The sequence below is a fragment of the Tachysurus fulvidraco genome, chromosome 24, assembly GCF_022655615.1.
Source record: "Tachysurus fulvidraco isolate hzauxx_2018 chromosome 24, HZAU_PFXX_2.0, whole genome shotgun sequence".
NCBI lineage: Eukaryota > Metazoa > Chordata > Actinopteri > Siluriformes > Bagridae > Tachysurus > Tachysurus fulvidraco.
Window position 1 is genome coordinate 16,000,352 of NC_062541.1, and position 61,399 is coordinate 16,061,750.

A 61,399-nucleotide genomic window follows, 5' to 3' on the forward strand; every position below is an offset into this window, starting at 1 on the left:
TCAAAGTAACAAATTGCCAAATTCAAAGTAACAAATTGCCAAATTCAAAGTAACAAATGAAAACCCCCAAAAAGAGCATGTTATGCAAAATCAATCAAGAAAAACAAGAACTCTCGCGACGTCCTTGCAAAAATAAAAACCACCCACCTTGACCCGCGGACATGGGCACGCGCCCGCGTGCGCGCACACGCGCCCCCACACGCACACACACCTTCGCCCCCGAAGAACCAAAAAAAAACCTCAGATATCTTCTCAATATATACCCTGGCGCTCCTAGGAGCCCAGGTGCCATATCACCTTATTTACCAAAATCATCTCCTATGTTTTCTAAATACACTGACCCAATTTCCCCTTATTTCCCATTACCTTTCACCCATATGCCCATTTATGGATTTTCCTCCCCTTATTTTTCATGACCTCAGACTAAACACCTGGGCCTTCTTCAGTCTGCACAACAAGTTTATGAGCACCACATGCCCATATATGGATTTTCCTTCCTTTATTTTTCATGACCTCAGACTAAACACCTGGGCCTTCTTCAGTCTGCACAACAAGTTTATGAGCACCACATGCCCATATATGGATTTTCCTTCCTTTAGTTCTCAGGGCCTAGGTCTGTGGACCACTGTTTTTTTCATTCTACATAACATGTTATTGCTATGGACCAAGGTCTGAGAACCATGGTGTTCTTCATTTTCCATAACAATTTATGAGCTAAGGTCTGGGAACAATGGTATTTTCCCTTCTACATAACAAGTTATTACAAATGTGCTCAGACTGACTAGGCCTAACAGCCCCAAATCTGGTTGCAATAAACATCTTTGGCCTACAACATCACCTACATATGTCTTATGACAGCAATTGTAATATTTTGCAAGGCCTAATACTTTACTTTGGTTATAGTATTGTAAGGAATAATATTTTAATTATTTCTACTAAGATTTTTTTCCAACAATAGTAAACCAAAAAGAATCTTTGTGACAAATAAAGGACTTCAACCATTTCAATTTTAGTACACCATTCATCACAGAAAGATTTATGACAAACACATATGGCCGAAAGTCCGGGCTGATCCCTGACAATATCCGGATATTCGGCATTTGTGATCTTTCTTATCTTATTGCATCAATAACCATATGATAAGATACCAGACTGAATAAAAATGACAAATCTTCAGCCGTGTTTCTGCTTTAACGCTAGAAGCATAACTTTATTTTTTTTTTATTAAATACATGTAAATTAGGGGGGGAACGGTGGCTTAATGGTTAGCACGTTTGCCTCACACCTCCAGGGTTCGGGATTCGATTCCCGCCTCCGCCTTGTGTGTGTGGAGTTTGCATGTTCTCCCTGTGCCTTGGGGGTTTCCTCCGGGTACTCCGGTTTCCTCCCCCGGTCCAAAGACATGCATGGTAGGTTGATTGGCATCTCTGGAAAATTGTCCGTAGTGTGTGTGTGTGTGAGTGAATGAGAGTGTGTGTGTGTGTGTGTGTGCCCTGTGATGGGTTGGCACTCCGTCCAAGGTGTATCCTGCCTTGATGCCCAATGACACCTGAGATAGGCACAGGCTCCCCGTGACCCGAGAAGTTCGGATAAGCGGTAGAAAATGAATGAATGAATGAACATGTAAATTACTGCACTGAATAAATGCTGCAACCAAAGACTTAAGTAAGCATTTTTACAGTTACATTTATAGTAAATTCATATTATTGATATTGCTACAGTTTGTCCTAAAAATGTCATCTTAGTTTAGTTTATGGATTCGGATAAAGTTTCGGATTTCTTTTTTTTGTTGTTTCATATATTTACTGGTTTGCACACACAAAAAAAACGTGAAGACATTTGGATAACAATAACCGACATAACTGTATATAAAAAAAACCCTGAAGAATGTATGTTGGAGTCAGGCCTAGCTAGCCTCGAAAAATTGCATAAATGGTTGCCACTTGTTGCAAAATTTGGTGAGATTACCTTTATTAGTATATCTTATTTTTTCCAGTTTTAGAAAAGACATGACCTCAGTGATCCAAAGTGTGCTGGATGGGGCATTTGTTGCTTTCCAATTAAGGAGGAGATGGTGTCTCACTATCAAGGAAGTGAAAGCCAGAACCTATAACTGCACCGATGAAAAGAGGTGGTATTCTTGAGGAGTACCGAAAATGGCTACATGCGGAGAAATATTAATGGTTCTGAGGAGCACTTTAGACATGGTGTAAAAATAAGTTTGCCAGATATTTCCAAGAGTTGGGCAAAAGAAAAACATTTGGGCAAGAGTACAGGGCGAACCAGAGCATCTGTCACAGACATCAACTGTAGTAGGGAAAATTTGAGATAATCTGGTTTTAGAATAGTGACATCTGAACACTACTTTAAATTGTATCAAGGTCAAGCGGGCACAGATTGAGGCTTTGTGAATGCCGTTTAAAACAGAGTCCCACCCGTCAACATCAAAGTCCAAACCCAACTCTTTCTCCCAAGCCTCCTTCATCCTAGATAGCTAAATGGGCATCGTAGGACTGAATAGTACCATAGACTTTTGAAATTAAAGATCTTTGTGAAGGATTCAACAGTAAAAGTGTGTCCCATGTCTGCTCGGGAGGAATTTTTCATGTGGAAAATTAGGAAATAAAGTTTTTATGCAGTTCCTAATTTGGAAATACCTAAAAAGATGTGAAGGTGGGAGGTCAAACTCACTAGTTAGATTTGTGAAAGAATGAAAATCCCCATCTTTATAAAAATCCTTAAAACATTTCAGACCCTGATCATGCCATAAAGTGAAAATAGATTTAGCAAATGAAGGTTTGAATGCATAACTCCTCAACAGTGGACTTGATATGGCAGGAGTAAGAAATTTAAAATGCTTCCTAAATTGAAACCATATCTTTAATGTGGAAATGACCACTGGGTTGCTAGTAAAGCCAGAGGGGTTGACTGAAGCCATGCCAGTCAGTATTGCCAGTAAAGAGGATGATGGACATGATTGTATTTCCAACTGAGACCAAGGTATGTTAACCAATTTTAGCCAAAATATAGTTTTGGTTATATTCGTACCCCAATAATAAACTTGGTAGAGAGAGGCCACCATCGAATTTGCAATTCTGAAGTAATTTCAGCCTAACTGTAGGTGTCTTACCATTCCACAGAAAATGAGATACAACTGAATCACTCACTCACTCACTCATCTTCTACCGCTTATCCGAACTTCTCGGGTCACGGGGAGCCTGTGCCTATCTCATCGGGCATCGAGGCAGGATACACCCTGGACGGAGTGCCAACCCATCACAGGGCCAACTGAATCAATGTTTTGGAAAAAACCTTTAGATAAAAATATTGGTAGGCACTGGAACAGAAACAAGAACTTTGGGAGGACACTCATTTTAACCGCGTTAATTCTACCGATCAGGGAAAGGGGGAGGGAACCCTATCTTTGGAAATCAGCCTTAATCTCAGTTAATAGGCGAGAAAAATTTACATCATAAAGAGTTTTGTAGGAACTGACCACATGAACCCCCAGATACTTAAATCCCGAAGGACTCAGTTTGAAGCAGATATCAGATTGAGAGAGCTGCACTGCTAGGGCATTGACCGGGTAACATTCGCTCTTTGAGACACTGATCTTGTATCCCGAAAATGAACCGAATCTGAGAAAAAAAAGAAAGGATAGCAGGGCACGCCCCTACAGGATTTGTGATATACAGTAGCAGATCATCAGCATATAAAGAAAGTTTGAATTCGACATAGGCACGCGTAATGCCACTAAAAATGGGGAAAGACCTCAAATAAATGGACAGATGGTCTACTGCAAGAGCAAAGAGGAGGGGAGACAGAGGACAACCTTGTCTACAGCCACGGCTTAAGGAAAAATAACTAGATTGAACATTATTAGTTGTGATACTGACGCAAGGTGACGTATACAGAAGGCGTACCCATGATATAAAAACATTACCAAAACCAAATCTCTTCAAAACTGCAAGCAAGTAACTCCACTCAACTCTGTCAAACGCCTTTTCTGCGTCAACAGAGATTACAACTTCTGGAATGGCAGCGGTTCCTTTCAAGTAAATAACATTGAATAAAGTACGAACATTGTAAAAAGGGTGGCGTCCTTTTATGAAGCCTGTCTGCTCCTGAGATATAATTGTCAGAAGCACCTTCTCTAGGCGACATGCCAAGGCTTTCGCGAGAACTTTTGTATCAACATTCATCAAATAGGTCTGTAAGAAGTACAAAGGTCAGGATCCTTGCCCTTTTTCAAAAGAACGCTAATAGAGGCCTGTCTCTAAGTGAAAGGAAGAGAGCCATTTGACAGAGATTCAGCATGTAACAGCATGTAACAGCAGAATGAGTTGATTATGGAATGCCTTGAAAAATCAACGGGAAACCCATCTAGCCCAGGAGACTTATTATTTTGCATATTTTATAGTGCCAGTGTAAGTTCTTGTCATCCAACTGAACAATAGCATCTGTGCTCATATCCGGAAAATCTAGGTCTTGCAAAAATGCCTCCATATCAGTCAAGTCTGAAGGAAATTCAGAACTATACAAAGATTTATAAAAGGATGAAAATACTGAATTTATAAGGTCAGGTTCCTCCACCAACATCCCCGACTCATCTCGAACACGAGGTATTAAACGTGAGCCTGCTTGTGGACGCAATCGGTGAGCTAGTAATCTTCCAGATTTGTCTCCATATTCGTAGTATTTGGCCCGAGAATGTAGAAGTAACCGCTCTGCTTCATTAGTTGTGTTCAAGTCTATCTCTGTTTTTAATACCACATGCCGCCTTAACAAATCAGGAGACGTGGACGAGGCAAGCTGTTGATCCACAGATTCCAGATCGGCTCATAATTTTTGAATGGTTGACGTTCTTAATTTCTTCAAATGAGCAGAATATGAAATAATCTGACCCTGTAAGTAGGCCTGTAAAGATTCCCACAGGAGTGTCTTAGAAATGGTCTGAAATAATAATAGGATGATAACAAGTATCTGTCACTTTGGGCATCAGTCTGGCATCAATAAAAAAATAATCGATACGGGAAAATGTCTGGTGTACATGTGAATAAAAGTTGGATTGCGATCCCTCCAGGGGTCAATGTAGCCATTGTCGGACAACAAAACTACTTAGAGTTCTAGCCATTTGTGACCGATTCATGCTGACTGTTGAACGGTCTAGCTGGGAATTCACAACACAATTCATGTCCCTGCCGAATACCAAAAATACATCATTTAAAGATGGTAGTTTCTTAAACAGATTATTCAAAAAGCTAGGATTATCAAAATTTGGTGCATATACATTGACAAGTAGCACTGGAACCCGGTATATAGTCCCTAAAATGATCAAATACCTGGCGTCCTTGTCTGAAATTACTTTGGTCTGTGTGAATGGAACTGATTTACTAATATCTGAATGGCAACCCCTCTGGCTTTAGAATTAAAGCTGGAATGGAATACTTCTGCAACCCAGGGCCATGTCTGGTCATTATTTCACATGTGGGTCTCTTGCAGAAAAACGATATCAGGCTTTAAATGCTTTAAATGAGAAAACACCTTTGAGTGTTTGACAGCACTCCCCAAAACCTTGATATTCCAACTACCAAATCTCACATTTAAAGCTTTAATACTTGTCATGTTTAATTTATATCATAACTGAAACTGCAACCACAATTTGACCTCCAAAAAAAAAAAAAACAAGAGGGAAAGACAAAAATAAGAGATAAACCCAGATCCCCCTTCCCCCACACCTACTATTACCCCATGCTTAAACGATAAGGTACCGATGTAGACTCCACTAGGAGTCATTAACAAAACAACTAAACTCAGTGTATTAGACCTAACAGTCATCTTCATACTTCTCCAAAGTCAAACTCAGCAGGAGCGCCTGCACAACAATAATAAAATGTGTAACTTAAATTACAGGGTGTATATTCAACCAGAACAGTGCAACTTGTGTGAACCTGAGAAAGATGTTTGTATATCAAAATAATAAAATATTTGTACCACTGTTACTTACGTCTCAAAGTCAAATTTACTTTGATGTTACATATTTATGTTATATAGGCATTCAAAGATCGGTTATAACTATTTAAGGGTTTTAATAAAGACAGCAGCCTCCCCAGGGGATATGAAATCCGTTGTAACCCCTCCACTCGTTGTGATCCGGAGGAGGGCAGGATATATCAGACCATACCGTATGCCTGGGATGTCCCTGAGTTGCCTCCTAACATCATTAAAGGCAGCGTGTGCTTTCGCCGTCCGGGCTGTGTGATTCGGAAAGATGGAGATTGTAGAGTCCCCAATCTTGATCCGCTGTTGGGTCCTGGCACGTTGAAGGATGTCAACACAGTCTGTGTAATAATGTAAACGTGCTATTATTGGACGTGGCCGCTTTTCGGGTTTGGGCTTGGGGTGCTTTATCCACATTAAGAGCTTCCTTAAGCAAAGCGGAGGTAGATACCGGTAACCATGCCACATTGCTCAGATAACCCGATTATACGGATGTTATTGCGGCGAGATCTACCTTCTAGATCTTCACATTTATTCTCAAGAGCCAGAACTTTATTAGACAGGCTCTCCACTTTACTCTTGAGGTACGCCATGTCGTCTGTGCAAGTTGACAGCGATTCCTCCATTGCAATCACAGTCCCCCTTAGCTCACCCACATCAGATTTTGTAGCGGCTAGATTAGCCGTCAGCTCCCTTTTCACACTTTGCAATTCTGACTTCATTTGGGATAAGTTTTCAGTTATAGCCATCTGTAACTCAGACTTGAAAATGCCTACCATCTCTTCTCGGAGAGCAACAAGAAGTTCGGCTTTAAAGTTTGCAGAGGCTACACTCAAAGCTATGATGGTGCTAGCGACGGTAACGCCATGAGGCGGCGGTCTGACAGGATCACGCTGGGCCCGGGGATGTAGCCCCTGCGCTAGGCCGCGCTCTCAATGCCGTCTGGCTGTCCGCATTTCTGGGTTTTGGAGGCATAACGGCATTTAATACAATCAAAAAGGTTCTATGATTTCAAAATCTGTACACACCACGTCAGTCGAAAACACCCTGAACTCTCAAGTTTCGGATTTCATGGAGTTTAAACATCGGATCTCAGGCAACATCTGGATAACGATGCTGCTGTGTTTAACAAGCTGTGCACAAATGTGTAGCACAAATACACACTTTATTGTTTATATTTTTTAAGCCTGATCTCGCTGCTAAGCTGCATGAAAAGGTCTGGCCTGCAAATACGTTTAGAGAAATTCTGTTTCCGAGCTGTGAATTCATACCCTGTGATATGAACAGTCGATTTCAATTCCTGGAGATGTATGCAAATCCAGGCCACAAAGCTGTTTTAATTCAGGGCCAGTGACCAGGCTATGTTGTTCATTTGAATTTTGGAGTAAGCTACGGAAATCTCTATATTCGTTCTCCACTGGGATGATGGGGCTTTCATAGGAAATGTTGTGTGCGTTCTTGCTGCAGAGGATCTTTTCCGTGATCAGAGAAATGTCATTATGAGGGCTGATAAACGATTGAGGATTTGATGCACGATCCAGGATGTTATTAAGGCTCTGATATCCACTAACCACGATAATCTCGCTGCTGGAGGGTGTGACGTTTTCAGACCCTGAGCTTCCGGTACACGGGGTACACGGGGTACACGGGCCATACTCCAAATCTGTCTGGATCACTGGGTCCAAGTTCTTCTCCAGAGAAGGAAAAATGCTCTCATGCTGATTCAAGTCATAGATACAGTGTCCATTGGTGGGGTTATGAATCTTGTCAGAGAGTGAAAACATATAGGACTTGTTACTGAAGTCAGAGCTGTTCCCATACGGCATTAGAACATTACTGTCATTGCTGAGCGATGTCAGGTTTTTATAATATTGTGTTGTTGTTGGTATTCCACTGATTGTTGACTGAGATTCTTTCCCATGAGTTTTATTTTCAGGGCTGTTTGCTTCTTTACTCTGAATTACCTCTTGGCTGTAACTCACTCCTGACGAATCTCCGTCTCTACCGAAGCTGTTGAGGCTGTTATTTTCACCTCGGACATCTACCGGAGAAGACGCAGGCCTGTTTGATGTCAGGAAAACAGCAGGAGTTTAGAAGAAAAAGCTCTTGACATTAATAGAACTTTGTGTTTCTTTGAATACTTCTCTAATGTGTGTAAATGAAAAGAATTACCAGATCTTATCTCCGGAGTGGAGCAGCTTTGAAGCGTCGGGATTGTCAGGTGAGAAGTCGTTTTGAAATGACAGCAAGTTTGGGACCTGATGAACGTCAAACGTATGAGAGACAGAATGAAATCATAGCTTTTGGAAATAATATAGACATAATGCTCGCTCTCTCTCTCTCTCTCACACTCTCTTTGTTTATTTTCTTTTCTGTCTTTTAAATTGGCCATTATGCCATTTTAGATAGCCGAGAGCTTTCGTACAGCTGTGTCATGAAACTATGACAGCAATTTGTCATTGAAATTTGGAAACAGAAAGTTCAAATGAAAATGACAGCATCTGAGCGATTATGTGTCCTGCTTACGTGTTCCTGACATTCCTGACAATCAGTAGCATGCTGTGATTTAGATAACTTTTCTTTGTTGGTTTTTCATGCCACAGACCCATAATTAAGCTGATGGTAAAACGTCTTGCCTTTCGGATGCGTGATGAAGATAACTTTTCTTTGTTGGTTTTTCATGCCACAGACCCATAATTAAGCTGATGGTAAAACGTCTTGCCTTTCGGATGCGGCGTGTACGCTATTCAATCCTCTCATTTAAATCGTGTTAAAAAAATGGGTACAACAGTTAATAGGAACAAAAACGCTGCGTACCTGTTTTACAAAACTAGTAGCTATTTTTGGAGTAGGAATCTTGAACCACCAAACAATCAAGATTCTGCAATCAAAAGATTTACACAATGTAATTTAAACTGTAAATATGCTGTTTATATCCCCGCTTTAATACTAACATCCAACTAACTGTAAAAACTGTAAATAAAATATCTAAAGGAAATAAAATGGAAGCCTTCTTACTTGTTGCATAAAAAGTAGGTGATAAAAATGCTGATGATCAGAGTTATACATATGAGGGGAATTATTATCTTGACATAGTCCTTTAGATATGAGGCTGAGGACACAGAAGGATGTAATACAGTCAGTTGTTTTTTTAGTAAATGGGATCATATTTTTAATTGAAATTAAAAAAGACTTACGTGTAGAAAACCTATATGGATCACTGTAGTCGCTGAATCTGTCATTGAAGATTGATTTTATTCTTGCCATCACAATATAGTTGGAATTTGACTCAAGGTTTCTGCCTACAAGCTCGTACTTAAACTGGCCTTTTGTTGGTACGATCACCTGTATGAAGACACAAAAAATAGCTGCAAATGTAAAGTTCAGTTATTTACTTTTTCACTATTATGCGTACTGATGTACAGCTCACTTACATTTTTTCTCGTCCCTTTGCTTCCTTCGATGTAGTAAGTGAGCTCCGCAATCAGGTCATCAGAGTCATTATAAGCCGTGTCCCAAGCAATGAGAAAGTTTCCATTCTTTGTTTCCTTGACTGTCCTTATGACAGGTTTTTTAGGTTTAACTGTTTAAAAGAAATGAATTCATGAACTGGCAATAAGTTCAATTATAAACGCTACAAATATAACAGTAACAGATAAATGTGTTGTATATAACAGTATACAATATGATCTAGTTACTGAGCTACTGTCAATAAATTCTCTTCAACACATAAGAATTGCTTGAGATCATTTTGATCCTTCTAATAAATACAGGGAACTGACATTACTAACATGACAAGATGGGGCACATGTGAGAACATAATGTGGCTGATGTTAACATAAGCTGTGGTCAATGATAAAATAAGATGTTGTTAAGATAATATGTGACTATTGTGGACCACAAAACACCAAACACAGATGAGACGCAGCCGTGTTAATTACTTAGATAATTTAAACACCTCTTTCATTCTCAGACGCTGCAAAAATAAAGTGTGATCATCGCTTAAGATTAAATTTAAACCATAACCATTCAGTTAGATGTTGTGCCTACTTACTGTTTTCTGTAGTACCGAAGTTTGTAGTGAACAGTAGGTTTTTGTTTCTCAACACATTAACCGTGTATTCCTTTCCCAAAACAAAGCCAGAGTTCACATGCACTGTGCATTCACATGAGCTGGAATTAAGTTGCTGTAAATCGCAAGTAAATCTTCTGTAAAACAGTAAGGAACAGAAGGATCAGCAATCTGAACAGATGTGCCAGTTGAGAAAACGTTCATTTTACATATTTTTGGACGTTGTTGTTAATTTAGGGTCTACTGATGTACTCACGCATCAAATACAGTCACATTGAGACTGTACTCGGGGCAGATGAGCTGTTGGTCTGAAGTCAAACTACACATCATCTCTGTTATGTAATCATTAAGGCACTCCAGATCCATCTTAGGCTCTGAAAATATATAGATTTAAGTTGTCAGTGTATTTAAAGTTCTAACTGACAGACAATAATTTACCAGAGGCTCCAAAAACAATGCACAAACTTGCCTGCACTTGTATAGTCTCCAGAAGATTCAGCAAAGTTAAAACTGATCACAAGGCATAGCTGCAGGATGAGGATTGTGGCACCCACCCTAATAGGCTGCATGAAATGAAAGTAAACAACAAAAACAGATTATTGTTTATTTAACTGTTTAAATGGATTTAAAAAAAGGAAATAAATAATAATAACAACATAAGATTCACGGCTAACAGATAGGAATATATATTAATAAAAAACATATACACACATTATATATGTATATATACATATATACATGGGCGTAAATCCCGCGGGGGGGACGGAGGGGACATGTCCCCATCCGAGGGTTGTCCCCCACATCCGAGGATCAACCCCACCCCCCTTTTTAAATATCGCACTCTCTATTGTGAAACGTATATGTATGTATACTTTAATAATTGTGTAAGTAGAAAAAAAAACCAGAAATGCGTTTAGAAACAGTTGAGTTCCCCCTCTCCTTCCTCACAGTGGTTTGACCCACTGCCTGCTTTCCCAGTTCATCTCACTTACTCTGCACACACGAGTCAGGTGTGTGGCTGCGGCTCAATTAATGTTCAACTCCATTAAGTAGTGGATTTTATTCACTTTAAATAAATCTATTCTCTTTAACGTAGTTGATGCAGACTCATTCATAAATAAGTTGCGGCAAACATACTGATTAACGATGTAATTTTCCATGAATCTGCTAGCGGTTACAATCTGACTTATCTAGTTAACGTTAGCTTGTTTACAATATAGTTGCACAGTGCACTGTAACTAACACAACAAAACGGCTTTGGCCGTTTTGTTGTGTTGTTGTAATAATGTTTTGTAATGTTGTGTAATGTTGTTGTAATAATGTTTTGTAATGTTGTGTAATAATGTTTTGTAATGTTGTGTTGTTGTAATAATGTTTTATAAGTAATGTTTTGTAATAAAATATTACTTATTATATATATATTTTTCACAATAACAGTCATGTTTATATTTTATTGTATGTTGATGGCTTAACTGTAAACAACACAAACAATGCAATAAATAGTTTTGAAAAAAAAAATCTGTTTTGTCATAGAACCTGAGAAAAACTTTGAAAATAACCATAATGACACAGTCTATATGCTATAATAATAATGATAAAAGCAAAGTTTTTCACCGTGAGGACATGTCTTTATAAGTACAATTAGACTATATTATTTGTGTCCCCTTCAAAAAATTGCTCATGAGAAATTTTATATTTATTGCCCCCCCATACTGTTACATGAAATTTACGCTCATTAATCTTTCTAGGAACTTCTACAGAGATATAAAGGCTTTTACGCGCGTCACAAACTCACCGGTGCGTAAAATGATTTCCAGGTTATTCCTCTCATCTCATCTGTCGGTTTTCTTCGTCCACATAACACGTTTTCTGTTTTAACCGTGTTTACTTTCCATCGCGTTGATGGCACTGAAGGCGCGTTTGGGAACAACCAGAACCTCACTTCCTCATTGCGGGACTGGGCAGAGTGGGTGTGTTTTTACTGGAACAACTGAGCAACAGTCTTTGCTCAACAGTCGTTGCCCCCCCCCTAAATAAGAAATTACTCTCGGGGATTGCGAGGATCTTAATGCAGGGCTCTCAAGTTTTGAAGACAGGCAAGCGGCAAGCACCTAAAGCATCTACAACCACCCCCTCAACAAAAAAATATAAAAAATCGGGGAGTAAGGATCACTGACCACAATTTAACCAAATACAAAGATTTTTTTTGTTTCCATTTATTTATTTGTGTGTGACAGAGAGAGAGAGAGAGAGAGAGAGAGAGAGAGAGATTATGACTGGTGTTGTTTATTGTAAGTGTTTGTTACCTTTTTAGACTCCTTTATCATTTCTAATGTTTCTCCCATATAAAACAGTTCGGCTCAAGCCCAGACATTTTTAGGGTCATGATTGAGGACAATGTCCCGTCCAGAGACAAGCTGTTTCGTGTTGAGCTTTGGTTCAAACCGACAAAAGAAAATACCCTGACTAATGAACGTTTTTTTATTGGTTGTTGTGTTAAATCTTACCCAGATAGTGCTTTTTTTCTGTTTGGCTATTGTGTAGCCTCTTTTTTTGATTGGCTGATAAGTGACAGGCTCGACTAAGAACTGAGACGCGCTTGATTCCTGCCTGATTCCATAGAGACAGCAGTGCGGACTGATACATTTTTGGCGCTGCGGCTTATGATAAATAGTCAAAAAGGTTTTCTGCGTGACAAATACGATGTGTGGCGGGAGAGCGTGACAAAAGACCGACATGAGGGATTGTCACTCTCAATGCGTGACACATAACAGCCCTGTTAATGGAAGAGAAAAGTCCATATGAGTCTATACCACTAGTCTATAATTAATAGAAGAGGAAAGTCCGTTTCAAGTCAAGTCAAGTCAAGAAGCTTTTATTGTCATTACAACCATATATAGCTGTTGCAGTACACAGTGATATGAGACGTTTCTCCAGGATCAGGGTGCTACATAACACAAAGACAGAGCTTAAAGAACTTAAGTAAGTTAGTCCTAGATACATAAAGTGAATCTGTGCAACCTGGTGTAAACAGTGCAGGACAAGACAAACAAGACAGACCAGATGCAGGACAAAAGACAGTGCAAACAAAAAAATTACAAGATAATACAAAAAAGACAATAGAAAAAATACAAAAAAAGACAGAACACAAAAGACAATAAACAGAAACAGCACCAATCAGTGTAAATACTATATGTTCAACAATATTTTATGCAGTAATACTATTAGAAACCCAGTTTAAGTGCAGCTGGTCAAAAAAATATAAAATCTTTTGCAGTAATACTATAATAAACCCAGTTTAATAGCAGCAGGTCACTTAGATAATGTAAAGATTTGTGCAAAACAGCAAACGACAGAAATGTTAGACAGGGTGTACAATGAGCAAAAAGTGTGCAAAACAGCATGTAAACAGGTTGATAAATGTTTATTGGAAGTGTGTGAACTTTAATCTGGTTTGCTTTGCTAATTCAGCTCATATTTCATATCGATATTTCTTTAGTTAACGCGGTTAATGCAAAACAAATCGGTTTCACAAAACGAGTGCATAATTAAATTTATAAGCGGTTTAACTATGTTAGTATTTAAATACAGATAGATCTGTTTGTATCCTGCTTGAACCCCAGGTAACCTTAGCAGAAGCTCGGACTGGCTGGAAACCCTGAAACTGTGAGGCACAAAGCTCCACCGTTCACTACAACCATTCAAGAGATTTCAAACGAAACTCGAAATTGTTTTGATTTGTTTTGCTTCAGCTCTGCTCTGACACAAGTTTACCGTTTGTGTCCATTTAAATGACAGCTTCCTGTGGGCTTGTGCATACGTTCCTCTCATCACGTGTTGTATTCTTTTGTCATTGAAGTTCTTTATGTTTGTTTGCTTAGCCTGTGCTTCGCCTTCCACAGAACCCAATGGTGAAGATTCATTCGGTCCAAATATATCTCTCTGGCGCCATCGTAAGCCTCGTTGTGAAAAGCCATGACACCCAAAACAACTCTAAAAGGAAGTTAAATATAGAAAGGCTAATTGTATTACATAGTGTACAGTATTTATATGTGGCAGATTCGATAAAATCTTTTTTCTAGCACACCATATAATAACAAACACGGTGGTCTGTCCCTCCAGATGAAATATTTCGACAGGGTTAAGCGTGTAGTCTTATCTCAAATCACATTCTCACATTAAGGCGAGAGACTGCAAGGAAGTGGTTTTTGGTTTTATCCTTGTTTTTACAAGTTCTGTAATTAAACATCACTCTACTACACTTCTTCTTTTACCTAATTCTCACTGAAGTTTTAATTCCTCACGTCTAAATATCCGGATCTGTTCGGTGTTTGTGATCTTTCTTATCTTATTGCATCAATAACGTTGGGTTACTTAACGTAATCCCCGGTTCTTTGATAACAGAGTGAGGTGTTTCACTATGGGAATCGCTTTGGGCGTGACCAACTACGGAAGCTCTTATGACACCACGTCTGTCTTTGACAGACAGTTCGACCTGCAACCAGACTCCGCCTTGCCTATATCAGTCAGGTCGACCCCTCTCTACGTCATTAATGAGATTTCTTCCCATCCAAGTGCAAGGAGGGAAGTGCTGGTGAAACACCTCACTCTGTTATCAAAGAACCGGGGATTACGTTAAGTAACCCAATGTTCTCTTTCTAACTTCGCTCGGTGTTTCACTATGGATATATAGACAGCTCCCGATTGCACCCATATTACTGTTTCCAAACGGGTACAGTATTACCGGCTCCCAGCACTGCGTGTGCTGACGGTTCCGAAATGTCTTGCCCATAGAATCGCACAAACTTATGCGGTTTTGCCCAACTCGCCGCCGAGCAAATGTCCAGAACGGAAACTCCTCTCAAACCCTTAGTGGGCTGAAGACCTCTGCAACCATAAGCCACAGATATCGCCTCCACAATCCAGTGGGATAGCCGCTGTCGAGATAATGGCTTCCCTGTGTGAGGAGTAGCCCAAAACACAAACAGCTGGTCACAAGCTCTGAAACCAGCTGTCCTGTCCACATACGCCTGAAGAGCCCGAACCGGGCATAATGCATGAATGCATATCCTCTGGAGAAGAAAACAGTGGAGGATGAAAAGCCGCCAGTTCAGTAGACGGGCACCTATATGCCGACTCCAAAACCTTGGGCACAAAAGCAGGGTTAGGACGAAAAGAAACTTTAGTGAGCCCCGGAGCGAACTGTAAGCAAGACGGGCTAACCGACAAAGCACGTAAATCACTCACACGCTTGGCTGTCACCAAAGCCAGGAGCAGTGCCATCTTAAAAGAAAGATTCTTAAGACTCACCACCTCTATCGGCTCAAAAGGATGTTGAGACAAGGCTTCTAAGACGATGGGCAGATCCCATAAAGGAACCATCCGCCTAGACACCGGCCATATGCGGCGCGCCCCCTTCATAAAACGACTTATTAAAGGGTGCTGGCCTGCCGACTTGTCACCAAAACCTACATGGCAGGCTGAAATAGCTGCCAGGTACACCTTAATGGTGGAGAAAGCCTTCCTTTTATAAGCAGATCTTGGAGGAAGCATAATATATCCATAGGGCAATGAGCGTTTTCTTGCGAGCCGATGAGATCGACGGCAACCTGACCGTACCTCTGCCATACCTGGCTCACCACCTGAGGATGGAGTTTCCACTCTGGAAAGTTACCCTGGACAGTAAATCTGCCCCTCTGTTCAAGATTCCCGGAATGTGAGTCGCCCGGAGAGTCAGAAGCCGTGTGTTGCTCCACACGATCAGCTTCGTCGCCAACCAATGCACCTGAAGGGAGCGTGTGCCCCCCTGACGGTTGATGTAAGCAACCACTGTGGTGTTGTCCGTTTTCACTAAAACATGCCGACCTCTGAGGAAACTCAGAAAATGTTTCAGTGCCAGCCATACCACCAATAGCTCCAAATAGTTTATATGTTCATGCTTCAGCTGTGGTGGCCATGCCCCGTTCACAGTTCTGCCCATTAGGGTTGCTCCCCAACCCTTTCAGGACGCGTCCGTTGTCATAGTTACTCTCGATGACACCGCCCCTAAGGGAATCCCCGATCTGAGCGTCACAGGGCCTATCCAGTGTCTGAGCGCTTTGACGCGCGCATGATTGACTCTCACCGGTCAGCTGAGATGCCGGCGAGAGCACAGACGCAAGCGTGCGATCCAGCGTTGAAAATCCCTCATTTTGAGTAGCCCCAAATGCACTACCGCGATCACCGAAGCCATAAGTACCAGGAGAACAGCCTGTACGGGACCACTCGTCCCCTCTGAAAATGAGCGAGACGTTGTGTGAAAGACGCTATTCTCTTCCGTCAATGTGACTTGATACGAAAGGGAGTCCAAGTTGAGCCCTAAATACTCCGTATGTTGAGAGGGCACCAGCCGGCTCATCATGTTTATCCTGAAACCCAGGTCTCTGAGGTGATTTAGGACAATCTCTGCATCTTTTATGGCTTGCTCCCTTGACGACGAGCATATCAGATAATCGTCTATGTAAGACAATATCCTTATGCCCTTGTCCCTCAATGGGAACAGGGCTGCCTCCACACATTTGGTAAAAACCCTCGGAGCTAATGACAGCCCGAACGGTATAGTTTGAAATTCGTATGCTGTGCCCCGGTATGCAAACCTGAGGAATTTCCTGTGAGAGGGATAAATATCTATGTGGAAGTACGCATCCGCCAGATCTATCGCCACAAACCAATCGCTTGGACGAATCGATCGACACAGCACCTTGTGTGTTAGCATTTTGAATGAATACTTTCTGAGGTGCTTGTTTAATACACGCAGATCCAAAATGGGACGGAGGGCTGCGCTGCCTTTCTTTGGAACTACGAAATAACGGAAATAGAAGCCCTGACGGCTTTCCTCCCCGTGTACCACTCTGACTGCCTGCTTGTGCAGGAGGGTTTCGATTTCGGCTATCAACACACAAGCTGATTCTCCCTTGGCCACCGACATGATCAGCCCATTGAAACGAGGCGGTTTCATAGCAAATTGGAGTCTGTATCCCCGTGAAACTGTTGCTAAAAACCCACGGATGAACCACACATGTGCGCCAGCTGGCTATGCGGGTAGAGAGAAGGCCCCCGTACAGTTCCGCCCCGCCATCGTCGCGCAGTGATGACGTCATCACATGCGCCGTGCGGGCTCCCGCTGACGGGGAAGCGAGACTGGGGGAGCGCATTTCATGTCTTTGCATTTTCCGGGGTTTTTTAAACATATCGCCCTCCGCTGTTTGCCTGGCTGCGATAGTGCAACATTTATTGCCGTGTGTCTCAAACCCGGGGAGCATATCGCCCTCAGCCCGTGGCTTGGCTGCGATAATGCATGTTTTATTATCAATTCCCCTGTGTGTGTGAGTGCTTGATGACACCGCACATGGCCCTGACCTCCGCTTTCTGAGCGCTACCCAGGCCTGACAGGTTTAACCACAGCACTCTCTCACCTGACACGGCCAGGCCCATTATGTTGCTGCAGCCCTGAACCACACCGCGTGAGGAGCGCAAAATCAGGTTGTTCACAACACAGATTTCGTCCCAGAGTGCCGGGTTCGGTACACCTGAGTCCAACTGCCGCCCCATCTCCTCCGAAATCTCCGCTTGATATGCTGACAGTAAAGTCACAGCATTCAGCGAACATACGGACTGCCCCGCATATTTGTACATCCTCTGAAAGGTTGCGGCGGTCAAACGGTCCGTCTTACTCGGCAGTGAAAACTTGTCGATTCGGATGGAGGTGATACGCCACCGAAGGCTCCACTGCTGGGGGTCCGGCCAACCCCAGCTCCTCCATCCCCTGAAACTCCAACATCAAGTGTCCCTTGGTGGGGAGCTTACTCTTAAAGGGGCTAGACCAATATCGAGATATCTCCTTCATGCACGCAGGCACGGAAGGCAAGAGCTGTCTCGCTGCCGAATGGGTCGGCGGCAGCCTTTTTCCCATTGTAAAGGTCTCTCACGGCACCTTCGGCAGCTTTGGCAGCTGGCCAGGCTAGGCCCAGCTTCGACGCGGCCCGTTTGCACACTTCGTGCAGGCTGCTGTCAGCAGGGGGGGCCGAATCGGTCGTGCTAGGTGGTCTTGACTGTTGGACTGGGAAGGGGAAATTGTCTTCCTCCTCTTCGTCGTCCATGTCTAGATCGAGGAGGTCAGAGTTAGCATCGCCATCTGCATCCTCGTCCCCCAGTTCATCAGCCACCTGCATGAGCAGGCCATTGAACCGCAGAGGCATGTCCGGGGACTCGGCTTCCATCATGTCCGCCCAGCTCTTGCTAGCTCACGGCAGATGGGCCATATCTGTCGAGGCAGCTTCAGACAGGCAAGGGTCCTGCTGGTCAGCTACCGACACTTTCAGCCTCCTTTCCAAGGTTTTCACCGGCAATGACGCACAGTGAGCGCATGTCTGCGGGTCCGCTAGGGACGTCTGAGCGTGCTTAGGGCCCATACACACTATGCACATAGGATGAGGGTCCCTGCCCGAGATGGTAGCTCCACATGATGATGGACAAGGCCTCCTTAGTCTTCGACTCATGCCCTTTGGTGGAGGTAATTGCCGTCGACATAGCACAGTCTAAAGACTCGTCACAACACGTTAGCCTCTTAGACTTTGGGTTAAACCTCCGGTAGGTCTGCCTTGACACGTAGACCGAAGCAAATTAGATGCTTCCACCGCTGTAACTAAACAAGCAGCAGGAGGTAAGAATAGCTCGCCACGACGCGGACGCTATTCCAAATGTAGGGTTGTCACTCACCACAATCCCTCTACTGATGTTGCGTTTGGCGACGGAGTCCAATAACGGTCCGTCTATTGAACAGTTAAGCAAGATCAGCAAGTCGGGATGCGAAAGGACGGAAGGTGGTAGACCAGGAAGGACGGAATTGGGACCTCCTCCTTCCCTATGTCCTTTTTGCAATCCGGGAAACGCCCCAGGCGTCCACAGGCTTCACCCCTTTCGAGCTCCTGTTTGGGCGGCACCCCGGGGCATCCTGGACATGGCCCGGGAGGCTTGGGAGGAGCAACCCTCCCCCTTCCGCTCCGTCATAGACTTTGTCCAGGATATGCAGTCCTGCATCGAGCGCGTCGGGCCCATCGTGAAGGAACACCTAAAGGAGGCCCAGCGTGCACAACAAAGAACATACAATCGACCAGCCCAGGCATGGGAACTGTGCCCTGGGGACCAAGTAATGCTCCTCGTTCCCAGCGCTGCCTGTAAGTTCCTGGCAAAATGGCAGGGCCCGTACACGGTCCTCAAAAAGGTGGGTCCAGTGAACTATAAGATACAACAGCCAGGTAAGCGTGCAGACACCAAGCTATATCACATCAACCTTTTAAAAAAGTGGATTCCCCCGCCGGCTGTGGTGTCTGCCTTTGCTTCCCTTCACACAGATCCCCTAGAACGGACCCTAGTACGGAGGGGAGAGGATCTCACACCAGCCCAGCAGCACGACCTCACAGAGCTCCTGGACCAGTTCGCAGATGTCTTCTCATCTCGCCCAGGACGCACGGCACTGGTACACCATGAGTTCAAGACCCCTCCTGGGGTGGTGGTACGGCAACGACCATATAGGGTCCCAGAAGCCCGACGCGCTACCATCGAAGAGGAGGTAGAACGTATGTTGAAAGAGGGGATTATCGAGGAATCGGCCAGCCCTTGGTCCAGACCCATTGTGCTGGTGCCTAAACCAGATGGGTCCGTTCCTCTCTGCAACGACTTCCGGAGGCTCAACCAGATTTCAGATTTCGACAGTTATCCCCTCCCCCGAGTAGACGAACTAGTGGAGCGGCTGGGGAAGGCTCGATTTATTCCCACCCTGGACTTGACGAAGGGCTATTGGCAAGTTGCCCTGGCGCCGGAGGCAAAGCCAAAGACCGCCTTCAGCACCGCACATGGCCACTGGCAGTACCGGGTCCTTCCGTTCGGGGCCCCGGTCACCTTCCAACGTCTCATGGACATCGTCCTCTAGGCTCTCCGCGCCTTCGCTGCCACCTACCTGGACGATGTAGTAATTCATTCCTCCACCTGGTCCGATCACCTGTTCCATCTGGGGGAGGTTCTGGGGGCCCTCCGGACATCCGGTCTTACGGCAAACCCCCACAAGTGCCACCTGGGCTTGTCTGAGGCCCAGTATCTGGGCTACTGCATTGGTCGTGAGAGAATACCCCCGGCCCACGTCAAAGAAACAGGTACGGGCCTTTTTGGGATTAGCGAGTTATTACAGACGCTTTGTGCCTAACTTCTCCTCTCTAGCTGCCCCTCTTTCAGACCTCACCAAGAAAGGTCAGCCGGATCGGGTGCACTGGACGGATGGCACAGAACGGGCGTTCCGCCAGCTCAAGGAGGCTCTCACCACCCAGCCAGTACTCCGGAACCCCTATCTATGTTGACAAAACTTGGCCTCCGCCTTATCTCATACACCATAGCTTACTGTATTTCAGTGCGTATATATTCTGTTCTGTCGCTCAGTTCTTTGAGCAGCTGTTTGGAATAAACCAGATTTGATTTCACTCGTGTGGTTTGTTCTCTCAGTGCTCCGGAGCGCTCCTATTGTTTGCAGAGGTAAAGAGACGCGGATGAGTGCGAGGAGGAATCTTTCTTACACATATACATAAGATGATTACCTGTATTGTATACCTATACTACATGATTACCTGTATGATTACTATAATTACCTGTATTGTACGCCTATACTATGTGTATGTTGTGTATGATTTCCCTGACAATCACATATAAATCATTTGTTCTACACTGGATTAATCACATCTCTACATATAACATAAACATATAAACTGATCAGATCAGTGAAGATACTCAATCCCCAATCACCTACCATCACCTATGATATAGGAGTTCTGATTTAGTCTGATTATGACATACGACATTTTATGATCATATTTTAGGACATGATTTTCTTGATTACAGTAACATCAGGTTCCAAATCAACTGGATTATATATTAGTGGTATTCGACTTACAATTAGATTTTTTATCTGGTTAGTAAAAGTACTGCATTATTACATAAGCTTAGCTTTTGCATTTTATAATGTTGTTTTGCATATATGTGGAGATCTGTTTATGCTGACTCCTTAAGTTTGCTAGACTTATGATCTCAGTCTGTCTTGTTTGTCCAGACTGGGCCTGCACATGCATAGTATTTTAAGCCTAAGTTCCTCTGTTCTCACCTAAAGGACAGGTTCCCTTTTTCTTGTTTTTCTCAGATTCTCAGAGTTCTGAGTACTGAGTTTTATAACTTCAATACACCCAATAAACCCCCTTATTTCTGTTAACACTTGTCTCAAGGCATCTAACACTATATATATATATATATATATATATATATATATATATATATATATATATATATATATATATATATATATATATATATTATATTAGAATCATATAACTCATATAGCTCAACACTATTACAATATCTGGCCTACCCCCATATGTCCTACAACATCAATTGTAATAGTTCATATAATAAGAGCACATATCAGGATTTTTTCCAACAGACGTCTACCGGAGAAGACGTAGGCCTGTTTGATGTCAGGAAAACAGCAGGACTTTAGAAGAAAAAGCTCTTAATATTAATAGGACTTTGTGTTTCTTTGAATACTTCTCAAATGTGTATAAATGAAAAGAATTACCAGATCTTGTCTCCGGAGTGGAGCAGCTTTGAAGTGTCGAGATTGTCAGGTGAGAAGTCGTTTTGAAATGACAGCAAGTTTGGGACCTGATGAAAGTCAAACGTATGAGAGACAGAATGCTATCTTAGCTTTTGGAAATAATATAGACATAATGCTCTCTCTCTCTCTCTCTCTCTCTCTCTCTCTCACTCTCTTTGAAACTTTTCTTTGTTGTTTTTTTGTGCCACAGACCCATAATAAAACTGACGGTAAAACGTCTTGCCTTTCGGATGCAGCGTGTACGCTATTTAATCCACTCATTTAAAAAAAATGGGTACAACAGTTAATAGGAACAAAAACGGTGCGTACCTGTTTTACAAAACTAGTAGCTATTTTCGGAATAGGAATCTTGTCCCACCAAACAATCAGGATTCTGCAATCAAAAGATTTACACAATGTAATTTAAACTGTAAATATGCTGTTTATATCCCCGCTTTAATACTAACATCCAACTAACTGTAAAAACTGTAAATAAAATATCTAAAGGAAATAAAATGGAAGCCTTCTTACTTGTTGCATAAATAGTAGGTGATAAAAATGCTGATGATCAGAGCTATACATATTGAAGAAATTATACTGACATACGTGTCCTCTAGTGACAAGTGTTTTTGGATTGTGTAGGAAACTCTTCCACAATCCCACTAAAGGATGTGTCCTAGTTTGCACGGGATAGTTTTGAAAACACAAGATCAACAATTAGAGTTGCTCTTACTGTACCTTGAATGCAGGTATTGTTCGAAGTCCCTCGGTCTTCTAATAAAGGTTCTGCTTCAAGTTCTTCTACCTATTCTATTGGTTGAATCTTTAGATGAAGGAGACAGACTTAGACCTTTTTGTCTTTTCAGGATCCTCACAATGGGAGGCCTTGTTTTTATTAAAAGTGTAATACAAATAGATGTGTGTAATATATGTAATGTAAAAGAAAAGAAAATTACAAACAAAATCTCCTTCAAATAGTCAAACAATTCTAGCGTAAGTAGAAATAAGTAAAATACAAAAATAAAACAAACCAAGAAACACTCTCCAAGTGTAAGCCTGAGTTTTTTCTCCTGATGCACTATCTATAAGCAATAACTTAGTATAACACACAGAGCTTGCTTCACGGTGAATGCACACCGATAACTGGTTCTAAAACCCTATTTATACCATTTATTAGTATGAACTCATAACGTCATTCTGACTCTGTCAGCATACCATCAGGTCTCTCATGATCTCATGCTTCTGCAAAACATCCTGAGAAGTCTCCTAGGCTGCACGTCTGACTGTGTGTTCTTATTCTGCTGACACAGAGCTGCTGACACAAAGCCTTGTGATGTCCTTTTAAGCTTTCACTGTTACTCTGTCTTAATATCTAAACATACTAATGAAAATTATATAATTTCTTAATCACATAATGGTTACATAAATTCATATAAAGGTAAATGAAACTTGTCATTCTATAAAATGAAAAAGAAAATTCATAACAATTCTATAATCTTCTTTCAGCAAGAAGATGGGTCTTGATCCAACTGTCTAGGTACAGTGTCTGTTCCTCTTTGGGTTGAATCAGCTTCCTTCTAGATATTTTTCTTTAAAGTTTTAATCAGATATATTCAATTTCTTTGTGTCATATAACAATTTCCCCATTTCTTTTAGTTTATTTTCCACAGCTTCCTCTCTCTGTCTTTGTTGTCTTATTTCTTTTCTCTCTTTTTGCTGCATTAATTTCACTTTGTTTCTTTATAGTATTGGATGAGATTGTCACATAAGGATAACCATGTGCACTTTGTATGGCAGTTACACGTGATATGGCAGTTATTCCACTCCTAACATTTCTATTCACAATATGAGGGGAATTATTAGCTTGACATAGTTCTTTAGAGATGAGGCTGAGGACACAGAATGATGTAATACAGTCAATTGTTTTATTTAGTAAATGGGATCATATTTTTAATTGAAATAAAAAAAGACTTACGTGTAGAAAACCTATATGGATCACTGTAGTCACTGCATCTGTCATTTAAGAGAGATTGTATTCTTGCCATCACAATATAGTTGGAATTTGACTCAAGGTTTCTGCCTACAAGCTCGTACTTAAACTGGCCTTTTGTTGGTACGATCACCTGTATGAAGAAACAAAAAATAGCTGCAAATGTAAAGTTCAGTTATTTACTTTTTCACTATTATGCGTACTGACATACAGCTCAATTACATTTTTTCTCGTCCCTTTGCTTCCTTCGATGTAGTAAGTGAGCTCCGCAATCAGGTCATCAGAGTCATTATAAGCTGTGTCCCAAGCAATGAGAAAGTTTCCATTCTTTGTTTCCTTGACTGTCCTTATGACAGGTTTTTTAGGTTTAACTGTTTAAAAGAAATGAATTCATGAACTGGCAATAAGTTCAATTATAAATGCTACAAATATAACAGTAACAGATAAATGTGTTGTATATAACAGTATACAATATGATCTAGTTACTGAGCTACTGTCAATAAATTCTCTTCAACACATAAGAATTGCTTGGGATCATTTTGATCCTTCTTATAAATACAGGGAACTGACATTACTAACATGACAAGATGGGGCACATGTGAGAACACAAGCTGTGGCCAATGATAAAATAAGATGTTGTTAAGATAAGATGTGACTATTGTGGACCACAAAACACCAAACACAGATGAGACGCAGCCATGTTAATTACTTAAATAATTTAAACACCTCTTTCATTCTCAGACGCTGCAAAAATAAAGTGTGATCATCTCTTAAGGTTAAATTTAAACCATAAACCATTCAGTTAGATGTTGTGCCTACTTACTGTTTTCTGTAGTACCGAAGTTTGTAGTGAACAGTAGGCTTTTGTTTCTCAACACATTAACCGTGTATTCCTCTCCCAAAACAAAGCCAGAGTTCACATGCACTGTGCATTCACATGAGCTGGATTTAAGTTGCTGTAAATCGCAAGTAAATCTTCTGTAAAACAGCAAGGAACAGCAATCTGAACAGATGTGCCAGTTGAGAAAACGTTCATTTTACATATTTTTGGACGTTGTTGTTAATTTAGGGTCTACTGATGTACTCACGCGTTAAATACAGTCACATTGAGACTGTACTCGGGGCAGAGGAGCTGTTGGTCTGAAGTCAAACTACACATCATCTCTGTTATGTAATCATTAAGGCACTCCAGATCCATCTTAGGCTCTGAAAATATAGATTTAAGTTGTCAGTGTATTTAAAGTTCTAACTGACAGACAATAAATTACCAGAGGCTTCAAAAACAATGATAATAATAATAATAATAATAATAATAATAATAATAATAATAATAATAATAATAATAATACATTTTATTTAAAGGCGCCTTTCTAACACTCAAGGTCACCGTACAAAAGAAGAAGAAAAACAACAAAAAATATAGTTATACAATACTTACATAGAAAAAAAAAAAAAAAAAAAAAAAATTGGACCAACATTACAAATCATGATCTAGAATATGCTAAACTAAACAGATGAGTTTTAAGCTGAGATTTAAATGATGAAAGAGAATCAATATTACGGAGCTCAGATGGAAGTGAGTTCCAGAGCTGAGGTGCAGAGTAACTGAAAGCTCTGTTCCCCATCGTTACAAGACGGAAAGAGGGAACAATGAAATGAGTGGAAGAAGAAGACCTAAGAGAGTTGGTTTTGGAGTATGAAGAAGATCAAGAAGATATGAAGGTGCAAGATTGTGGATAGCTTTAAATGTTAGAAGAAGAATTTTATACTTGATACGAAAATTAATGGGAAGCCAGTGTAGCTGTTCCAGAACAGGTGTAATATGATGGATAGAGGGAGTACGAGTGATAATACGGGCAGAAGAGTTTTGAACGAGTTGTAGCTTATGAAGGGTTTTGTGAGGAAGCCCAATGAGAAGAGAATTACAGTAGTCAAGCCGGGAGGTTACTAGACTGTGAATAAGAGTGGTGGTAGATTGAGTGGTGAGAAAGGAACGAAGCCTATTGATATTTCGAAGGTGAAAGTATGCAGCCCGAGTAACATTATTTACATGTGAGGTAAAAGAAAGGGTACTATCAAAGATGACACCAAGACTCTTAACCTGAGATGAGGGAGCTATGAGAGAATCATCAATGGAAATAAGAAAATTCGAAAATTTGTTAAGCACAGTTTTTGTGCCTATGAGGAGAAATTCTGTTTTATTGCTATTTAGTTTAAGAAAATTTGCTGAAAACCATGATTTTATGTCAATGAGACAATCAGAAAGAGCAGATGGAGGGAGTTTGGAATGTGGTTTTGTGGAAAGGTAGAGCTGGGTGTCATCCGCATAGCAATGAAACTTAACCTGATGTTTATGAAAAATATGACCAAGGGGTAAAGGGTAAGTAATAAATAACAAAGGGCCAAGAACAGAGCCCTGGGGAACACCAGAGGTAACGGAAACTACAGAAGAGGTGAATGATTTTAGTTGAACAAACTGTGTGCGATCAGAGAGATATGAATGAAACCATTTCAGAGGCGTGTTGGTGATGCCAATAGTGGAAAGCCTGTCTAAAAGAATATCGTGGGAAATTGTAGCAAAAGCTGCACTCAGATCAAGGAGAAGGAGGATGGATAGTAAACCAGAATCAGCTGCTATAAGCAAATCGTTTGTGACTTTTAATAGAGCTGTTTCAGTGCTATGAAATGGGCGAAAACCAGATTGGAATTGTTCATATAGATTATTGCCAGACAAGTGGATATGAAGTTGAGCAGCAACAACTTTTTCCAAAATTTTAGAAATGAAAGGAAGATTAGAAATAGGACGAAAATGATTAAGGTTGTTGGTGTCCAAACCTGGTTTCTTTAGAATTGGAGTTACAGCAGCTGTTTTGAAAAGAGAAGGAACAGCCCCAGTGGTAAGGGAAGAATAAATAATATCCATAATAAACTGGGACAGAGAGGAAGCAGTAGCCTTAACAAGGACAGTTGGTAAAGGATCAAGAACACAGGTTGAAGATTTAGATTGATGAATAAGTTTTAAGATATCATCAATTGTGGGCAGAATAAACTCAGAGAACAATTGTGTAGGAACAGGTAGAACTGAGACACATGGAGTAGAAACAGGAGTGGCCATAAGTTGACGATGAATGCCTTCAATTTTTGAGGTAAAGAATGATGCTAAAGTATTGCAGAAATCAGATGAGTACAAATGAGAGGGAAGTGAGTTGGTGGGTGTTGTAAAATTTTTCAATAAGGAAAAAAGAAGCTTTGAATTCCCTTCATTAGAACCGATTAAGCCAGAATAGTATGTAGATTTAGCTTTAGCAATAGTGTCTTTATAGTGAGACATATGTTCTGAATACATTTCCTTGTGGACAGTAAGGCCAGAGATGAGGCTGAGGACACAGAATGATGTAATACAGTCAATTGTTTTATTTAGTAAATGGGATCATATTTTTAATTGAAATAAAAAAGACTTACGTGTAGAAAACCTATATGGATCACTGTAGTCACTGAATCTGTAATTTAAGTGAGATTGTATTCTTGCCATCACAATATAGTTGGAATTTGACTCAAGGTTTCTGCCTACAAGCTCATGCTGGCCTTTTGTTGTTATGATCACCTGTATGAAGAAACAAAAAATAGCTGCAAATGTAAAGTTCAGTTATTTACGTTTTCACTATTATGCGTACTAACATACAGCTCACTTACTTTTTTTCTCGTCCCTTTGCTTCCTTCGATGTAGTAAGTGAGCTCCGCAATCAGGTCATCAGAGTCATTATAAGCCGTGTCCCAAGCAATGAGAAAGTTTCCATTCTTTGTTTCCTTGACTGTCCTTATGACAGGTTTTTTAGGTTTAACTGTTTAAAAGAAATGAATTCATGAACTGGCAATAAGTTCAATTATAAATGCTACAAATATAACAGTAACAGATAAATGTGTTGTATATAACAGTATACAATATGATCTAGTTACTGAGCTACTGTCAATAAATTCTCTTCAACACATAAGAATTGCTTGGGATCATTTTGATCCTTCTTATAAATACAGGGAACTGACATTACTAACATGACAAGATGGGGCACCTGTGAGAACACAAGCTGTGGCCAATGATAAAATAAGATGTTGTTAAGATAAGATGTGACTATTGTGGACCACAAAACACCAAACACAGATGAGACGCAGCCGTGTTAATTACTTAAATAATTTAAACACCTCTTTCATTCTCAGACGCTGCAAAAATAAAGTGTGATCATCTCTTAAGGTTAAATTTAAACCATAAACAATTCAGTTAGATGTTGTGCCTACTTACTGGTTTCTGTAGTACCGAAGTTTGTAGTGAACAGTGGGCTTTTGTTTCTCAACACATTAACCTTGTATTCCTCTCCCAAAACAAAGCCAGAGTTCACATGCACTGTGCATTCACATGAGCTGGATTTAAGTTGCTGTAAATCGCAAGTAAATCTTCTGTAAAACAGCAAGGAACAGCAATCTGAACAGATGTGCCAGTTGAGAAAACGTTCATTTTACATATTTTTGGACGTTGTTGTTAATTTAGGGTCTACTGATGTACTCACGCGTTAAATACAGTCACATTGAGACTGTACTCGGGGCAGAGGAGCTGTTGGTCTGAAGTCAAACTACACATCATCTCTGTTATGTAATCATTAAGGCACTCCAGATCCATCTTAGGCTCTGAAAATATATAGATTTAAGTTGTCAGTGTATTTAAAGTTCTAACTGACAGACAATAAATTACCAGAGGCTTCAAAAACAATGCACAAACTTGCCTGAACTTGTATAGTTTCCAGAAGATTCAGTAAAGTTAAAACTGATCACAAGGCCTATCTGCAGGATGAGGATTATGGCACCCACCCTAATAGGCTGCATGAAATGAAAGTAAACAACAAAAACAGATTATTGTTTATTTAACTATTTAAATGGACTTTTAAAAAAGGAAATAAATAATAATAACATTATAAGATTCAGGGCAAACAGATAGGAATATATATTAATAAAACACACACGCACGCACGCGCGCGCACGCACACACGCACACACGCACACACACACACACACACACATATATATATATATATATATGGGCGTAAATCCCGCGGGGGGACGGAGGGGACATCCGAGGGTTGTCCCCCACATCCGAGGATCACCCCCCCCCCCCCCATTAAAAAAATATATATATCGCACTCTCTATTGTGAAACATATATGTATGTATACTTTAATAATTGTTTAAGTAGAAAAAAAAACCGCAGAAACTGCTGGGTGTGTGTTTACGGTGTGTGTGTTCACTGCTGTGTCTGTCTTCACTGCTGTGTGTGTGTATATATATTTCACAATAACAGTCATGTTTATATTTTATTGTATGTTGATGGCTTAACTGTAAACAACACAAACAATGCAATAAATAGTTTTGAAGAAAAATCTGCTTTGTCATAGAACCTGAGAAAAACTTTGAAAATAACCATAATGACACAGTCTATATGCTATAATAATAATAATAATGATAAAAGGAAAGTTTTTCACTGTGAGGACATGTCTTTATAAGTACAATTAGACTATATTATTTGTGTCCCCTTCAAAAATTGCTCATGAGAAATTTAATATTTATTGCCCCCCCTCCCCCCCACTGTACTATGAAATTTACGCCCATTAATCTTTCTAGGAACTTCTACAGAGATATAAAGGCTTTTACGCGCTTCACAAACTCACCGGTGCGTAAAATGATTTCCAGGTTATTCCTCTCATCTCATCTGTCGGTTTTCTTCGTCCACATAACACGTTTTCTGTTTTAACCGTGTTTACTTTCCATCGCGTTGATGGCACTGAAGGCGCGTTTGGGAACAACCAGAACCTCACTTCTTCATTGCGGGACTGGGCAGAGTGGGTGTGTTTTTACTGGAACAACTGAGCAACAGTCGTTCTGTGGAAAAGCGTAAGAACGCTTCACACCCCTAAGCACACCCCCTCCCCCCAGCCCCCACCAACCCACACACACACACACACACACACACACACACACACACACACACACACACACAGTCATTTCAGTACAATAAGAAATTACACTCGAGGATTGCGAGGGGCTCTCATGTTTTGAAGACATCTACAACCACCCCCTTAACAAAAAAATATAAAAAAATGGGGGAGTAAGGATCACTGACCGCAATTTAACCAAATACAAAGAATTTGTTTTGTTTCCATTTATTAATTTGTGTGTGACAGAGAGAGAGAGAGAGAGAGAGAGAGAGAGAGAGAGAGAGAGAGAGAGAGAGAGAGAGAGATTGATTATGACTGGTGTTGTTTATTGTAAGTGTTTGTTACCTTTTTGGACTCCTTTATCATTTGTAATGTTTCTCCCATATAAAACAGTTCAGCACAAGCCCAGACACTTTTAGGGTCATGATTGAGGACAATGTCCCATCCAGAGACAAGCTGTTTCGTGAGCTTTTGTTCAAACCGACAAAAGAAAATACCCTCACTAATGAATGTTTTTTTTAATTGGTTGTTGTGTTAAATCTTACCCAGAAAGTGCTATTTTCTGTTTGGCTATTGTGTAGCCTCTTTTTTCTGTTATGTAAGTGTCAGGATCGACTAAGAACTGAGACGATTCCTTGATTCCTGCCCGGTTCCATAGAGACAGCAGTGCGGACTGATACATTTTGGGCGCTGCGGCTTATTAAATATATGATAAATAGTCAAAAAGGTTTTCTGCGTGACAAATACGATGTGTGGTGGGAGAGCATGACAAAAGACCGACATGAGGGACTGTCACTCTCAATGCGTGACACATAACAGCCCTGTTAATGGAAGAGAAAAGTCCATATGAGTCTTTATCACTAGTCTATACTTAATAGAAGAGGAAAGTCCGTTTCAAGTCAAGTCAAGTCAAGAAGCTTTTATTGTCATTACAACCATATATAGCTGTTGCAGTACACAGTGATATGATACGTTTCTCCAGGATCAGGGTGCTACATAACACAAAGACATAGACATAATGCTTGCTCTCTCTCTCTTTGAAACTTTTCTTTGTTGGTTTTTTGTGCCACAGATCATAATTAAACTGACGGTAAAACGTCTTGCCTTTCGGATGCGGCGTGTACGCTATTTAATCCACTCATTTAAAAAAAATGGGTACAACAGTTAATAGGAACAAAAACGCTGCCTACCTGTTTTACAAAACTAGTAGCTATTTTCGGAGTAGGAATCTTGTCCCACCAAACAATCAGGATTCTGCAATCAAAAGATTTACACAATGTAATTTAAACTGTAAATATGCTGTTTATATTCCCACTTTAATACTAACATCCAACTAACTGTAAAAACTGTAAATAAAATATCTAAAGGAAATAAAATGGAAGCATTCTTACTTGCTGCATAAATAGTAGGTGATAAAAATGTTGATGATCAGAGTTATACATATTGAAGAAATTATACTGACATGCATGTCCTCTAGTGACACTTGTTTTCGGATTGTGTAGGAAACCCTTCCACAACCCCACTAAAGGATGTGTTCTAGTTTGCACGGGTTAGTTTTGGAAACACAAGATCAACAATTAGAGTTGCTCTTACTGTACCTTGATATATCGTTCGAAGTCCCTCTGTCTTCTAACAAAGGTTCTGCTGCTAGTTCTTCTACCTATTTTATTGATTGAATCTTTAGATGAAGGACACAGACTTAGACCTTTTTGTCTTTTCAGGATCCTCACAATGGGAGGCCTTGTTTTTATTAAAAGTAGTGTAATACAAATAGATGTGTGTAATATATGTAATGTAAAAGAAAAGAAAATTACAAACAAAATCTCCTTTAAATAGTTCAAATCATTCTGCCTCTGTCAGCATACCGTCAGGTCTCTCATGATCTCCTGCTTCTGCAAAACATCCTGAGAAGTCTCCTAGGCTGCACGTCTGACTGTGTGTTCTTATTCTGCTGACAAAAAGCCTTGTGATGTCCTTTTAAGCTTTCACTGTTACTCTCTGTCTTAATATCTAAACATACTAATGAAAATTATATAATTTCTTAATCACATAATGGTTGCATAAATTCATATAAAGGTAAATGAAACTTGTCATTCTATAAAATGAAAGAGAAAATTCATAACAATTCTATAATCTTGATCCAACTGTCTGGGTACAGTGTCTGTTCCTCTTTGGGTTGAATCAGCTTCCTTCTAGATCTTTTTCTTTACAGTTTTAATAAGATATATTCAATTTCTTTATGTCATATAACAATTTCCCCATTTCTTTTAGTTTATTTTCCACATCTTCCTTTTTCCTCACTCTCTGTCTTTGTTGTCTCTTATTTCTTTTCTCTCTTTTTGCTGCATTAATTTCACTTTGTTTCTTTATAGTATTGGATGAGATTGTCACAAAAGGATAACCATGTGCACTTTGTATGGCAGTTACTCCACTCCTAACATTTCTATTCACAATATGAGGGGAATTATTAGCTTGACCTAGTCCTGAGGCTGAGGACACAGAAGGATGTAATACAGTCAATTGTTTTTTTTAGTAAATGGGATCATATTTTTAATTGAAATAAAAAAAGACTTACGTGTAGAAAACCTATATGGATCACTGTAGTCACTGAATCTGTCATTTAAGAGAGATTGTATTTTTGCCATCACAATACAGTTGGAATTTGACTCAAGGTTTCTGCCTACAAGCTCATACTGGTCTTTTGTTGGTACGATCACCTGTATGAAGAAACAAAAAATAACTGCAAATGTAAAGTTCAGTTATTTACTTTTTCACTATTATGCGAACTGACGTACAGCTCACTTACATTTTTTCTCGTCCCTTTGCTTCCTTCGATGTAGTAAGTGAGCTCCGTATTCAGGTCATCGCTGAATACAGGCTTTAATCCTATAAATCGTGTCCAAAGCAATGAGAAAGTTTCCATTCTTTGTTTCCTTGACTGTCATTATGACAGGTTTTGTAGGTTTAAGTGTTTAAAAGAAATGAATTCATGAATTGGCAATAAGTTCAATTATAAAAGCTACAAATATAACAGTAAAAGATGGGGCACATGTTAGAACATAATGTGGCTAATGTTAACACAAGCTGTGGCCAATGATAAAATAAGATGTTGTTAAGATGCGACTATTGTGGACCACAAAACACCAAACACAGATGAGACGCAGCCGTGTTAATTGCTTAAATAATTTAAACACATTTTTCATTCTCAGACACTGCAAAAATAAAGTGTAATCATCGCTTAAGATTACATTTAAACCATAAACCATTCAGTTACATGTTGTGCCTACTTACTGTTTTCTGTAGTACCGAAGTTTGTAGTGAACAGTAGGTTTTCTTTTCTCAACACCTTAAACGTGTATTCTTCTCCCAAAACAAAGCCAGAGTCCACATGCACTGTGCATTCACATGAGCTGGAAATACGTTGCTTTAAATCACAAGTAAATCTTTGAAGTGTTCTTCTGTAAAACAGTAAGGAACAGAAGGAACAGCAAACTGAACAGATGTGCCAGTTAAGAAAACGTTCATTTTACATATTTTTGGACGTTGTTGTTCATTTAGGGTCTACTGATGTACTCACGCGTTAAATAGAGACACATTGTACTCGGGGCAGATGAGCTGTTGGTCTGAAGTCAAACTACACATCATATCTGTTATGTAATCATTAAGGCACTCCATATCCATCTTAGGCTCTGAAAATATAGATTTAAGTTGTCAGTGTATTTAAAGTTCTAACTGACAGACAATAATTTACCAGAGGCTTCAAAAACAATGCACAAACTTGCCTGCACTTGTATAGTTTCCAGAATATTCAGTAAAGTTAAAATTGATCACAAGGCATAGCTGCAGGATGAGGATTATGGCACCCACCCTAATAGGCTGCATGAAATGAAAGTAAACAGATTATTGTTTATTTAACTATTTAAATGGACTTAAAAATAAAAGAAATAAATAATCATAACAACATAAGATTCAGGGCTAACAGATAGGAATATATATATTAATAAAAAATCCATCCATCCATCCATAAAATAATGCCCACGCATCGTATTGATGTCGTTTGAATTTATTTACACTCTCTCACTTGCTCTCTCTTGAGACACCGTGAAAACTATAAAAAATATAAACATATAACATTCAAATACACATCTCACAATCATAATACATTTACATTTACATTTACAGCATTTGGCAGACGCCCTTATCCAGAGCGACGTACATAAGTGCTTAAATCTCTAACATTGAATACATTAATGCTGGTTCACTAGGTTACATACTTAAGATACCATGAGTTTAAAACATTTTTCAAAGTTACAATGAAAAAGTGTCAAAGGTTTTTTTTTTTTGTTTTTTTTTTAAATGCAAAAGATAAAGAAAGAAGTGCTAGTTGAAGTGTTTCCTGAATAAGTAGGTCTTCAACCGCTGCTTGAAAATAGCCAGTGTCTCAGCTGTCCGGACCTCTAGGGGTAGTTCATTCCACCACCTTGGTGCCAGAACAGAGAAGAGTCTTGTAGTAGACTTGCCTCTTACCCTGAGAGATGGTGGAACCAGTCGAGCAGTGCTGGTAGATCGGAGGTTGCGGGGTGCAGTGCGAGGAATGATGAGGGCTTTGAGGTAAGAGGGAGCTGGTCCATTTTTGGCTTTGTAGGCCAACAGCAGTGTTTTGAATGGGATGCGTGCAGCTACCGGAAGCCAGTGGAGGGATCGCAGCAGCGGGGTGGTATGCGAGAACTTTGGCAAGTTGAAAACAAGCCGGGCAGCTGCATTTTGGATCATTTGCAGAGGACGGATTGCGTCCATAGGTAGACCTGCCAGCATTGTGCTGCAGTGATCCAGTCTAGAAATGACAAGAGACTGAACAAGTACCTGAGCAGTCTGTATGGACAAAAATGGCCGAATCCTTCTAATGTTGTAGAGAAGAAACCGACATGAGCGAGTCACATTAGCAACATGAGAGGAAAAGGACAGTTGATTGTCCATGGTTACCCCAAGGTTGCGAGCTGTGGCTGAAGGGGAGATCAGATCGTTGTGCAAGGATATGGCAAGATCATGACCTGGGGATGAATCACCTGGGATGAACAGCAGTTCAGTTTTGCTAGGATTGAGCTTTAACTGATGAGCAGTCATCCATGATGAAATTTCTGCCAGACATGCTGTAATACAGAGTGAGTATACAGGGAGAAAAGAAGAGGACAAAGTACTGAGCCCTGTGGGACGCCAGTGGAGAGTCTGCGTGGAGCAGATGTCACTCCCCTCCATGTTACCTGATATGAGCGTCCTTCCAGGTAGGAGGCAAACCATTCCCAAGCTGATCTGCAAATCCCAAGATTCTTGAGGGTGGACAAAACAGTCTAGTGATTGACCGTATCAAACGCTGCTGAAAGGTCAAGGAGGATAAGGACGGATGACAGTTTGGCTGATCTAGCAGTATGTAGCTTCTCAGAGACATCCAAAAGGGCTGTCTCTGTAGAGTGAGCTGCTTTAAAGCCAGACTGTTTGGGATCTTGGAGGTTGTTCTGTGAGAGATAGACAGACAGTTGATTATAGACAATGTGTTCAAGAATTTTTGATAGAAATGAGAGAAGTGATACCGGTCTGTAGTTACTGATGTCTGATGGATCCAGAGCAGGTTTCTTCAGGATGGGAATAACCCTTGCTCTCTTGTAGGTAGTTGGTACCTGACCAGATGCTATGGATCTATTGACGATAGTGGAAATGAAGGGCAAGAGGTCTTGTGAGATGGTCTGGAGAATAGTGGCAGGGAGTGGATCCAATGGGCAGGTGGTAGGATTGCAGGACTGGATGAGTTGTAAAATCTCTTCTGCTGCCACAGTTGAGAAATGTGACAACGAAGGTGTAGGGGAATGCATACTCTGAGATGTAAGTGCAGTCGGGGCTGAAGTGAAGGTCCGGCAGATTTCCTCAATCTTCTCCTGGTAGAAAGAAGCAAAGTCTTCTGCAGTCAGGGAGGATGAAGAAGGTGGAGCCGGGGGGTTGAGCAGAGAAGAGATGATGTTGTGGAATTTCCAAGGGTCATGTGAGGAAGCTTCAAGCTTTTCCTTGTAGAAGGAAGTCTTGGCAGTCACATCTGAGGAGAACTTGACAAGAAGTGTTCTGTAAAAATCAAGATCTGCATCAAGTTCTGATTTCTTCCACTTTCTCTCTGATGATCTTAGCTCTCTTCGATTGTTGTGCAGCACATCTGAAAGCCAAGTTGAGTGTGAGGAAGAAAGAGTTGAGAAGAGACAGAAGGGAAGAAGAATGTAGCTTGTCAGAGGGGAGGTTGAAGTCACCAAGCACTGTCAGGGGGGAGCTATCAGAAGGGAAAGCACTAAGCAGTGAGTCCATTTCTTCCAGGAAGTCTCCTAGGGGACCAGGACATCCACAAACTACAATCCATTCATAATTAGTCCCAATCATGACATTACAATGCACAATACACTTATATACAACTTATATATATAATACATCCTACATAACAGCACATGAACAACATTATAATATTTGACATGCTATTAACAGTTACCGTGTGTGCCTTTTTGAACCACTTGCAGATAAATGGTAGTCATTTATGTCAGCATGTTAACGTGTCCATGTCATTGCTACGCTCTGACCCATAATTCCATAGTCCTGCGCAACACTGGCATCACGTGGTTTTAAATAAACATGCACATACACATTCTCTGAACATTACATATTACATTTTTAACCTTCTGTTTAAATTTTCATACATTGAAATTAACTTGTATTAATAACAAAGAACAGTTAAACTTTCTTGCAGACATTTACACTCCCACCAATTACTTTGATTTATGAGAACTTTATGCACAGGTTTGAATAAAGCTAGTAATTCCAGAACCACATACCAGAAACAGTTATTTATCGAACCCTTACATATATTTAACGTTTCAAATATTCTATAATATGGGTGAGTGTTTAAAATATTTCTAATGAAACACAATTTAGTTGTTTTCTATGAGTACAACTAACTTATAGATAGGACGTTCCAGAATGGAAAGGTTATTGTATCTTTTACCCTCTTTACCTAACTTTCTATCTCCTATTTGTATTGTGACCTTTCGCACCAATCCATCTTCATCTTTACAAACATCAATCACTCTTCCAAGCCTCCATTCATTGCGTGGAATCTCTTCCTTGTTGACAATAACAATATCTCCAATCCTCACATTCTATTTTTGAGAATGCCAGAGTTGTCTGAGGGTGATATTTGCAAGATATTCTCTCCTCCATCTACACCAGAATTGCTCTGCAAGATATTGTACCCTGCACCACCTTTTCTTGACATACATATCTTCTGCTACAAATTTTCCTGGTGGAGGCAGCGGCACAGAAGCTTTTATAGTAAGCAAATGGTTTAGGGTAAGGGGCCCTAGAGTGTGTTGATGGTCAGTGGATGGCTGTTGATAATTGACATGGCTTCGTAGAAGAATGTTCTTAAAGAAGCATCATCTAATCTGCCAGCACTTTGCAATAAGACCCAGCTTAGAACACTCCTAAAGGTCCTGATCTGCCTTTCCCAAATACCACTCATATGACTGGCATGGGGCACATTCACTGTGAAGTCGCATTGTTTTTGGGCTAGTTAAGCAATCTGTCTGTCTTTATCTACTTCCTTTAGTGCTCTTGACAGTTAATTTTTTGCCCCGACAAAATTTGAGCCTTGATCAGACCTGATTTCTCTCACAGCTCCACGAATAGCTATAAAACACCATAGGGCATCAGTTGTCAAGTCATCCAACATTTCAACGTGGACTGCTCTGGAGGAAAGACAGGTGAATATGAGACCATACCTCTTTTGCTCTTTGCGACCTTGTTTGGTGTGAAATGGCCCAAAACAATCGATTCCACAGTATGAAAAGGGTGGTGATGGTTCAGTACGATTGATAGGTAGATCCGCCATCCTTTGTGTTTCTGTTGGCCTGCGAGCTCTCCTGCAGGAAACACACTGTTTTATGTAGTTGGCTACAACTTTGCTGCCACCAATGACCCAGTAACCATTGGCTCTCAGATCATTGAGGGTCTGCCCTCTGCCTTGATGCTGATTTTTATCGTGGCAGTAACCCAGGATTAAATGATGCTTCAAGTCCAGAGGTAAGTTAGCTTTTTTCAGTCTCCCTCCCACCCTAAGGACACCATCTTGTAGCACTGGGTCAAGCTGGAACAATGGATGGTTATTTGGCAGTTTGTCATGGCCCAGTATTTCCTTTATGAAGGCATCCCTTTGTGCTAATTTTATGAGTACAATGCTGGCTTTCCTCAAGTCTTCAACATTTATGGGCTTTGGTATTTTGTCTCTTTTTGCTAGTATCTGAGTCCGCACAACCACATTTAATGCTGTATGCCATTTTGAGAAACAATTAAATCTCTCCAAAAAATTGTCCTCTTGTACTACTTTAGTTAGCAGGACCTGTGTTTTGATTTCAGGATCTCCCAACAAGATCTCCCACAAGAACTTTGGTCCAGTAAGCCAGTCTGAATTAATCAACTCTGAAACACTGAGGCCTCTAGATGCTTAATCCGCTGGATTTTGGACTGTATCGATGTAGTTCCACTGTGCAGGGTCTGATGCTCCTCTGATTCTTTGGACACGATTGGCAACGAAAACATGGAACCTTTGGGCATCGTTATTGATGTAACCTAAGACTACTTTAGAATCAGTCCAAAAATATTCTTGGTCAATTTTGAGCTCCAGTTTTTCTCTTAACATACTACTGACGGCTGAGGAGACCACTGCAGCTGTTAACTCGAGTCTAGGTATGGTAACAACCTTTGTGGGTGCAACCCTTGCTTTACCTATGACTAAAGAGCAGTGCACCTTGTCTTCACTGAGCAATCGTATATATATGTGCACTGACCGTCTGCACTCTTTCCAGATTTTGGGGAATGAAACATCTGGGGATCTGAAGTTTTTCCAGATTCTTTAGATCGTTTAACCAGCTTTCCCATTGGGGTCTTAACTCTCCAGGCAGCGGTTCATCCCATTCAATGCCTTTTTGGCACACATCCTGTAGTACTTTCTTTCCCTGCAGTAGAAAAGGGGCTAGAAAGCCTAGAGGGTCAAACACAGAAGCTACAGTAGAAAGGATTCCTCGCTGTGTTGCTGGTTTCTCATCCAGAGCAACCTTGAAGGTGAAGGCATCGCTATTCACACTCCACGTTACTCCCAACACAGTCTGGACAGGGAGGTTGTCATGACTGAGGTCCACATCCTGAACTCCACTAGCTCTTTCACTGTCAGGAATTGACTCCAGAACTTCTGTTCTTAGAGAAGAACTTATGAAGATGCAATATTCCTTTAGCACACACATTTTGTGCTTCCATCACAAGGTTGATAGCTGTGTCCACATCTTCTACGCTAGCAAGGCCATTATCAACATAGAAATTCTTCCGTATGAAGTTGGCTGCTGCAGGATACTCCTTTTCATTTTGGCTTGGGAGATACTTCATTCCATAATTTGCACAAGCAGGAGAGGATGTCGCTCCAAAAAGATGGACTTTCTCAGAATTCGTATCCCCATGTTCCCACCAGAGGAACCGTAAGCAATCTCTGTCCTCCTGGCTTACATGGAACCTGTGGAACATCTTCTCAACATCACAGATGACTGCAATTGGGTATATGTGGAATCTGCAAAGCACTCCTGTTAGGCCGTTGGTAAAATCAGGTCCAGATAGCAAATGATCGTTTAGGGCCGTGCCATTATATTTGGCAGAGCAGTCGAACACAACCCTAATTTTGTTTGGATTTCTTGGGTGATAGACACCTTGGTGAGGAATATACCACGTATTTCCTGCCCTGGGTGAGTGTTCAGCTCTCTCTGCATCACCATCCTCAAATACACCTTCCATAAATTTAATGTAGTCTTCCTTGAATTTGGGATCTTTATCAAGTCTTCCTTTCAGATGCTTCAGTCTTAGTAGAGCCAACGGCTTATTCTCTGGAAGCTGGGGGCGTCATAAAAGCTAGGGGCATTTCCTGGTGCCCATCTGCATTTTAGCATATTTTGTCATTCAGTAACTGCATAAACTGCATGTCATCTTGTGATATGCTCTTTTCCCCAGGGCTTGTGTCTTTGAAGTCTAATTCTAGGGCTCTGACGACTTCGCAACCCGTGGTGAGTTGCCAACAATGCGCCATCCAAGGTCCGTCTTAATGGCATATGGCTCATCATCACCTCCTATAATGACCTGTCGTGAAGCCAGTGCCCTGGAGCAGTCATAGCCTATTAATAATCCGACCTTACAATCCATCAACTTTGGAATTTCTTGTGCTATTCTGTTCAGATGGTTCCACCATCTGGCCATTTCAGGGATTGGAATGTGGGAATGCTCAAGAGGGATGAAATCTCTGGTATAGGTAGGTGGCAAGTTGACAAGACTTTGGGAGGAAAACCCCCTAATTCTAAGCCACTAACTCTTTCACTCTGAATAATGAAATCTTTTCCCATCATTGACGTTAGTTTTAGCTTGACAGGCTCTAAACTTGCTCCCACCTCTTCACATACCTCTTGATCTATAAAGGTGTTGCTACTCTGTGTGTCCAATAAATCATACACTAGTATCTCCTTTACAGGAGCTGTGAGTAAAGAAATCCATACAGGCACTATCATAGATGTGCTCCCACAATCACCTCTGTCCACACAACAAGAAAGAGAAGTTGTTTCTTCAGATTGCATAGCATGAGAAGATGTGTCTTCTGTGGTAGAAGAACGGTCTTCGTGCAATGGTGTTGGATGGTGCTTCTTACATATGGCACAAATAGCTTTACTCTTACAGTCCTTCGAGTTGTGTCCTCTCCTAAGACAGCCGAAGCAGAGGTTGTTGTCAAATATGAATCTTTTCTTGTCTTCTTCTGGCTTGTTAGCAAACCTTTGACATTTGTGGATAGAATGGTTTTCTCCACAGCACATGCAAGGAACTGGGTTTGAACCTGAAGGTGGGACATTTACTCTCTTAGTTCCATTTGAGGTTCTTGTGTTGTGTTCTAAAGCACTGTAAGCTTTCATCTCTGTGTTTGACTTATCTGGTGCTTTCACATTTGTGATCAATGCATTAGCTCTTTGTCGTCTTACATCTCTAGCTGGTTTTTCTTCAGGTGACTTCAAAGCACCAAAGGATGTTACAGGGTTACATGCAATTTCTGCTTCTTGTGCCATAAACTCAGCAAACTCCTTGAAATTAGGGTATTCTTCCGTTTTTCTCAACTGCTTTGTCACATGGCGGTTCCAGCGAGAAGTCACCCAGCCTGGAAGTCTGCAACATCTTTTGATTTTCTTCACAGTCATTTAACACCTTTGACATATGGCATAACATTATTGCATGCTGTGAGGAAATCACTGAATTGTCTCAATTTGACTGAGTCCTTAACATTTGAGATATATGAGCCCTCAATTTAACTGAGTCCGTGCACTGTAACTAACAAGCCAAAGCCGTTTTGTTGTGTTTATTCATAGAGCAGTTACTGTAAAGTGATTATTTAATAATTTATTTTGTTACAAAACATTACTTATTTTATATATATTTTTCACAATAAGTCATGTTTATATTTTATTGTATGTTGATGGCTTAACTGTAAACAACACAAACAATGCAATAAATAGTTTTGAAGAAAAATCTGCTTTGTCATAGAACCTGAGAAAAACTTTGAAAATAACCATAATGACACAGTCTATATGCTATAATAATAATGATAAAAGCAAAGTTTTTCACTGTGAGGACATGTCTTTATAAGCACAATTAGACTGTATTATTTGTGTCCCCTTCAAAAATTGCTCATGAGAAAATTGCCCCCCCATACTGTTACATGAAAGTTACGCCCATTAATCTTTCTAGGAACTTCTACAGAGATACAAAGTCTTTTACGCGCTTCACAAACTCACCGGTGCGTAAAATGATTTCCAGGTTATTCCTCTCATCTCATCTGTCGGTTTTCTTCGTCCACATAACACGTTTTCTGTTTTAACCGTGTTTACTTTCCATCGCGTTGATGGCACTGAAGGCGCGTTTGGGAACAACCAGAACCTCACTTCTTCATTGCGGGACTGGGCAGAGTGGGTGTGTTTTTCTGTGGAAAAGAGTAAGAATGCTTCACACCCCTAAACAAACCCCCACACCCCTAAACACACCCCCACCCCCCAGCCCTCCACACACACACACACACAATGTCGAAACTAGAGAGTCATTTCAGTACAATAAGAAATTACTCTCAAGGATTGCGAGGATCTTAATGCAGGGCTCTCAAGATTTGAAGACAGGCAAGCGTGACATCTACAGCCACCCCCTAAAAAATAAATAAATAAATAAATAAATAAATAAATAAATAAATAAATAATGGGGGAGTAAGGATCACTGACCACAATTTAACCAAATGCAAAGAATTTGTTTTGTTTTCATTTATTAATTTGTGTGTGTGTGTGTGTGTGTGTGTGTGTGTGAGAGAGAGAGAGAGAGACAGAGAGAGAGAGAGAGAGAGAGAGAGAGAGAGAGAGAGAGAGAGAGAGAGAGAGAGATTATGACTGGTAAAGTCAAGTCAAGTCAAGTCACCTTTATTGTCACATCACCACAGCACATGTGCCATGGTGAGTGAAATTCTTGGGACCGAGCTCCAGAAATTGCAGAACCATTTACATACAGTATTAAGAAACAGAAATTAGACAATTTACATACAGGTGAAAAATGTGCAAAATGCTGAGTACCAGGTGAAATGTGCAAATGTGGAAAAGATACAATGTGCTCATAGTCAGTACACACCGGCCAGTTGGGATGCGCATGCTCGGAGCACACGGCCTGGGATGCCATCAGGACCCGCAGCCTTGCAGATGTTTACCTGTCGGAAGGATCTGGTTACAACCGCGACAGAGACGGAGAGCGCACTCACATCATCTGCAGCAGCCAAGGGAGCGCTCTCTGTGTGGGCGGGGTTGTGAGCCTCAAAACGTGCACGACTGGTGTTGTTTATTGTAAGTGTTTGTTACCTTTTTGGACTCCTTTATCATTTGTAATGTTGCTCCCATATAAAACAGTTCAGCACAAGCCCAGACATTTTTAGGGTCATAATTGAGGACAATGTCCCGTCCAGAGACAAGCTGTTTCGTGTTGAGGTTTTGTTCAACCCGACCATCGAAAATACCCTCTAATGAATATGTTTTTTTTATTGGTTGTTGTGTTAATTCTTGTGTATATACAATAGTGCTATTTCCTGATTGGCTATTGTATAGCCTGTTTTTTTGATTGGCTGATAAGTGTCAGGCTCGACTAAGAACTCCAGGGGAGACGCGCTTGATTCCTGCCCGGTTCCATAGAGACAGTGGTGCGGCATACTAAATATATGAAAATAGTCAAAAAGTTTTTCTGCATTAGAAATACAATGTGTGGTGGGAGAGCGTGACACTTGACAGCCCTGTTAATAGAGAAAGAGAAAAGTCAATTTGAGTCTATACCACTAGTCTATACTTGAGTCTATACTTGAAAGTCCATTTCAAGTCAAGAAGCTTTTATTGTCATTACAACCATATATAGCTTTTTCAGTACACAGTGAAATGAGACAAGGTTTCTCCAGGATCATGGTGCTACATAACACAAAGACAGAGCTAAAAGAACTTAAGTAAGTTAGTCCTAGATACATACAATAAAGTGCATCTGTGCAACCTGGTATAAACAGTGCAGGACAAGACAAACAAGACAGACAAGACAGTGCAGGACAAAAGACAGTGCAAACAAAAAAATTACAAGACAATACAAAAAAGACAATACAAAAAATACAAAAAAGACACAGCACAAAAGACAATAAACAGAAACAGCGCCGATCAGTGTAAATACTATATGTTCAACAATATTGCATGCAGTAATACTATAATAAACCCAGTTTAATAGCAGCAGGTCCCTTAGATAATGTAAAGAATTATCATTATCATTTTCAAATGACAGAAATGTTAGACAGTGTGTACAAAGAACAAAAAGTGTGCAAAACAGCATGTAAACAGGTTGATGAATGTATATTGGAAGTGTGTGAACTTTAATCTGGTTTGCTTTGCTAATTCAGTTCATATTTAATATCGATATTTCTTTAGTTAATGTGGTTAATATGAAACAAATCGGTTTCACAAAACGAGTGCATATTAAATTTATAAGCGATTTAACTACGTTAGTATTTAAATACAGATAGATCTGTTTGTATCCGGCTTGAGCCACAGGTAACCTTAGCAGAAGCTCTGACTGGCTGGAGACCCTGAAGCAGTGAGGCACAAAGCTCCACCGTTCACTGCAACCATTCTTAAAAATCTAGATTTTCAGATTTACACTGTGAGTGGCATCCCTGAGAAAAAACAACGAAAATGTGTAGTCCTTGAAATGACTACTGGACTGCGGAATCACAATATCACGTGTGACAATTTTTTACCAGCTATGACCTTGGACAAGAACTTCTTAGAAGGAAGCTTACCATGGTGGGCCCAATAAAAAAAATAAAAAAAACCTGAGTTGGGGCATGGTGGCTTAGTGGTTAGCACGTTCGCCTCACACCTGTGGAGTTTGCATGTTCTCCCCATGCCTCCAGGGTTTCCTCCGGGTACTCCGGTTTCCTCCCCCGGTCCAAAGACATGCATGGTAGGTTGCTTGGCAGCTCTTGAAAATTGTCCGTAGTGTGTGTGTGTGTGCCCTGTGATGGGTTGGCACTCCATCCAGGGTGTATCCTGCCTTGATGCTCGATGACGCCTGGAATAGGCACAGGCTCCCCGTGACCCATGGTAGTTGGGTAAACGGTAGAAAATGAGAGTGAGTGAGTGAATAAACCTGAGTTGCCCGTTGAAATTTTGCAGGTGAAGCACAGGGCTCCTCTTTCTTCAAAATTCACTTTTACAGACACCACCACTGTTGTTTCATGTTGTCCAAAAAAAAAAAACGGAGTGTTGTACTTACACTATGTCCACTTTTCACAAAGATTCTGCTGTCTCATCACGAAGTGACAAAAAGCCCATATTAATCCTGGACTATAATAAAAACAATGTACTGTAAAGGTGTACTGACAATGTACTGACAACCTGGACAAGCTGACTGCCACCTAGACATGCCAGTGAATGACCACACATGCATCTAAAAACACACACATACTCATGCATGTTTTTGCACACAAAGACTTTTTTGGATTTAGTAGTAATAGATTTCTATTGGTTTGATTTGCTTGATTGGTTGTTGTGTGTTTGACCTTGCAAATCTATATTTTGTATCATTACTTGTTCTGCTTTTCATTTTGTATTTGTATTAATGTTATATATTTAAAAAAAAAAAATGGGTCAAAATTGACCCGTAACACCATAGATGTTACAATAGTTAATAAAATAAAAAAATATATATAAAATAAAAAATGTATAAAACAAATTTATTTAAGAGATGTGTCCTAATACTCATCAGTAATAGTCAGGAAACATAACAATCTTTCATTTATTTATGTAATTCTCTTGAGGTTAATTTTACCACTTTTTGGAATTAAAAACGAAAAGTATGCTGTCAAAAGAAAGGCCCAGGGGACACACCAAAAATATTAAAACCAATCTTTTTATGGATAAGGAAACCTAACATGGTATCTAAAAGGTAGGAAACAAATCTGATGATAAATAATTGTTTTGAGGCTATTTTATGACTGTTTTAAGACACGGGTCAAAACCGACCCGTTAACATAAGAGATGGTAACAGAAAGCTAACACAAGAGGAAGGTTAAAGACTTGTAGTATGTTCTTTAGGGTCAAATAAATATTTAGCAACTTGTTTTGGAGTGGTGTGTGCCTCTTTTCAAAAGTTATTGAACTGGATGCTCTGCCACTGGAGAACCCCATGGAATAGAGTGATGATAGAGATTGAACATCTAGAGTAAATAATAGCACATTAAAGACTTGTAGTATGTTCTTCAGGTTCAAATAAATATTTAGCAACTTGATTTGGAGTGGTGTGTGCCTCTTTTCAAAAGTTATTGAACTGGATGCTGTGCCACTGGAGAACCCCATTGAATAGAGTGATGATGGAAATTGAACATCTAGAGTAAATAATAGCACATTAAAGACTTGTAGTATGTTCTTTAGGGTCAAATAAATATTTAGCAACTTGATTTGGAGTGGTGTGTGCCTCTTTTCAAAAGTTATTGAACTGGATGCTGTGCCACTGGAGAACCCCATTGAATAGAGTGATGATGGAAATTGAACATCTAGAGTAAATAATAACACATTAAAGACTTGTAGTATATTCTTTAGGGTCAAATAAATATTTACCAACTTGTTTTAGAGTGATGTGTGCTTCTTTTCAAAAGTTATTGAACTGGATGTTCTGCCACTGGAGAACCCCATAGAATAGAGTGATGATGGGAATTGAACATCTACAGTAAATAATAGCACATTGGAGAACCCTATAGAATAGAGTGATGATGGAAATTGAACAACTACAGTAAATAATAGCACATTAAAGACTTGTAGTATGTTCTTTAGGGTCAAATAAATATTTAGCAACTTGTTTTGGAGTGGTGTGTGCCTCTTTTCAAAAGTTATTGAACTGGATGCTCTGCCACCGGAGAACCCCATAGAATAGAGTGATGAGGGAAATTGAACATCTACAGTAAATAATAGCACATTAAAGACTTGTAGTATGTTCTTTAGGGTCAAATAAATATTTAGCAACTTGTTTTGGAGCGGTGTGTGCCTCTTTTCAAAAGTTATTGAACTGGATGCTGTGCCACTGGAGAACCCCACAGAATAGAGTGATGATAGAAATTGAACATCTCGAGTAAATAATAGCACATAACATCTAGAGTAAATAATAGCACATTAAAGACTTGTAGTATGTTCTTTAGGGTCAAATAAATATTTAGCAACTTGTTTTGGAGTGGTGTGTGCCTCTTTTCAAAAGTTATTGAACTGGATTCTCTGCCAATGGAGAACCCCATAGAATAGAGTGATGATGGAAATTGAACATCTAGAGTAAATAATAGCACATTAAAGACTTGTAGTATGTTCTTTAGGGTCAAATAAATATTTAGCAACTTGTTTTGGAGTGGTTTGTGGCTCTTTTCAAAAGTTATTGAACTGGATGCTCTGCCACTGGAGAAACCCATAGAATAGAGTGATGATGGAAATTGAACATCTAGAGTAAATAATAGCACATAACATCTAGAGTAAATAATATCACATTAAAGACTTGTAGTATGTTCTTTAGGGTCAAATAAATATTTAGCAACTTGTTTTGGAGTGGTGTGTGCCTCTTTTCAAAAGTTATTGAACTGGATGATCTGCCACTGGAGAACCCCATAGAATAGAGTGATGATGGAAATTGAACATCTAGAGTAAATAATAGCACATTAAAGACTTGTAGTATGTTCTTTAGGGTCAAATAAATATTTAGCAACTTGTTTTGGAGTGGTGTGTGCCTCTTTTCAAAAGTTATTGAACTGGATGCTCTGCCAATGGAGAACCCCATAGAATAGAGTGATGATGGAAAGTGAACATCTAGAGTAAATAATAGCACATTAAAGACTTGTAGTATGTTCTTTAGGGTCAAATAAATATTTAGCAACTTGTTTTGGAGTGGTTTGTGGCTCTTTTCAAAAGTTATTGAACTGGATGCTCTGCCACTGGAGAAACCCATAGAATAGAGTGATGATGGAAATTGAACATCTAGAGTAAATAATAGCACATAACATCTAGAGTAAATAATATCACATTAAAGACTTGTAGTATGTTCTTTAGGGTCAAATAAATATTTAGCAACTTGTTTTGGAGTGGTGTGTGCCTCTTTTCAAAAGTTATTGAACTGGATGATCTGCCACTGGAGAACCCCATAGAATAGAGTGATGATGGAAATTGAACATCTAGAGTAAATAATAGCACATTAAAGACTTGTAGTATGTTCTTTAGGGTCAAATAAATATTTAGCAACTTGTTTTGGAGTGGTGTGTGCCTCTTTTCAAAAGTTATTGAACTGGATGCTCTGCCAATGGAGAACCCCATAGAATGGAGTGATTATGGAAAGTGAACATCTAGAGTAAATAATAGCACATTAAAGACTTGTAGTATGTTCTTTAGTGTCAAATAAATATTTAGCAACTTGCTTTGGAGTGGTGTGTGCCTCTTTTCAAAAGTTATTGAACTGGATGCTCTGCCAATGGAGAAGCCCATAGAATAGAGTGATGATGGAAATTGAACATCTAGAGTAAATAATAGCACATTAAAGACTTGTAGTATGTTCTTTAGGGTCAAATAAATATTTAGCAACTTGTTTTGGAGTGGTGTGTGCCTCTTTTCAAAAGTTATTGAACTGTATGCTCTGCCACTGGAGAACCCCATAGAATAGAGTGATGATGGAAATTGAACATCTAGAGTAAATAATAGCACATAACATCTAGAGTAAATAATAGCACATTAAAGACTTGTAGTATGTTCTTTAGGGTCAAATAAATATTTAGCAACTTGTTTTGGAGTGGTGTGTGCCTCTTTTCAAAAGTTATTGAACTGGATGATCTGCCACTGGAGAACCCCATAGAATAGAGTGATGATGGACATTGAACATCTAGAGTAAATAATAGCACATTAAAGACTTGTAGTATGTTCTTTAGGGTCAAATAAATATTTAGCAACTTGTTTTGGAGTGGTGTGTGCCTCTTTTCAAAAGTTATTGAACTGGATGCTCTGCCACTGGAGAACCCCATAGAATAGAGTGATGATGGAAAGTGAACATCTAGAGTAAATAATAGCACATTAAAGACTTGTAGTATGTTCTTTAGGGTCAAATAAATATTTAGCAACTTGTTCTGGAGTGGTGTGTGACTCTTTTCAAAAGTTATTGAACTGGATGCTCTGCCAATGGATGACCCCATAGAATAGAGTGATGATGGAAATTGAACATCTAGAGTAAATAATAGCACATTAAAGACTTGTAGTATGTTCTTTAGGGTCAAATAAATATTTAGCAACTTGTTTTGGAGTGGTGTGTGCCTCTTTTAAAAGTTATTGAACTGGATGCTCTGCCAATGGAGAACCCCATAGAATAGAGTGATGATGGAAATTGAACATCTAGAGTAAATAATAGCACATTAAAGACTTGTAGTATGTTCTTTAGTGTCAAATAAATATTTAGCAACTTGCTTTGGAGTGGTGTGTGCCTCTTTTCAAAAGTTATTGAACTGGATGCTCTGCCAATGGAGAAGCCCATAGAATAGAGTGATGATGGAAATTGAACATCTAGAGTAAATAATAGCACATTAAAGACTTGTAGTATGTTCTTTAGGGTCAAATAAATATTTAGCAACTTGTTCTGGAGTGGTGTGTGACTCTTATCAAAAGTTATTGAACTGGATGCTCTGCCAATGGAGAACCCCATAGAATAGAGTGATGATGGAAATTGAACATCTAGAGTAAATAATAGCACATTAAAGACTTGTAGTATGTTCTTTAGGGTCAAATAAATATTTAGCAACTTGTTTTGGAGTGGTGTGTGCCTCTTTTCAAAAGTTATTGAACTGGATGCTCTGCCACTGGAGAACCCCATAGAATAGAGTGATGATGGAAATTGAACATCTAGAGTAAATAATAGCACATAACATCTAGAGTAAATAATAGCACATTAAAGACTTGTAGTATGTTCTTTAGGGTCAAATAAATATTTAGCAACTTGTTTTGGAGTGGTGTGTGCCTCTTTTCAAAAGTTATTGAACTGGATGCTCTGCCACTGGAGAACCCCATAGAATAGAGTGATGATGGACATTGAACATCTAGAGTAAATAATAGCACATTAAAGACTTGTAGTATGTTCTTTAGGGTCAAATAAATATTTAGCAACTTGTTTTGTAGTGGTGTGTGCCTCTTTTCAAAAGTTATTGAACTGGATGCTCTGCCACTGGAGAACGCCATAGAATAGAGTGATGATGAAAATTGAACATCTAGAGTAAATAATAGCACATTAAAGACTTGTAGTATGTTCTTTAGGGTCAAATAAATATTTAGCAACTTGTTTTGGAGTGGTGTGTGCCTCTTTTCAAAAGTTATTGAACTGGATGCTCTGCCACTGGAGAACCCCATAGAATAGAGTGATGATGGACATTGAACATCTAGAGTAAATAATAGCACATTAAAGACTTGTAGTATGTTCTTTAGGGTCAAATAAATATTTAGCAACTTGTTTTGGAGTGGTGTGTGCCTCTTTTCAAAAGTTATTGAACTGGATGTTCTGCCACCGGAGAACCCCATAGAATAGAGTGATGATGGAAATTGAACATCTAGAGTAAATAATAGCACATAACATCTAGAGTAAATAATAGCACATTAAAGACTTGTAGTATGTTCTGTAGGGTCAAATAAATATTTAGCAACTTGTTTTGGAGTGGTGTGTGCCTCTTTTCAAAAGTTATTGAACTGGATGCTCTGCCAATGGAGAACCCCATAGAATAGAGTGATGATGGAAAGTGAACATCTAGAGTAAATAATAGCACATTAAAGACTTGTAGTACGTTCTTTAGGGTCAAATAAATATTTAGCAACTTGTTCTGGAGTGCTTTGTGCCTCTTTTCAAAAGTTATTGAACTGGATGCTCTGCCAATAGAGAACCCCATAGAATAGAGTGATGATGGAAAGTGAACATCTACAGTAAATAATAGCACATTAAAGACTTGTAGTATGTTCTTTAGGGTCAAATAAATATTTAGCAACTTGTTCTGGAGTGGTGTGTGACTCTTTTCAAAAGTTATTGAACTGGATGTTCTGCCAATGGAGAACCCCATAGAATAGAGTGATGATGGAAAGTGAACATCTAGAGTAAATAATAGCACATTAAACTTGTTATTGAACACCGTTCCACCTGTGGAACACTACCGCTAGGGGCTGAAGCTGCATAATTTCATTGTAATTTTTAAGCATTAAATCCTCTAAAAACACGAAAAAACTTATGTTTCTAGTAAAGTTTATACTCTCAATATTTTTTTAAGCCCACGCACAAAGCATAATATGATTCATAGCCGTCATACTCTTAGAAAAAATTTTTGGGAGAAAACTGACCTAGGTGGCGCTAGACCAGTTTTTCCTTACCTTTAGACGCATCCCTTTCTTCACTGGGGTAATATATTCCAAAACAAATATTCCACAAAAATCCACACAGGTCCAAGGAACTGAAATCTGTAAGCCTTTTAATCCAAAACGCTTTGGTCGCGCCGCAAATATTCCGAAAAATTGGAAACAGTGGTGCGCCACCATCTTTGTTTCGGCTCTAACTTCTCATTGGGGTATTCAAAAATTCTAAATTTACGTCATATTTATAGCCCAGGGCGCAACGAATCAAACAAGCCCTCACTTAAGCCAATCGGTGCTTGTATTGCAGAGATAGACGGCTGAGAAGCCAATGAGGTCAGACATCATTTTTGGGAACCCGCCTTTGACTGACAATTACTCCTTCCAATAGCAATGAAATTGGCCGGGACCTATACAGCTCTTTAGCCAATAAGAAGACGATTCCAACGGTATGCCACGACCCGCCTCTCTAATGCTGGCTTCTGCGCGAAAATCATGCGCGATGGGTTTATTGCGCAATCCTTGAACTTTTCACACTCTCACAGCTCAGGGTGTCAGGTTACAGGCCTCTTTACACAACAGAATAGTAGAGAGAGAGGCTGTGCTGGTTTTTGGCCATTTAAACTGAGCATGCAGTCTTTTAATTCAAAGTTATACAGTAAACAAGTAAACAAGAAACACATGACCGGATGGACATGTCCGTAGAAAAATAGTTTTATTGAAGCCATTTTTGGGTATTTTGACTTGATTTTTTTTTTGGTGAAAGCCAAGACATGTGGCTATGACCCTCAGGTGTTAAATGTTACCTAACATGTTCCAGAGAAATAAGATAAATTAAAAACCTCAGGCGAAAATCAAAATTTTCCATTCTAGCCTCTGTAACTTTGTGTCAGTAAGGCCTAGAATCAATCTGACACTTGTATCTGAAACTAGAGAATCACTTCTTTCCAATGAGACCAGGCTCACCCCTGTGTGTTAAAGTATGTGGGAGCTGTATCACTTTTTGTTTTGTATACAATTTCGTCCGATCGTTCGTGTGCGATAACAGGTTAAAGACTTGTAGTATGTTCTTTAGGGTCAAATAAATATTTAGCAACTTGTTTTGGAGTGGTGTGTGCCTCTTTTCAAAAGTTATTGAACTGGATGCTCTGCCAATGGAGAACCCCATAGAATAGAGTGATGATGGAAATTGAACATCTAGAGTAAATAATAGCACATTAAAGACTTGTAGTATGTTCTTTAGGGTCAAATAAATATTTAGCAACTTGTTTTGGAGTGCTTTGTGCCTCTTTTCAAAAGTTATTGAACTGGATGCTCTGCCAATGGAGAACCCCATAGAATAGAGTGATGATTGAAAGTGAACATCTACAGTAAATAATAGCACATTAAAGACTTGTAGTATGTTCTTTAGGGTCAAATAAATATTTAGCAACTTGTTCTGGAGTGGTGTGTGACTCTTTTCAAAAGTTATTGAACTGGATGCTCTGCCAATGGAGAACCCCATAGAATAGAGTGATGATGGAAATTGAACATCTAGAGTAAATAATAGCACATTAAAGACTTGTAGTATGTTCTTTAGGGTCAAATAAATATTTAGGAACTTGTTCTGGAGTGGTGTGTGACTCTTATCAAAAGTTATTGAACTGGATGCTCTGCCAATGGAGAACCCCATAGAATAGAGTGATGATGGAAAGTGAACATCTAGAGTAAATAATAGCACATTAAAGACTTGTAGTATGTTCTTTAGGGTCAAATAAATATTTAGCAACTTGTTCTGGAGTGGTGTGTGACTCTTTTCAAAAGTTATTGAACTGGATGCTCTGCCAATGGAGAACCCCATAGAATAGAGTGATGATGGAAATTGAACATCTAGAGTAAATAATAGCACATTAAAGACTTGTAGTATGTTCTTTAGGGTCAAATAAATATTTAGCAACTTGTTTTGGAGTGGTGTGTGCCTCTTTTCAAAAGTTATTGAACTGGATGCTCTGCCAATGGAGAACCCCATAGAATAGAGTGATGATGGAAATTGAACATCTAGAGTAAATAATAGCACATTAAAGACTTGTAGTATGTTCTTTAGGGTCAAATAAATATTTAGCAACTTGTTTTGGAGTGGTGTGTGCCTCTTTCCAAAAGTTATTGAACTGGATGCTCTGCCAATGGAGAACCCCATAGAATAGAGTGATGATTGAAATTGAACATCTAGAGTAAATAATAGCACATTAAAGACTTGTAGTATGTTCTTTAGGGTCAAATAAATATTTAGCAACTTGTTTTGGAGTGGTGTGTGCCTCTTTTCAAAAGTTATTGAACTGGATGCTCTGCCACTGGAGAACCCCATAGAATAGAGTGATGATGGAAATTGAACATCTAGAGTAAATAATAGCACATTAAAGACTTGTAGTATGTTCTTTAGGGTCAAATAAATATTTAGCAACTTGTTTTGGAGTGGTGTGTGCCTCTTTTCAAAAGTTATTGAACTGGATGCTCTGCCACTGGAGAACCAAGTAGAATAGAGTGATGATGGAAATTGAACATCTAGAGTAAATAATAGCACAACATCTAGAGTAAATAATAGCACATTAAAGACTTGTAGTATGTTCTTTAGGGTCAAATAAATATTTAGCAACTTGTTTTGGAGTGGTGTGTGCCTCTTTTCAAAAGTTATTGAACTGGATGCTCTGCCACTGGAGAACCCCATAGAATAGAGTGATGATGGACATTGAACATCTAGAGTAAATAATAGCACATTAAAGACTTGTAGTATGTTCTTTAGGGTCAAATAAATATTTAGCAACTTGTTTTGGAGTGGTGTGTGCCTCTTTTCAAAAGTTATTGAACTGGATGCTCTGCCACTGGAGAACCCCATAGAATAAAGTGATGATGGAAATTGAACATCTAGAGTAAATAATAGCACATAACATCTAGAGTAAATAATAGCACATTAAAGACTTGTAGTATGTTCTTTAGGGTCAAATAAATATTTAGCAACTTGTTTTGGAGTGGTGTGTGCCTCTTTTCAAAAGTTATTGAACTGGATGCTCTGCCACTGGAGAACCCCATAGAATAGAGTGATGATGGAAAGTGAACATCTAGAGTAAATAATAGCACATAACATCTAGAGTAAATAATAGCACATTAAAGACTTGTAGTATGTTCTTTAGGGTCAAATAAATATTTAGCAACTTGTTTATGAGTGGTGTGTGCCTCTTTTCAAAAGTGAACAAAACGCTTTGGTCGCGCCGCAAATATTCCGAAAAATTGGAAACAGTGGTGCGCCACCATCTTTGTTTCGGCTCTAACTTCTCATTGGGGTATTCAAAAATTCTAAATTTACGTCATATTTATAGCCCAGGGCGTAACGAATCAAACAAGCCCTCTCTTAAGCCAATCGGTGCTTGTATTGCAGAGATAGACGGCTGAGAAGCCAATGATGTCAGACATCATTTTTGGGAACCCGCCTTTGACTGACAATTACTCCTTCCAATAGCAATGAAATAGGCCGGGACCTCTACAGCTCTTTAGCCAATAAGAAGACGATTCCAACGGTATGCCACGACCCGCCTCTCTAATGCTGGCTTCTGTGCGAAAATCGTGCGCGATGGGACATTGAACATCTAGCACATTAAAGACTTGTAGTATGTTCTTTAGTGTCAAATAAATATTTAGCAACTTGTTTTGGAGTGGTGTGTGCCTCTTTTCAAAAGTTATTGAACTGGATGCTCTGCCACTGGAGAACCCCATAGAATAGAGTGATGATGGAAATTGAACATCTAGAGTAAATAATAGCACATAACATCTAGAGTAAATAATAGCACATTAAAGACTTGTAGTATGTTCTTTAGGGTCAAATAAATATTTAGCAACTTGTTTATGAGTGGTGTGTGCCTCTTTTCAAAAGTTATTGAACTGGATGCTCTGCCACTGGAGAACCCCATAGAATAGAGTGATGATGGAAATTGAACATCTAGAGTAAATTATAGCACATTAAAGACTTGTAGTATGTTCTTTAGGGTCAAATAAATATTTAGCAACTTGTTTTGGAGTGGTGTGTGCCTCTTTTCAAAAGTTATTGAACTGGATGCTCTGCCACTGGAGAACCCCATAGAATAGAGTGATGATGGAAATTGAACATCTAGAGTAAATAATAGCACATAACATCTAGAGTAAATAATAGCACATTAAAGACTTGTAGTATGTTCTTTAGGGTCAAATAAATATTTAGCGACTTGTTTTGGAGTGGTGTGTGCCTCTTTTCAAAAGTTATTGAACTGGATGCTCTGCCACTGGAGAACCCTATAGAATAGAGTGATGATGGACATTGAACATCTAGAGTAAATACTAGCACATTAAAGACTTGTAGTATGTTCTTTAGGGTCAAATAAATATTTAGCAACTTGTTTTCGAGTGGTGTGTGCCTCTTTTCAAAAGTTATTGAACTGGATGCTCTGCCACTGGAGAACCCCATAGAATAGAGTGATGATGGAAATTGAACATGTAGAGTCAATTATAGCACATTAAAGTCTTGTAGTGTGTTCTTTAGGGTCAAATAAATATTTAGCAACTTGTTTTGGAGTGGTTTGTGCCTCTTTTCAAAAGTTATTGAACTGGATGCTCTGCCACTGGAGAACCCCATAGAATAGAGTGATGATGGAAATTGAACATCTAGAGTAAATTATAGCACATTAAAGACTTGTAGTATGTTCTTTAGGGTCAAATAAATATTTAGCAACTTGTTTTGGAGTGGTGTGTGCCTCTTTTCAAAAGTTATTGAACTGGATGCTCTGCCAATGGAGAACCCCATAGAATAGAGTGATGATGGAAATTGAACATCTAGAGTAAATTATAGCACATTAAAGACTTGTAGTATGTTCTTTAGGGTCAAATAAATATTTAGCAACTTGTTTTGGAGTGGTGTGTGCCTCTATTCAAAAGTTATTGAACTGGATGCTCTGCCACTGGAGAACCCCATAGAATAGAGTGATGATGGAAAGTGAACATCTAGAGTAAATAATAGCACATTAAAGACTTGTAGTATGTTCTTTAGGGTCAAATAAATATTTAGCAACTTGTTCTGGAGTGGTGTGTGACTCTTTTCAAAAGTTATTGAACTGGATGCTCTGCCACTGGAGAACCCCATAGAATAGAGTGATGATGGAAATTGAACATCTAGAGTAAATAATAGCACATTAAAGACTTGTAGTATGTTCTTTATGGTCAAATAATTATTTAGCAACTTGTTTTGGAGTGGTGTGTGCCTCTTTTCAAAAGTTATTGAACTGGATGCTCTGCCACTGGAGAACCCCATAGAATAGAGTGATGATGGAAAGTGAACATCTAGAGTAAATAATAGCACATTAAAGACTTGTAGTATGTTCTTTAGGGTCAAATAAATATTTAGCAACTTGTTCTGGAGTGGTGTGTGACTCTTTTCAAAAGTTATTGAACTGGATGCTCTGCCACTGGAGAACCCCATAGAATAGAGTGATGATGGAAATTGAACATCTAGAGTAAATAATAGCACATTAAAGACTTGTAGTATGTTCTTTATGGTCAAATAAATATTTAGCAACTTGTTTTGGAGTGGTGTGTGCCTCTTTTCAAAAGTTATTGAACTGGATGCTCTGCCACTGGAGAACCCCATAGAATAGAGTGATGATGGAAATTGAACATCTAGAGTAAATAATAGCACATAACATCTAGAGTAAATAATAGCACATTAAAGACTTGTAGTATGTTCTTTAGGGTCAAATAAATATTTAGCGACTTGTTTTGGAGTGGTGTGTGCCTCTTTTCAAAAGTTATTGAACTGGATGCTCTGCCACTGGAGAACCCCATAGAATAGAGTGATGATGGACATTGAACATCTAGAGTAAATACTAGCACATTAAAGACTTGTAGTATGTTCTTTAGGGTCAAATAAATATTTAGCAACTTGTTTTGGAGTGGTGTGTGCCTCTTTTCAAAAGTTATTGAACTGGATGTTCTGCCACTGGAGAACCCCATAGAATAGAGTGATGATGGGAATTGAACATCTACAGCAAATAATAGCACATAACATCTAGAGTAAATAATAGCACATTAAAGACTTGTAGTATGTTCTTTAGGGTCAAATAAATATTTAGCAACTTGTTTTGGAGTGGTGTGTGCCTCTTTTCAAAAGTTATTGAACTGGATGCTCTGCCACTGGAGAACCCCATAGAATAGAGTGATGATGGAAATTGAACATCTAGAGTGAATAATAGCACATAACATCTAGAGTAAATAATAGCACATTAAAGACTTGTAGTATGTTATTTAGCGTCAAATAAATATTTAGCAACTTGTTTTGGAGTGGTGTGTGCCTCTTTTCAAAAGTTATTGAACTGGATGCTCTGCCACTGGAGAACCCCATAGAATAGAGTGATGATGGAAATTGAACATCTAGAGTAAATAATAGCACATTAACCTTCCTCTTGTGTTAGGGTCAGAACTGACCCGTTTTTAGGTTTTAAATGCTTAAAAGTACCACATAAATTTGTTAATTGTATCAAGGCTTTTTGACTTTGTCAGGAACCTCAATTTAAACAAAATTAAAAAAAAATTTTTTTTTTTACTAAATTTTAAAATGCTCTGGTGAAAATTATGACCTTTGTGTAGTTAGGGTCAGTTTTGACCCAGTTATAATATAATATTATAATACTATAAATATTGTCAAATCTGAAATCATAAACACGCTGTCAGCTCACTAACAATGTCAGCCAACAGCCCACTGACAGCCAGCTTCTTTTCCAAACCTGTGAGCTTTAGTTAGGGGCTTCTCTCTTTGCCCGTTTGTCCCCTTCCCTGAACAAACAAAAGAAACAAACAAAGACGTATACGTCCAGACACCTAAGGCATGCATACGACCAATTCAGTTTGGAGTTAGTGACTTGCAGAGTACACATCGCCATCTTGGAGCATGCGAAAATGAAAAGACAATTTACGACAAGCCAAGCTCTGGATCATATCTTTGCTGAAAATGAGGCAGAGGACAAAGAACAGCATAGTGATATGGACAAGCATGTTTCTGATGATGAAGATGATGTAAAGTATCAACGGAAGACAGACACATTTAATGAGTCTGATGAGGTGGTTGCCAGTGCTGAAGTAACATATATTGAAGCTCAGTACCTCCTGATCTTCACCCAATGGTGAAGATTTATTCGGTCCAAATATATCTCTCTGGCATCATTGTAAGCCTCGTTGTGAAAAGCCATGACACCCAAAACACCTCTAAAAGGGAGTTAAATATATAGAAAGGCTAATTGTATTACATAGTGTACAGTATTTATATGTGGCAGATTCGATAAAATCTCACAAGATTCCAACAAAGTTCCCTAACCAGAATGTTCCTCAACAGTGTCATGTTACATTCAAATGTAACAAAGAGCTTTTTTGTGTAGGTCATTTCAGAGGCATGACTACCGAGGTTCCTTGCCAACGTACATAATATTTACATAATGCTTCCAGTGAAAAGTTTATCTAGCACACCATATAACAACAAACACGGCGGTCCGTCCATCCAGATGAAATATTTCGACAGGGTTAAGCGTGTACAGTCTTATCTCGAATCACATTCTCACATTAAGGCAAGAGAAAGCAAGGAAGTGGTTTTTGGTTTTATGCTTGTTTTCACAAGTTCTGTAATTAAACATCACCCAGTACACTTCTTCTTTTACCTAATTCTCACTGAAGTTTTAATTCCTCATGTCTAAATATCTGTCACAACCAGGGAAGGAGATATTTTTAATAAACTTATTTGTAAACTGTCTGCTATTTAAATTAATACCTTCAATGCAAAGTGTTCTAATTTCTGATTGAGAGTTAGAATATATTACAAACTGCTAAATCATTGTTATCAGGGGTGCTGGGATGGCCTTTATTACTTTGTTGTATTCTCTAATTGGGCACTTGAAACTATATAGCAAATTACCAGAATTATCCATCAACTGACTTACTGCCCATATACTTTTTTCCATCCAAGTACCGAAAAACAATGATTTCCTATTACTCAGAATGTATCTGTTGTTCCACAAAGGTGTATTGTGTGGTGTAAAGTTGTGTTTAAACATTAGTTTTCAGTACAGAAGAACTTGTTGGTGAAAATCAGATAATTTTACAGGTAATTTGTATACATCATAGTCACAACGCAAAAGAAAATCAATTCCACACATCTTTTGAAAAATAGCATTTGGGATAGTAAACCAAAAAGAATCTTTGTGACAAATGAAGGACTTCAACCATTTCAATTTTAGTACACCATTCATCACAGAAAAATTTATGACAAACACACATGGCCGAAAGTCCGGGCTGATCCCTGACAATATCCGGATATTCGGCATTTGTGATCTTTCTTATCTTATTGCATCAATAACCATATGATAAGATACCAGACTTAATAAAAACGACAAACTGTCAGTCGTATTTCTGCTTTAACGCTAGAAGCTTAACTATTTTTTTTAGTTAAATATATGTAAATTACTGCATTGACTAAATGCTGCAACCAAAGACTTAAGTAAGCATTTTTACAGTTACATTTATAGTAAATTCATATTATTGATATTGCTACAGTTTGTCCTAAAAATGTCATCTCGCTAAAGTTTATTTTTTCGACTCGGATAAAGTTTAGGATTTCATTGTTTTTTTGTTTCATTTATTTATTGGTTTGCACACACACAAAAAAAATGTGAAGACATTTTGATAACAATAACCAACATAATTGTACACAACATTTTCCTTTTTTTTCTCCCCCATAAAAAAAAAAAAAAAAAAAACACAAGCCAAAAATAAATAAATACATATATTTAAAAAAAAAACCCTGAAGAATGTATGTTGGAGTCAGGCCTAGCTAGCTTGGAAAAATTGCATATATGGTTGCCACTTGTTGTAAAATTTGGCGAGATTACCTTTATTAGAATATCTTATTTTTTCCAGTTTTAGAAAAGACATGACCTCAGTGATCCAAAGTGTGCTGGATGGGGCATTTGTTTCTTTCCAATTAAGGAAGAGATGGCGTCTCACTATCAAGGAAGTGAAAGCCAGGACCTCTAACTGCACCGTGAAAAGAGGTGGTATTCTTGAGGAGTACCGAAAATGGCTACATGTGGAGAAAATATAGTTTTGGTTATATTCGTAGCCCAATAATAAACTTTGAGATTTGGTAGAGAGAGGCCACCATCGAATTTGCAATTCTGAAGTAATTTCAGACTAACTCTAGGTGTCTTACCATTCCACAGAAAATGAGATACAACTGAATCAATGTTTTGGAAAAAACCTTTAGATAAAAATATTGGTAGGCACTGGAACAGAAACAAGAATTTTGGGAGGACACTCATTTTAACCACGTTAATTCTACCGATCAGGGAAAGGGGGAGGGAACCCCATCTTTGGAAATCAGCCTTAATCTCAGTTAATAGGGGAGAATAGTTTACATCATAAAGAGTTTTGCAGGACCTGACCACATGAACCCCCAGATACTTAAATCCCGAAGGACTCAGTTTGAAGCGGATATCAGATTGAGAGAGCTGCATTGCTAGGGCATTGATCGGGTGACATTCGCTCTTCGAGACATTGATCTTGTATCCCGAAAACAAACCGAATCTGTGAAAAAAGAAAGGATAGCAGGGCACGCCCCTACAGGATTTGTGATATACAGTAGCAGATCATCAGCATATAAAGAAAGTTTGAATTCGACATAGGCACGCGTAATGCCACTAAAAATGGGGAAAGACCTCAAATAAATGGACAGAGGTTCTACTGCACGAGCAAAGAGGAGGGGAGACAGACGACAATCTTGTCTACAGCCACGGTTCAAGGAAAAATAACTAGATTGAACATTATTAGTTGTGATACTGACGCAAGGTGACGTATACAGAAGGCGTACCCATGATATAAAAACATTACCAAAACCAAATCTCTTCAAAACTGCAAGCAAGTAACTCCACTCAACTCTGTCAAACGCCTTTTCTGCGTCAACAGAGATTACAAATTCTGGAATGGCAGCGGTTCCTTTCGAGTAAATAACATTGAATAAAGTACGAACATTGTAAAAAGGGTGGCGTCCTTTTATGAAGCCTGTCTGCTCCTGAGATATAATTGTCAGAAGCACCTTCTGTAGGCGACATGCCAAGGCTTTCGCGAGAACTTTTGTATCGACATTCATCAAAGAGATGGTCTGTAAGAAGTACAAAGGTCAGGATCCTTGCCCTTTTTCAAAAGAACGCTAATAGAGGCCTGTCTCTAAGTGAAAGGAAGAGAGCCATTTGACAGAGATTCAGCATGTAACAGCATGTAACAGCAGAATGAGTTGATTATGGAATGCCTTGAAAAATTCAATGGGAAACCCATCTGGCCCAGGAGACTTATTATTTTGCATATTTTGTAGTGCCAGTGTAAGTTCTTGTCATCCAACTGAACAATAGCATCTGTGCTCATATCCGGAAAATCTAGGTCTTGCAAAAATGCCTCCATATCAGTCAAGTCTGAAGGAAATTCAGAACTATACAAAGATTTATAAAAGGATGAAAATACTGAATTTATAAGGTCAGGTTCCTCCACCAACATCCCCGACTCATCTCGAACACGAGGTATTAAACGTGAGCCTGCTTGTGGACGC

General features: G+C 39.4%; 3 protein-coding genes and 1 pseudogene across 3 annotated transcripts; all 4 read right to left on the reverse strand.

Moving 5' to 3' along the window:
* Positions 1-1,505: 1,505 nt before the first annotated feature.
* LOC125140128 lies at positions 1,506-12,069 on the reverse strand. The gene is made up of 10 exons (XM_047807746.1): positions 11,868-12,069; positions 10,542-10,635; positions 10,329-10,446; positions 10,055-10,209; positions 9,435-9,583; positions 9,198-9,345; positions 9,019-9,112; positions 8,818-8,881; positions 8,173-8,258; positions 1,506-8,061 (listed from the first exon to the last, which is right to left on the reverse strand). The coding sequence occupies exons 1-10, from the start codon at positions 11,901-11,903 to the stop codon at positions 7,266-7,268; spliced, it is 1,740 nt and encodes a 579-aa protein (XP_047663702.1). The 5' UTR covers positions 11,904-12,069; the 3' UTR covers positions 1,506-7,265.
* A 1,491-nt stretch (positions 12,070-13,560) lies between these two features.
* On the reverse strand, positions 13,561-16,341 carry LOC125140179 (annotated as a pseudogene).
* A 36-nt stretch (positions 16,342-16,377) lies between these two features.
* LOC125140130 lies at positions 16,378-17,373 on the reverse strand. The gene has a single exon (XM_047807749.1). The coding sequence runs from the start codon at positions 17,371-17,373 to the stop codon at positions 16,378-16,380; it is 996 nt and encodes a 331-aa protein (XP_047663705.1).
* A 5,220-nt stretch (positions 17,374-22,593) lies between these two features.
* Positions 22,594-29,643, reverse strand: LOC113660392. The gene is made up of 11 exons (XM_047807747.1): positions 29,444-29,643; positions 28,506-28,599; positions 28,293-28,410; positions 28,028-28,182; positions 27,427-27,575; positions 27,196-27,337; positions 24,822-24,939; positions 24,557-24,711; positions 23,956-24,104; positions 23,719-23,866; positions 22,594-23,632 (listed from the first exon to the last, which is right to left on the reverse strand). The coding sequence occupies exons 1-11, from the start codon at positions 29,477-29,479 to the stop codon at positions 23,583-23,585; spliced, it is 1,314 nt and encodes a 437-aa protein (XP_047663703.1). The 5' UTR covers positions 29,480-29,643; the 3' UTR covers positions 22,594-23,582.
* Positions 29,644-61,399: the final 31,756 nt, after the last annotated feature.

What these genes read in the sequence shown, in the direction of transcription:
- LOC125140130 (XM_047807749.1), bottom strand. Translation starts at nt 17,373, where the DNA reads ATGCTCCCCGGGTTTGAGACACACGGCAATAAATGTTGCACTATCGCA.
- LOC125140128 (XM_047807746.1), bottom strand. Translation starts at nt 11,903, where the DNA reads ATGAGAGGAATAACCTGGAAATCATTTTACGCACCG. An exon ending in TGGAGACTATACAAGTGCAG is followed by an intron (nt 10,447 to 10,541) that starts GCAAGTTTGTGC and finishes ATATATTTTCAG; the next exon opens with AGCCTAAGATGGATCTGGAG. An exon ending in ACCTACTTTTTATGCAACAA is followed by an intron (nt 8,882 to 9,018) that starts GTAAGAAGGCTT and finishes TTTTGATTGCAG; the next exon opens with AATCTTGATTGTTTGGTGGT.
- LOC113660392 (XM_047807747.1), bottom strand. Translation starts at nt 29,479, where the DNA reads ATGAGAGGAATAACCTGGAAATCATTTTACGCACCG. An exon ending in TGGAAACTATACAAGTTCAG is followed by an intron (nt 28,411 to 28,505) that starts GCAAGTTTGTGC and finishes ATATATTTTCAG; the next exon opens with AGCCTAAGATGGATCTGGAG. An exon ending in AATGTGACTGTATTTAACGC is followed by an intron (nt 28,183 to 28,292) that starts GTGAGTACATCA and finishes GCTGTTTTACAG; the next exon opens with AAGATTTACTTGCGATTTAC.